This window comes from Dryobates pubescens, chromosome Z, assembly GCF_014839835.1.
Source record: "Dryobates pubescens isolate bDryPub1 chromosome Z, bDryPub1.pri, whole genome shotgun sequence".
Taxonomy (NCBI): Eukaryota; Metazoa; Chordata; class Aves; order Piciformes; family Picidae; genus Dryobates; species Dryobates pubescens.
Window position 1 is genome coordinate 69,287,111 of NC_071657.1, and position 72,089 is coordinate 69,359,199.

Genomic DNA, 72,089 nt, shown 5'->3' on the forward strand with positions numbered 1-72,089 from the left:
AAGATGGAATACAATTTAAAAGGAATAATCTGCATTTTTACATGTAATTGTGTATCTGCGGCAGTGACAAAGGGGTGTACATTCCTTTAATCTTCCACAAGCCTTCATTTTTATTGCACATTATTACAATAAGAATATTTATAAGCTTTAAAATATGATCAACTTGCTAGTCCTAAACAGTGACTGCTGTCCTATGGAGACTGTAAGCAAATGCTTCTAGCTGCTTCAGGAGCCATTGCAGATATGGGGGAACCACTCTAGAGTCATTTAGGCTTCTCAGCTTGTTAGTGGAATCAGAGGTGGAACCAACTCCAGAATGTTGTCCAAAATCTTAATAATAATAATAATAATGATAATAATAATGATAATAATAATGATAATAATGATAATAATAATAATAATAATAATAATAATAATAATAATAATAATAATAATAAACAAAACAAAAAAAACCACCTGAGGAATAATTTCTATCAGCAGGCTTTATCTTTTCTGTTAGGTTGAAAAGGTCCTTGCTCTGTTCTAGTACTGATTTAATGCCAACAGAGGCAGAAGAGTCAATAGCTGCATGCCTGAATCCTGTCTGACAATATAATTGTATGAACCTAGTCAGCAAACAGGTTTCTGATGCCAGAAAAACAATGGGTTTTCTATATTTCCATAAAAAACAAAGACGCTGCTTCTGATGCAAAGTGGACATGGTTGCACAGGAATGGTTCTTTCCCTGACATTCTTGCCTGGTGCCTTCTCTGGAGCCATGGCTAATTGTGGAAGTAGGCCAAAACAAACATTAAACATGCTCTTCTGTAAACTGGGAGAGTTCTTTCTATTACTTGACTGTGATGATTGCTATTTACTGTAGTTAAGGACAACCAAGACTATGTTCACACACGAATCACTGTAGCTGGACAAGACCTTGTCTTGGTCCAGAGAGGGAAAGAGACTCAGTTCTCAGTGTCATGAAATTAGAGGCACAAACGAGGCCAAATTATCAACAGAGAGGCTATTTATTACACAAATAAAGTGGATGGATCAGAAGGGGATAGAGAGAAAATAGAGACAGAGAGAGAAGTGGGAGAGAGAAGAGGAGAGGAATTATATTACCACACTCCTCACTCCCCAAGAGAGTTTGGGTCTGTGGAGGAAGGCTGATGCAGCTTTGGCATGGAGATGTTGTCCTTGTTGGCTGTGCTGTCCTCTGAGCAGCCTCTTCAGCTCCATGAGTTGTAGCAGGCAGAACTTAGGATACGGAGAGAGGGTTCCTCTTGGTCTGCTTCTTCCAGGCTACATGATGATGTCTGTGTCCTTTTGTCTCCTGGCATTCTCTTAGTTTTTAATTTAGAGCAGTATTGCCCCAGTCGTTTCCTTCTCTCATGTTTTCCTTCTCCTGAGCCTGCAGTTGCTCAGATCTTTTATACAGTTTTTCAGGTATGTATATTCCAGCGAGTATTGACAGCAGTGGCCTCTGCCTATTATTTCCAGGGCAGCTGCAGTCTGGTGAGCAATCCTTATCTGCGCACCTTCCAGAGAGTCATTATCCAGTGGCATCTGCCCGATACACATCAGCTATTGTCTGGGCAAGTAGCAAAGGTGATTTTATCTTTGTTGAGTCACATCAAGAGAGACAAGATTTAGTCTCTCACTGACCTTCAAGATCATCAAGTCCAACTGTTATCTAACTCCACTAGGGCCACTTCTATGCCTTATCCCAGAGCATCATATATCAACAGCTTTTAAATACATTGAGGGATGATAATTCAACTGCTTCCATGAGCAGCCTGTTCAAGTCTTTGATAACCCTTTTGGTATAGGAGTTTTTCCTAATGTCTAACCTAAACCACCCCTGGCATAACTTGATGCCATTTCCCATTGTCTTATCAGTTGTGACTTGTGAGAAGAGACCAACAGCCACCTCTCCACAATCTCCTTACAGGCAGTTGTAGAGAGCGATAAGGTCTCCCCTCAGCCTCCTTTGCCTCAGACTAAACAACCCCGGCTCAGCTACTCCTCATAAGGCTTACTCTCTGTGCTAGTTTAACAGCCTTTTCCCTACAACACAGAAGTGAGGGAAAGTAACACACACACAAACCTCTGGGCTGAGATAAAGAGTTGAGGTAAGATAAAAAGAGTTGAATAAGATAAGATAATGCATAATCACCTTAGCTTATTTGCAGAAAAAGCACAGCAGACAGAAGCAGCAATCAGAAGCCAGTGAGGTAAGCCCCAAGTCAGGGAGCTTGGGGTTTAGCTTCCTGTCCCTTCATGTCTGACTTCCACCACAACAGAAGAGAGCCAACACGCAAAACATGGAACCCAAAAGCAGCAAATGGAACAGGAAGCCTCCAGCCCTGACAATTCTATGGTTCTAATTTTTTTCCTGAGTTTATTAGCACTCCAGTTTGGGAAGGATGTTGACTTGCTGGAACAAGTCCAGAGAAGGGCAACGAAGTTGGTGAGGGGTTTGGAACACAAGCCCTATGAGGAGAGGCTGAGGGAGCTGGGGTTGCTTTGCCTGGTGAGGAGGAGACTCAGGGGGGACCTTATTGCTCTCTACAACTACCTGAAGGTAGGAGAGAGTGATTGCCATTGGAATGGGCTGCCCAGGGAGGTGGTGGAGTCATCATCATTGGAGGTGTTCAGGAGGAGACTTGATGGGGTGCTTGGTGCCATGGTTTAGTTGTTTAGGTGGTGTTGGATTGGTTGAGGAGTTGGACGCGATGATCTTGAAGGTCTCTTCCAACCTGGTTTTTTATTATTATTATTATTTATTATTACTATTATTATTATTATAACAGGGTGAGGGGGAAAGGGGTTTCTTTTCTGCATGGACTTAGAAGAAATTCTTTGGTGGGATTCACCGTCTCTAATTGAAACATCTCATGATGAAACAAATTAATACTCTTCCAAGGTAACTGCCTATTACAAGAGAGATTCTGTTCAGAAAAATTGGCTAAAGTTAGGCATCCTGTCTGATCCTCAAGAGATCATAGAAGATGACTTCCTTTCTCAGACAATTACAGTACACAGGCATTGACTTGTGGATTATGTGAATCCCACCCTAGGTGTCCTAAAGTTATCTAAAGTCTTACTGCAGAAATATGTAGAGGTGCCTCCAGGTACCGATGTTTCTCTTTTGCTTCTTATGCCAGTCTGGTTTGAAAAGATGCTGCTCAGTCTGACACCACCATATACCATTTCCTTGGAAGGATGTTATTCTTTTTGTTTTCTTCTGGATGGAGTGCTTTCATTGAACATTAATTAGAGGAAAAATAGAAACTAGAGCATATTTTTCAAGTGTGTCCTGTTCTGGGCAACTGAGTTCAAGAAGAACATGTCCAGAGAAGGGCAACAAAGCTGGGGAGGGGTTTGGAGCACAAGCCCTGTAAGGAGAGGCTGAGGGAGTTGGGGTTGCTTAGCCTGGAGAAGAGAAGGCTCAGGGGAGACCTTCTTGCTGTCTACAACTACCTGAAGGGAGGTTGTAGCCAGGTGAGGGCTGGTTTCTTCTCCCAAGCAACCAGCACCAGAACAAGAGGACATAGTCTCAAGATGTGCCAGGGGAGGTTTTGGCTGGATGTTAGGAAGAAGTTCTTCACAGAAAGAGTGATTGCCCATTGGAATGTGCTGCCCAGGGAGGTGGTGGAGTCACCATCACTGGAGGTGTTTAAGAAGACACTTGATAGGACACTTGGTGCCATGGTTTAGTTGCTTAGATAGTGCTGGATGATAGGTTGGACTCAATGATCTCTGAGGTCTTTTCCAACCTGGTTAATACTATTCTATTCCATTCCATTCCATTCCATTCCATTCCATTCCATTCCATTCCATTCCATTCCATTCCATTCTATTCTATTCTATTCTATTCTATTCTATTCTATTCTATTCTATTCTATTCTATTCTATTCTATTCTATTCTTTCTATTCTATTTGCTACGAAGATGATTAAGGGAAAATCTCCTTTATGAGGAATGGCTGAGGGAGCTGGGTCTCTTTAGCTTGAAGAAAAGGAGACTGAGGGATAACCTCATTAATGTTTATAAATATGTGAAGAGCAGTGTCAGGAGGATGGAGCCAGGCTGTGCTCAGTGTTGTCCAATGATAGGACAAGAGGCAACAGGTACAAGCTGAAGCGTAGGAGGTTTCATGTGAATATATGGAAAAACCTTTTCACTGTGAGGGTGACAAAACACCTGAACAGGCTGCCCAGAGATGTTGTGGACTCCTTTGGAGACATTCAAAATCCACCTGCATAAGTTCCTGTGTGACCTACTCTAGGTCATCCTACTCTGGTAGTAGGTGGACTAGATGGAATTTTGAGGTCTCTTCCAACACTTAATGTTCTGTGATTCTGTGAAGTGAAAGCACAGATTTGTGTTAATTGGAAGATTTGATGAAAATTTAATTCAACCACTTTTCTGGGGCAGGATGAAAATAGGAAGGAGAAATGAGCCAGTTGTGATGCCTCTCATGAAAATAATAATTCACCAAAATGCTAGATGAGTGTCATAAGCCAAGCTTTTTAGCTTTCAGAAGAGGTTCTTGCTGCAGGCTTTTATATCTAAAAGACCTTGGCATATGAAGACATGTACTCTCTCAGAATTCAGGTTATCAGTTAACCTTCACCATGGGTCTTGCCTTTCCCACATTTCAGTTTCAGTAGCATTAACTCAGAAAAGTAGAGGAGTTCTGAGTGACATAATAAAAACAGTTCTTATAAATTTTCCAACACTCATGAAAGAAAGTTCATGCTTTCAGAGCCTGCATTTGGGTATATTCCATGGACTGTCTCCTTGAAGGATATTGGGTACAAAGTGACCCAGCCTTTGAGTGTGCATATAAATGTCTTGGAAAATCAGTCCCTTTGTTAGAAGAGATTAGAGAAAGAGTTGCGCTCTATTCCAAAGATATTATGGTCAGCTCTGGGAAAGAGCTTTATGTACAATATGAATGGCAAGGAAAGTGTTTATGAGAGATACTGAGCTGCTTCATGCCTTCCTGAGTCATCAGTCGGAACAGCTGGTATTTCTTGAGTGATGAGATTTTTGTTGAATGGACTGGCAGAGTTTCTCTGCAGGATAAAAAAGGCTTCTTTTACTTTTTTTTTTTTTTCATTATCTGTTCTGAAAGCCAGGCAAACCTACTGGTGTGTTTTCTTTTAGATATTATCACCCTTATTTAACCCACTGAAGTCTGTGTAAAATTTTATTGATGGTGAAGCAGGAAGGTGTAAAGTTCAGACTGAGTAGCAGTGAATAGCCTTGATAAATAGTCCTGTCTGTAATAAAACAAGGGTGATTCAAGTGATAGTTTCTCATTCTCCTTCCTCAGAATAAATGTAAACACAGTCCATGGATATGCAGAGGCCAAAATTTAATGGACAATAAATTTTGTGCTTTGCATGATTGCACCAGACAATACATTTTAGGCTCTGTAACTTACACAAGCTTTTAACATATTTTAAAATATTTTATGTACCATAAAAGAACAAGGAAACAGATGGATGTGAGGAAGTTCTTCACTGTCAGAGTGGTGAAGCCCTGGAATGGGTTGTCCAGGGAGGTGGTTGAGGCCACATCCCTGGAGGTGTTTAAGAGCAGGCTGGATGAGGCTCTGGCCAGCCTGATCTAGTGTGAGGTGTCCCTGCCCATGGCAGGGGGGTTGGAACGAGATGATCCTTGTGGTCCCTTCCAGCTCTGACTGATTCTGTGATTCTATGATTCTATGTTATTATTTTCTGCTACAAAACTACAACCTGGTTTATTCTATGTATTCTATGTATACTTTAGTACTTGGACTGGTCAGGCATGAGCAATAGTTTAAGTGAAAGAGAGGTCTAATCTTGGCTGCTAACTCTTACAAATTTTAAATTCTTTCTTGTGTATTTATTTCCTTCATTTGTAAGGATAATGATGGAGGTGTCATGCCCATTTAGTCCTCCTCAAGAGGGATACTGTTAAACATTCTGGTAGAATCTCTTCTTAAGAAATTTTGAGCACAAGCCCTATGAGGAGATGCTGAGGGATCTGGGATTGTTTAGCCTGGAGAAGAGGAGGCTCAGGGGAGACCTCATTGCCCTCTACAACTACCTGAAGGGTGGTTGTAGCCAGGAAGGGGTTGGTCTCTTCTCCCAGGCAACCAGCACCAAAACAAGGGGACACAGTCTCAAGCTGCACCAGGGGAGGTTTAGACTCTAGGTGAGGAGAAAGTTCTTCACCGAGCGAGTCATTCATCATGGAATGTGCTGCCCAGGGAGGTGGTGGAGTCACCGTCCCTGGAGGTGTTCAAGAGGAGATTGGACATGGCACTTGGTGCCATGGTCTAGTCGTGAGGTCTGCAGTGATAGGTTGGACTCGATGATCCTCGAGGTCTCTTCCAACCTTAGTTATACTGTGATACTGTGATATTCTTTCCACATGGACTTGTGCTTCTTACTCAGCTTCCAGGAGGCTCTCCAAGGAGTGCAATGGGAACCAGCCAAGCAGAACTGATTAACAAAACTTACCTTTTTAGACCTCTCATGAAACTAGGTATCCCAAAGCTGACAGCTATACAGGCTGAAACAGAGCTCTTATTGATGCTGTGAAAAAGTAGCGTGATCCATATTGGAGATATGTTGTTCTTTGGAGAACACTTATGAATAAAATAGAATATTTTTTTCTCTTATCTGTGAAACCACTGTGTTATAGAAAAAGCAGCATTCATCCTCCTTAGAGAGAGGGATTGGAAGTGTGCATAAAATGTGAGACCATGTTAGAGAGCATCAGGAAGCAAAGATGGGGAGAAGTTAAGTATTGTCAGGCTTCTAAGAGTCTAATGACTGCTGTTTTGTTTTGTATTAAGTCAATACATAATTTCTGTATCAAAGATGAGAATTCCAGACAATATACAGTTGTCTGCAAGGAACTCAAATTATTAGTTTGCAAGATTACTGAAGATACTCGGGGCAGAAGGGCAAGCCCTCTCCTTTTCATTGCCAGGAAGCACATGCTCTTGTCATATGATGAACAATACCTTCTTGCAGGCAATCAGTCATGAGATGCATCACAAAATAAGCTGCTCAGAAGGACAGATTGCCAGTCTATTTACAGTTACTGAGGCTGCACACTGTTATTATCTGGAGAAGCAGCTTAGGGTTCTCCCGAAGAAGTAGACATTCGAGTCTTCGCACAGCTTGCCCATCAGATATAAGGTGTTTCCAGCTCCTGTGAAGAAAGGTACATTTTGTATGGATTTAACAGGCTAAAAATGAAGGCAAGGAGGTTTCTTGCATCCTTTCTCTGTGTATCTGAATTTGATTTTAACCTAGTCTTCCAATTTGGCAAACCAAAAGGAAACAACAGCAACCCACAACAGAAGAACCTAGTGTACTAAGCATTAACACTTCCTCCCCACCCACATCGTACGAATTCCTTTATCTTACACTCATAGCTAAAGTTTCCAAGCAATATAATCCTCTGCTTTTAACCCTTTGCTCATGTAGTACATGGAAAATCTGTTATTATGGAGTGCATTCTTGAATTATCATCAGTGCTGGAGCTCTTTGGAAATGGTCATCTCAACTTTATTTGAAAATTCAGCTGATGTGTACATGTTCTGCAGAAAGCCTGTTTCAGAGCTTCCCTACACTTGGAGCTGGGAAGTGGAACTTAATGTTGAAACAAAATCTTTCCTATTGCAAAACATTCTAATGGCATCTTGCTGTACCACTAGTGTCTTTATAGGCAGTCTGTTACATACTGACACACTGTTCTTTCTTCCTAAGTCTTCCCTTCCCTATATTATATAAATGCAGTCTATCTGAGGTTTCCTTAAGTCTGTAATTTCCAAAGGAAGTGGTAAGATCCTAGAATTATGTACCAAAATACCACTTCAAGGTAAATTAGCTTTGATGAATACTTACTGCCTCTGTTGCTTTTATTTTTGACCCCAAACTCTGAAACAACCCTAATAATCACAGTTTTTCTGCAGTAGAACTGAAAGTATAGATTAAAATTCACATTGCTGAAAATAAACCATGGACTCACTATCACAGCACTTAGTGTGGGACACTGAATAGGACAGTGTGGTGCCCATAAACACTTGAATCACCATCATGGATGCCTGATGTGCTGGCTGTTTTTTTCACTTCTCAGATGTTGATTTTCTAAACATTTCCCAAAAATATTGTTTACCACACTAGTTTAAAAGTCAGAGAAATGACTGGATATGCATTTGTCCACCTTTAGGTTTCCTAGCATTATTTGGGACAGAAAGCTGCTGATTAAATGCATCATTCATTTTTTACTCTGTTTTGCATTCTCAGTTCTGTTCTGGAAAAGGGAATTTTAATTTGTCCATTAAATTTCTTTGCATTAGATTCAAAGTGGGATAGATGTAGAAAACTGTATCACTATAATAAGCAAATAAGTTGAGTAGTTACTGTCATTCACCATTCTATGGTATGTAGTGTTCTTAGCTCAGAGATTTTAAGCCTCATAATCATGATGTGATAGAGAGCAACTCAGGGGATTTGCAGGTGCTGGCAGATGAGAAGCTGGACATGATCCAACAATGTGCATTTGCAGCCCAGAAGGCCAATCACATCCTGAGCTGTATCAAAAGAAGCATGGCCTGCAAATTGAGAGAGGTGATTCTGCCACTCTGCTCTGGTGAGACCTCACCTGGAGTACTGTATTCAGTTCTTGGGCCCTCAGCACAAGAAGGACATGTACCTGATGGAGACAGTCCAGAGTAGGGCCACAAAACTGATCAGAGGGCTGAAGCACCTCTCCCATGAAGATAGGCTGGGAGAGTTGGAATTGTTAGCCTGGGGAAGAGAACACTCTGAGGAGACCTTGTAGCAGCTTTCCAGTACCTAAGGAGGATATATAAGAAATCCAGGGAGGGACTATTTACAAGGACACATAGCACTAAGGCAAGGGACAATTGCTTCAGAATAGGGTAGATTTAAACTGGACATTGGAAAGAAGTACTTTACTGTGAGTGGAGTGGAATGCTCTGACAGGTTGCTGAGGACTGGTGGAGGCACCATCTTTGCAGACATTTAAGATCAGACTTGAGGCTCTGAATAACCTGATCTAGTTGGGGATGTCCCTGCTTACTGCAGGGGAGTTGCACTAGATGACCTTTAAAGGTCCCTTCCAAACCAGTGCCTTCTGTTTCTACGATTCTATCATTTTACCTTATGCGACTCTGATGTCATAAATCTTTGTACTCTGTTACTTAAAACAAGACCTGAGACATTAGGTATGGAATTTGTTTTTTCATTACCTCTTCAACTGCAGTCTTAGGATTTCTTTTTGCTAAACATGTTTGCCTATCTGTGATGAGGCTTTCTCATAACCATAGATAATTTCATTTATATAGGGTGTTCTTTATTTTTCAGGGCTCTTTCTCAGGATGATCAAGATGATACCCATTTAAAAATAGAAGATATAATTCAGATGGTAAGTTCATCTTGAAACTTAAACATAAATACTCCTATAGAAATGTTATGGTTTTAAGTCAGATTAGCACAGCTGCAACTTTACGACTCTGGACAGAAATACTGTTCTCTCATATCAGGAATGTATATTTCAGTGTAGGGAAAGTAAGAGTTTGGAGCCCACATCAAAAATGAACAGGTCAAAACTTTAGATTTAGATTTAAATCACATGATGAGAAAAAATAGAAATAATCTATATGAAGTAATAAGTATCTGCCATCTCAGCTGCTATCAGATCCATTTCTAGCCTTGATTGACAGTGCTCATCCTCTAAACTGTAGTCACCACCATCTCTTCAGTACATTGCATTAATCAGAGAAGAGTGTGAGCAATGAACTAGGTGCAGATTGATTATGTGGAAAGAACACAGAATGCATAGATTTTAATTAAACTACATACATACTCATGACCTGGTGTGTGCCTGTTTTCCTACAAGTTTCCAGCATGTTTACCCTCATGTTGTTAGCCATTTTTCTTAATTCCAATTTCTTTGTAGCAAAGAAGTTAATTTTAAATTGACTCTGTGTTGAAAGTTCACACAAAGCTCTTAATACCCTGTGCTTTGAAATGTCCTTTGGTGCAAAAAAAGATCATTAAGTGTTCTCCTTATTTTTGCAGTCAGATTGTCCAAAACCAGAATGCTTTGAGACTTTGTCAGCCATGGAGCTTGCAGAGCAAATAACTCTTTTAGATCATGTAGTTTTCCGAAGCATACCCTATGAGTAAGTGTTCTCCTGTGAGTGACTGAAGTGAGTACGGTGGATGCGTTTCTGACTGGCAGTGGTATGCACTACACTAAGTCATGCTACAGACAAAAAGGTTTGCATATGTAACAAGGATAATATCCTTCAAATATATCATTGCTTCTGACTCACCTATAGTTTGATTATGTTTTGAAAGGTTGAGTTCTTTACTAAGAATTCAAGTCTAAGGCTCTGGGGTACTGAAGGGTGAATAAAGAACGGAAGTGCTGAGTCTGTAGAGAGGGAGTGTTAAATCATTTCCATTCATACATCAGTTCAATGCGGGTATAACCACATGAGCTGACAAAACCAACTTCAGATAGGGTCATAATGCTGAAAACTGGGAGGGGGACTTGGGGGAGGGGATGAAAAAAAACTCTGCTTTATAATATTTACAGATTCAGACAGCATTAAAAATGGTAGATAGAAATTCCTGAATTAGTGTAAAGCTGTGTTATTAGTTTCTAGCAAAGCAAGGACTACCTGAAATCCACTTGGGCTGTGGTTTCAGACAGGGTCTCCGTACCGGGTTATCAAGGGTATTTCTATTTTATTTTCTATTTTTTTTCTCTTCCTTCAATGTCTAGAGAGTTTCTTGGGCAGGGCTGGATGAAAGTGGATAAAAATGAGAGAACACCATATATTATGAAAACTAGCCAACATTTTAATGATGTAAGTACTCTTAATTATAGATTGATTTCCAGGGACTCTATTAATACTGTCTGTGAACTCTGGAACAAAAATATGTTGTTGTTTTTTTTTACAGTGTGGTGTAGCTTCCTATCTAGTAGTGATTGAATGTTTGTCTTCTTGTGATTAACCCTGTAAATCAAAACATATGAAGATTCATGTTTTCAGGAACCAGCCCTCAGCATTTCAATGGCAATTTAATAGAATAGAATATTTTAAACTGTACTACAATGCCTTGTTGCTTACAGAAGAAGCTAAATTTTCCCCAGAAAGTGAAAACACACCACCAGCTCTATTTAATGAATGCTCTGTGCATCCCCAACCATATCTTTGCTCTTTACCCTTTCCCTTGAATTTTACTGAGAGTCTTCTTAATCAGTTTCTTACTGCTGCCTTGGGGATACTGCCCTTTGCATCTCTTAACCCTCCTTTGTATGACTATTCCCCATAACACTCTTCTCAATATACTTTCTCTGGTTCTATTAAGAGCCTTAAGTTCTGTTGTGCAGTAGTCTTTTCCACCTTGCACTTTAAATAATTGCATGATGTTAGGGATGATATTTAAATATCCTAAATGTCCTCTTTGTTTGCCTAGATGAGTAACCTCGTTGCCTCCCAAATCATGAACTACGCTGATGTCAGCTCCCGGGCTAACTCCATTGAAAAGTGGGTAGCAGTAGCTGATATTTGTCGATGCATGCACAATTATAATGGTGTGTTAGAAATCACCTCAGCCTTGAACAGAAGTGCAATCTACAGGCTTAAGAAAACTTGGGGTAAAGTATCCAAACAGGTAAGAAAGGTGTGGTCACAAGTAGGGTTTCTAGATGTCGTTGCTTAGTGTGTTGTTTAGATTACGTTGTGCTAATACAGGATTCCTCCAATAAATATTTCGTATTTTACAACACTCTGACTATTTGCTGGAAGCACCAGCTGGTACTGGGGTACTGGTAATTCCATGTCAAGGCCTTTTATATTTCATTTGTCTTGAAAGCAAAGCAATTTCAGTGGAATTAGTAGGCACCTATGACTCCAACTTGAGCCTAAAGTACTGAAATTTTTGAGACAATTAAATTCAGGTATTTTTAGATATACACTTCTAGGTAGTTACTATCTATAAGTCAAGTCAGCTCAGGTGTGTAAAATAGTAGTCCTGCTTCCCTGCCTGCAGAAAGTCAGTAGAAAGGTCAGCAGTTTTCAAGGTGCAATGGATACAGACTTGAACAGAGGTTTCACCTCAATATGAGAAACTTCTTTATAGTGAAGGTGATGGAGCACTGGAACAGGCTGCTGTAGAGTCTCCTTCTCTGCAGAATTTCAAAACCCACCAGGATGTGTTCCTGTGCAGACTACCCTAAGTGATGCTCCTTTGGCAGTGGGGGTGGACTCAAAGATCTATGGAGGTCCCTTCCAATCAACATTCTGTGGTTCTTTAGTGAGATTTTTGCAACCCAGATCAGTTTTCTTTCTCATCCAGAGAACCAATTTTTAAATGCAGTGGATACTTGCCTTTAATCCTTTCCTTGCTGCTGAGGCTGTAAGCAGCATGGCCAAGGCTGTGAGAGTGAATGCTAGTAAGAAAAACAAGTCACACCAAAAGAGAAGTCTAGTCAAAGAGTGTCCAGTATTTTAGGTTGTCTGTTTTAAATGGTTTAGAGAAATTGGTTAAATGATTTAAATCACAAATTTCTGCTATTAAAAAGAAAAACAGAGTGAGTATTTTAGTATGGTGGAAGAACAGAGCAAGGAGGTCAATAAGACAGTGACAATCCCATATTAACTGGGCAGTATATGGATAAAGAAATTTGCAGCTATTGCAGCTAAGTGGAAGATTTCAGGGTACCCATTTTAGATCTGGCTAATTGACATGCAAAAGGTGGGCTTTTAGCATTGCATTTCCTCCTTTGTATGTTGCTAGAGCTTTTGAATAGCACAATCCACTTTAGGTATATTCTGTCTGTATTGTCTTCTCCATTCAGCTTTTTCTCAGCCTCTTTATAGCTGGTGCTATGTTCTGTCATTTTAAAATATGTTTAAAATCCTTTCAATACAAACTGTTATATAAGACTTTACATTAAAAAAAAAAAAAAAGGAAAAATTCTTTGATTTTTAAAATTCTCCTTTAAAAAATCCCCTAAGAGATTAATGTTGCACAGTTATCCAGTGTAATCTGTGTGTTTCATCAGCCTGCTATTTAGAAGCAAAAAAAAGTGTCTAATTCTGCCTACAGCTCTCTCTTAATTGGAAATTCGGTTTCAAAAATTACTAGTTCCTCACAATTCTCTATACTGTCCCAAGTCTAAAGCATAAATAGACTGAAGAGCAAATTTATTTCACTTGTGAAGTAATCAGGCTCTGATGATGCTCACTGAAAGTAATTTGTGTAAGACAGTGATACATTTTGAAATATATACTCAGCTTTTATTAGAAACTTGGAGTGAAAACCAGCTTCGTGCAAGCTGCAAGACAGTAAGCATCCTTTACTGTCACTGATTTCATCACACACAGCTGAGGATCCTCAGCAGCATGTAACATCAGGTCCCTAGTATTCCTGTGTACACAGTAAACTGAATTGCTGGACGTTAGTTTAATGAATTTGTGTTGTTTCTTGACTTAGCAGGCTAATAATATTAGCATAGTACAGGTTCTGTGCATCACTCAAAGGAAAATCTTTAATGCTGCTAAATCTCCCTTGTCAGAAATATGCTAGGAACTGCAACAAAGTAAATTCCTTAATGCCTGTGCTATTACTTTTCAAAATGGGAAATGAATTACACCTTTTCTAAAAGCTTATCCCAGTCATTTACGTGCAACACCAGTGACAGTTGTAATGCATTTCTTTCCAGACAAAAGCTCTCATGGACAAGCTTCAGAAGACTATATCATCCGAAGGAAGATTTAAGAACCTCAGAGAAACACTCAAGAAGTATGTTTCCCCACAATATACATCTGTGTTTTGTTACAGGCAGAGGATAGTGCATGTTAATGGTTAATCACCTTTCATTAAGCTTTGATAGTTAATATAAAATTGGAAATTATCTTAACAAAGAACTTTTTTTTTTTAATTCTAGTTTTGTTCTGTTTGGCATCATTGTCTTGCTGAATGTACCGTGGTTTGGTACCCCTGATAAATATATCTTCAGAGAATTGCTGAAACAAATTAAACAATTATTCAGTGTGAGTGTTCCCTGTCAGGGTTTTACTTACTCTGATGAACTTTTCCAGTAAGTGTAAAACCATATTTATAAATAAAAACTCCTAGTTAGAAGTAGGATTCCAAAGAGTCCTTGTTCCAGAAAAGAAGTTTAGGATTCAGAACTAAGCCTGAGTCAGATTAAAGATTCATACATGCCTTTATTTCCATTCTGACAGTGGTCAGTAGCTGATGAGAGGAAGGTAGAAACAGAACAAATTTGCTCTCCTATAGCCTCCCAGCTGTCTGTAGTCCGGCATCCTGGAAAACAGCCTGGGTTTTTTGTGCAGTGGTCCTTGAATAGTTTTTTTCTTTAACTGATTTGCCAGATTGTGTTTGGCCTCACGCAATTTTTGGTATTCAAAATATCCTGTGGCAAGAGTTCTACAATTCATTTATCAGCTCCAGTTGCATGCATATAAACTCTGGATTTTAAAAAATTCTGTAAATAGCAGTGAGCTTTCCAGGACTGAGTGGTACAACTACTTTACCTTACCTTGAAAGAAGCAAAGACTTGAACTACTAGTACTACTTGAACTACTGGTTCTCTCTACAACTACCTTAAGGGAGGTTGTAGACAGGCAGAGTTTGGTCTCTTCTCCCAGGCAACCAGCACCAGAACAAGAGGACACAGTCTCAGGCTGCACCAGGGGAGGTTTAGGCTGGAGGTTAGGAGAAAGTTTTTCACAGAGAGAGTGATTGCCCATTGGAATGGGCTGCCCAAGTAGGTGGTGGAGTCACCATCACTGTAGGTGTTCAGGAGGAGACTTGATAAGGTGCTTGGTTGCATGGTTTAGTTGATTAGGTGGTGTTGGATGATGGGTTGGACATGGTGATCTTGAAGGTCTCTTCCAACCTGGTCTATTCTATTCTATTCTATTCTATTCTATTCTATTCTATTCTATTCTATTCTATTCTATTCTATTCTATTCTATTCTAAACATTACAGTTGAAATAATTGCTGGAATGTTTCAAAATAGATATAGTTCAAGGCAGTAAATTTTTACCTTAAAGATACTATTGTGGAGCTAATAACTTTCTTTAAGTGTTTTTACTCACAATATATGAGCAGGTGCTGCCATACACCTTTCAGATAATACATTGCTTGTCTTTGTACAGCATTCATCCTCATCATATAAAAAAATACCCATAATGAAGTGCACTGCTAAGCATTGTCAGTAGTCTACCTAATTTAACTTTACAGCCATGACTTTGCATTCTCCTTACCCTAGATCTTCAGGGGGAAAAAAACCACCAAGTTTGGTGCTATTTATGCTGAGGCAATGTTCAGTGAGGAAGAGTGATGATTGCATTAAGGAAGCAATCATTATCCCATTCTTCCTGTCCCTCATTATCCCATTCTTCCTGCCTCTCCAGTATAAGCAAGTCCCTATTTTCTAGGCTCTCCATTCCCAGCTTTCCAGATCATCTTTGCTACCTTTCCATCTTTCTCTTCCTTCTTTGTGTTCAGTGTTGAAGAGCCCTGAATAGACTTTTGACAGTGGTATATGTATGCATATACTCATGCATATGTGCATGCCTGTATGTATATGTATGTACATTTATACATCTGTATATGTGTATCATCACATGTGTCACACACACACACATGCACCCTTGCTGTACTGGAATGCTTACATGCCTGCAGAACACCAACCACTCCGAAGCGTGTACAAGTGCATTTTTAGCTTGTGTGTAGGATCTATTTCTGGAATGGTTTGGCAGCCAGGATTGAAATGTGCTTGAAGGTGCTCTCTGATTCCAGAATTTATCTGTCTTTCCTCTCACTCCATCATATTACCATTCTACCTTTTGCTAAAGGTCATCTGTTGTTAGATATTAGATATTACCTGTTGGATGGAATATATTCAGTGTGCCATGGGTAGTGCAAATACAACTCAGCTGAAGTCAGAGAAGTTGTTTGCTTCAGTTGATATAACCTGTTGATTAGAAGCATGTTAAGTCGTGAAGAGTTTGTATGAGTTATGTAAAAATCAACTAAAAATATTAGCTACAGGTGAATATGCTGATCTATTTTTTTCACAGTTGTAACCCACCAGCTGTTCCCTACCTTGGAATGTACCTGACAGACCTGGCATTTATTGAAGAAGGAACACCAAACTTCACTGAGGAAGGCCTTGTTAATTTTTCCAAAATGAGAATGGTAATTTTCAGTTCCTTATATATACTTTCCCAACAGGTGTTTAATTATGTGAGTTAATTCCTGATTTAATTATAACTCCTTGGAATTTAACTTCTAAAATGTACAAATATCTTGGCATCATGCAAGACAGACATCAAGCAACTGAAGGCAATTACTTGACCCAGTCTTCTATCACCATCTTCTGGTAAACTGAGTATTTTTACAGGGTGAATTTGTCTCAGATTTGTTCTCTGAGAAAAAGCAGCTGTCCAGAGCTCATGAAGGAAAAACAAAAGCCTTTTTGAAATAATCAAAATTGAAAGAATTTAGTGATTCACCAGAAAGCAGTAATCACAATCTTCTTTTCAAGCGTGATAGAGTCTCAGAAAACATTTTAAAGTTGGTTTCTCTCTAGCTACCATGTAATGTTCTGTAATAACTCCTCGGAGGAAAGCATGGAAATTTCTAATCTCAGCTTGATGCCCCTCTTACTGCTGTACCTTGCAGCAGTCACTTGAGACAGAAAGAGGTTTTCACTGTGGGAGGAGAAGGGAAAATGTGGTTCACTTCAGGCTGTCTGAACAATAAATGGTTAATTTATGAATGTTTAAATCCTTGGGAGCCATTAGGAAATTACCTCTGTCCTTCCATCCTCCCAGGATAAATTACATAACTCAGTGCAAAATTCATGCTGAAATAAAAATGCAGTGGTACTTATTCATATTTATGCATTCTTTTGGAAGATCTCACATATCATCAGGGAAATACGCCAGTTCCAGCAGACCTCCTACCGCATAGAGCATCAGCAGAAGGTAAGGCTCTTCTTAGGCATTGTCACCTACTAATGAAATCAAAGCTTTGGTAGCAATTCATTCTAAGATACAGCTGTTGTTGAAAGTTAAAAACAATTCTGTTCACACACACACACAGAGGAGAGGACAGACAGAAATATGGACAGTTAATCTGCAGCTGTAATACCCTCACCCTGCCAGAAACTCTTGACACTGTATATAGAAGCAAGTTTTTTCCTCCTTCTCTGGAATCTCTCTCAAGATTACAAGCTTCATGGGCCCAGGATATGAGCAAACAGATTCAAAGGGAAATGTGTTCACTCTTTCCAGTTGGAAGTGTAATTCCCCAGGGAATCACAGAATCAAGGGATTAGGGGACAGGAGGTGGGCCAAGTGTCTACTGATGCTATGTGCATTCTGCAATTCTTTGCCCCTTGTCCTTCATGGAAGCAGTGAGGCCATGGAGGCCATTTGGTGCCTCTAGAGAAGACTTAATTTCAGACTTCAGATGAACAACATGACCTTAGGTAACATGGGCAAGGATCTGACTATTTCTAAGAAGACATACTTAATTCTTGCAGTGCTGCTGGTGCAGCTTTACATCATTTGAATGAATTGTTTTTCTCAAGAAGACAATGTGAGAGTGTCTCAAGACATGAAATGAGCTGAAGGGGAAAAGGAAAGCAAATAAGTATTTGTAGAAGTAACATACAGTCTGTTCACCTTTGTTTTCTCCATTCCAGGTCACTCACTATTTACTTGACAAGACACTCATCATAGATGAAGATACCTTGTATGAACTTTCCCTAAAGATTGAGCCCAGACTCCCTGCCTGAAAAGCCAGCTTTGCCTCAGAGTCTACAGAAAGCTTTAGTACAATGAACAGAATCATGCATGCCAAGTCCTAAAGACAGCAAGGGAAACTGAGAAGAATGCAAGATCTCTTTTCTAGTAAGAGATACAGAGCCTCACAGCATTTCCCTTTCAGGCAATGAAAACAAGCATTGGAGGTGGAAGACGAAGATTATTCCTACCTGGATTATGTGATTGCTGCTTTGCAAAGACAATATTTTGCAGTAGGGACTATGCATTTCATGGACAATAGGAGACCTTCCTGTGAATGGATACTCATTGTAGCCACTTCATGTGACAGCTAAAGGGGACAGATTTAACTGATGGTAATATACTCAGGTATATTAAGATAAATAAGCAAAATGAGATGACTGTCGTGTGGTCTGGGTTGATGGCTAACTTAGGTGTTCAGTGAGGCAGTAATGGTAGTGTTGTCCTCATAATGGTGTTAATTTCATTGGAAAAAACCCCCAGGATCTTAACAGTCATTCTACTATCTTGGAGTGATATTAAGGTAGCATCCAGTACCTTCAACTCTGCATTTTTTTCCAAAACACTGCTATATATTTAATGCTATTCTTTATAAAAGTGTTACCTTCTTTAAATGTCTGTCAGCCTTTTCTAAGGTGACTGATTTCACCTATAAATGAATTGTAAATATTTTTTTTTCATTTACACACAGTAAGAGTATGGCAAGCAAATGAACTAGTTGAACAGCTGTAAATAGTCACCAGCCTTGCAAATTTCAGCTGGGAAATACAAGATTAGGGGCTACACCTGAGGCTTCAGAGAGCCAGGCATACAGCGAATGGGATGGTTAATCATGCTGCACACAGCCCTGAAAAAGGCACTTTAATGCACCTCCTGCAGCTTCTCTGACAAGTCAGGCTACAGAGCACTTTCTGGACATACTGTGGGGAGAAATATCTGTCTGGTCAGGCAACGGGTGTGATCAGCAATGGGCAGTAGCAGTTGGAAAGACAGTTCTGTTTTGTGTGGAATCAATGCTTTGAAAAATACAGTTTTGGTTGGTTGGTTGGTTGTTTTTTGTTCAGCTCTAATACTGTTCATATCAGTGGCAATCTCTGAATGCCAGCAAACACAAACTGTATCTTTTTATCTGAGCTAGTAACTATCATTTACCTATGGGCATATGTTTAAGAAGATGTCCTGTTTGTAAACGCTTTCAAAGCCTATGCTTTATTGACATACCAGGTAGAGCGATTTCATTTCTACAGCTGAATTTTCCTGATCAACAGTGGCCTGTTGTAGCTGCATGGGAAGTGAGCTCTAATGCATGCTGTAAAGTGCATCATAGTATAAAATGCAGGTGTTAGCACTGTTGGAAAAAAAATTGGCTGGAAAAGTGTCCTTACTTTTCCAATCATACTCAGCCAATTGAAGAAATAGGGCTATATCACTGTATACCTCCCTTAAATCCTCTCAGGGAGATAGAGTTTCAGACAGATTGTGACCTAGGCCTATTTGATTTGATATTTCTTATGACAGTCATGATGTTTCTTTAGCACTGGCAATGAAAAACGGATCTGCCTGGCTTGTGTGTTTTGTCTTTATTTGCACTTTAATTATATTGCTGGCCTGGCACAGAGCTGCACAATAAATTCCATTCGTTCTGTCTGAGTGCAACTGCTAGCATTTATAAAAGTACCTTAGCAACTGTAAATTTCATTAAGGTCCTTCACCACAAGGACCATCTCTGTAAATAACTGCATGAGGAAACATCAAAAATACTGGGAAAGTTCCTCCATTAGAAAAGCAGACAGCAACAGGAAAGGAAATGTTTTAAATAGTTCTAGCTAATGATTGCTGAAGAAATGAACATGGACAATGTTACTTACAGAAGCTTTTTATTGTCAAAAGAGTGTTTGTTGCTTTCACTAATGACTGACAAGAAGCTGATTGCATCACAATGCATGGGGTAAAAGAGAAAGCATGGTTTACTTGGACCACAAAACCAACTTACTGTGTATTTTCTGTACATAAGCAGTAGTTTGACAAAACACTTCAAAGTAATGAAGAAACTGGGGGGAAATGGTCCAAAAAAATTACTTCTTCATTTGATTTTATTGTTTTTTCTGTTAGCAAGGAAAATGTGTAACTACTGTCAATGTCAATGGGCATCTCTGTTGTATGCTATTAAATGCTGCTTTATCAGCCTATATCCCATGTTACCAAACTCCTTTGGTGTTCCTAGCATTACAGGGTACAATTAGTCGTCATGCTCTTCTCACAGTTCCTTGTTTTGTACTTTTTGTGTATATATCAGTTCTTCAGGCTTTTCAAAACATTCAATGCATTTTAACACTTGCAGGAGGTAGGGGTGGTGCTGTGATTGTGCTACACAGCATTACAAATGGACAGAGAGGAAGGCAAAGGATTAGAAAAAGGATTCTTTCAAAGGTGCTGAGCATCTGTATCTTAAAATCAGTAGACAATGTGCATATACTGTTTATATGCCAAAAGTCACTCCTTGGGTCAGGGGCACAATTTAGGTTAGAATCAATAGAGTAACTACATTTGTATCCAGAGGAACAACAACAACAAAAAAATGGTCACAGAAATGTTTTATTTGCTGATGAATAGTATTAATCTTTTTGGTTGGGGTTACCACATATTCATTAAAATACAGGAGGTGACTACTCAAAGAAGTGAGTGTGCATCTTGATATCCACTGCTCTAGGCAGTGTTGCAAACCTAACCAAAGCTGGAAACAGCTGTTTTGTGGAAATCCTACACAGCAAGTGTAAAGTGGTGTGTCTACCCAGCAGCTGGGCTGTGTACTTCACATGTAAGTGGCCTGAGTGCCTCTGCTACAGTACTGCTATGGTGCTTCAGCTTTGGCAGTAGTTAGTAGGCAGCAGCAACCTGCTTTAAGTAAGGCTTTGCCTCGTACTCCTCTTTAACCAGCTATTGCAGTGATCTCCCTGTACAGAGCACAGGGATTGTGAAGCTCCTTGCTACCAGCTTCTCTGTGCCACTCCACCACAGCTGTATAAAATAGAGATAAAAATCCCCATCACAAAGCAGCCACTGTTTGCCTCTGGTGTTTTAGGGAGGATGTATCCAAGTGAGGACTTCACCATTTGGATCTTGCCGTCTTTTAGGATCTTGTCCATTAGAGCTTTTATGCTGTGGAAGCAGAGCAGACTTGCTTTTCTGCAATTGGAGCTGAAAAAGTCCAGGTGATTCAGGATTCATAAGAAAGAGAAGGGCAGAAGCACCTCTCTACTTGCCTTTCTTAGCTTCAGCCCTGCTGCTACAACATTGGAGGGGCTGCTCTCTGTCGCTCTCCGGACAAAAACACCTCAGGGTGTGCAGGCTGGCTAGGTGCAATGGGGATAGCATATTTCATCCACTGGTTCAGCAGTGGGCACATCTGCCAGCAAAGTTCAAGGAGAGATTTGCAGTATTTTTTTGTACTGTTTAAGTAGCAGCCTGGATTCAGCCTGTCATTATCTGGGAACCTGGGCAGCAGCACCGATACATCCCCTTCCACTTGACAGCACTCGTCACACGCTGGTATGGGGTTAGATTTGCCTTCACCCCAGCTTTCTATTCCCCCCACTAAATTCACTGGTATTGTTAGTGGTTGGAGCCCATGATTAGCCATTATGTAGAAGAAACCATAGGTCCCTTGAGTGTACAGTGGCAGTAAGTGTATATTCTGTCCTTTCGGTTCAGCTAGTGCTGTAACACACAAGCGTGTAGCTTAATAGTGAGAGATGATACTGGGGCTGATCACCCTTAAGGGTGACCCTTTAAAAGTAAGGAAGAGGTCTCCATTCTCTTTCTGCTTTCCTAGTTATTAATACTGTTACTATTTTTCTGTAGGATAAAAACGAACTGAACTATTTAAAGTATTTATTAACTTTAACCATATTGACTTTGATTTCAGGACATGTTCATTATCCCAAGTTTTCTTTCATAATCGCTATTTATTTTAAGGGTTTTACAAAAACATTGTTGTATTTGTATTGATATTCAGTCTTTCCTCCTCTCACTCTTAACATCACCATTAAACTTAGATATATTGTTTAAAATGCTCACCAATGGAGACATTTCTACCCATGCATAATTGTTATTCATTAAGGGCAAAATCCTTCAGACCTCATTCTGATAATACCTTAGGCTTCACTGAGAGCTTTTCATAGTATGTATGTGGGGATCTGGCTCTCAGCTATTTGCCTGTTACAGTTTTTTGCCTCTAAAGGTCAAATGTCTCTGTGTAGGATGCTTTGTGTCCAATAGGCTGCTGAACTATGGTTGTTTTGTTGTATCTTTACTTTTGATATGGTCTCTGAGGTTTTGTTCTTTAGGAGAATAGATGTATGTTTATTTGACAGATGTACCTATATCTAACATGTTACTTAGTGCACAATCCAGATGTTTTTGCATGTATCTTTTGACCTGAGGTTATTGCTTTGTATTGTTAGTAAGGCATATCAGGCAGGTTGGTTTGCCTATATGCCAATTAAACATTCTTTTCTTTCCCTGAGTTTCAAGAGTTATTACTGGTATCTGTTTGGGGTTTTTTTAACCCCTTAATGGTGAATAATGAAATCCACTCCTTCTGCATACTGTATGTTTTATAGAAATGTGGGAGAAGGGAAGGGACAAGCTGTTAATAATAAGGACAAAAAACAGAGAAAACTCTGGGTCTCTAATAGGAAAAATGGTTTCAATTACTGCATTTTGTTCTGTTTTCTGGGGGTGTGGTGGGTTGGAAATTCCCCCCCAATATTAAATTGCCAGACCAGCTCAGTGGGAGCAAATGAAGCTGTATTTACAAACAAAACTACAATCTAACATATGGAATGAGATTAATATGTACAAAATATACAATATTTACATATTCAATCTATAGACAACACAAGAACCCGCCTGGACAACCCAGGGGGCTACTAATAGCTTCCCCACTTCGTGCTCCCTTCCCTGCCACCTATACATGCAAGACAAGAGATAGAACAGAGAGTTTGTTAATACTCAGCCACAACAAATCAATGCAACCAAGGTCAGCAAGACCAGCAGAAACCAGAGCTAGTGTCTGCTGGAGTGAAGGAAGTGAAAAGTGAGAAAGTATACAAGTAAGCTGATGTTGGCAATCTGTCCAATGGGACTATTTAGATCTTACCATTATTGTCCTTTTCACATCTAATGGGGATTTATTTACATTCTACCACTTTCTATTCAAGATCTGTGGAAAATTTTCAAGGTACAGGCTAAAACTACTGGGGGGGGTGGGGTAGGGGGGGGTGTTTTTTATTTAGCTCATGCTGCATTGCAGCTGCTCTGAGCATCAAGAATAATGCTTATTTTAACTTGGACGGAGAATGAAGGCTACCTCATGCACAAGCAGAAATGCTGATCTACTGTGAAATGTACAGCACCAATAACTGAATAACATGTGTAACAGATTAAACTAAAACAGCTGCACCTCACGTTCTTCTTCAGCAAAGAAAAGCCTCTTCCCTTCCATGGCTCTATTCCCTTTCTAGTAAAACACAAGTAGGTGGATATCATTTCAGCAGATTATTGAGGACGTCATTCTTGGCCACCTAGGCACATTGCTGACATATTCAGATGATTATTAACCAACATACATAGGTCCCTCTCCCAGTTGCAGCTTTCCAACCATACATCCCCAAGTCTGTAACTTACTGTGAGGTTGTAGACCAGGTGCAGGACCTGGCACTGTTAAAGGATATAGTATTTTCTTTATTTATAAAAGAGATGGCAATATTAAAGATATTAATAACCTGTATTAATATGAAAGTTGCCAAATGTATCAAAAGGTTCTATGTACAGTTGGAATGTATTTGCCATGGAAATGTACAGGATTTGGGCAACTATAACAATTTAACTATTTTATGCAAACCAGGAGGAATATAACAGAAAGAGAATAACTCAGGAGCAAAATGGCATTGACCACATGGTGGGGGAGACTCAACAAGAGCAGTTAAACCAAAGAGACAAAGAATTAATTACTCACAGCTGGTGGTACCCAAAGTGGGGTGTGCTGCTGCTGTGTATTAGAGGCTTTGGGGCACTCTCACATGCCAGGCACAGCAGATTGCCATCAGGAATGGCTATGCAGTCTCGATGGCTGGTCTGGCTTCAGCAGACGGCGAGCTGTTAACGATGCTATCGCAACAGGCTCTTGCTTTTTCCTGGGGAAACTGAGGCACAGAAAAATCCTGGTTTCAAAAGGATGTAGTCTTGGTACTGACTCCTAAGCTTGTGGCTTCTCTCATAGCTTGCAGTGTGTAGGCTCGTGGCTTTATCCCAGGTTCTGGGCTGGGCAACTCAAGGTGATGCAACTTGAGGCAACCTCACACCAGACAAGGTCCAAGCAGGTTCAAGAATGCAAGGCTTGAGCAAGGCTTAAGCAAGGCACAGGCAACTAGAAATCAGCCTGTATATAAATCTTGCCCGAGATTTGCTTGGCCCAATAGGGCATGAAACCAGCACATAGTTACCCAACAGGAAGGGGTTCTGACAGGGTGTGGCCAGCACACATGCCCTTACCATAGATACAGGGTTGTTTCCCAGACATGTATGGTCCTGTCCCCTTTGTTCCTTTTCCTGCATTACCCTGGCTTTTTGCAGGAAGGAGGGGGACAGGGGGACCATGTTCAGGCACCTTAGGGTCTGTCTGGTTTTGTGCCAGGGCCATTTGGCCCTACCATGACAGGCACTTCACCTTGTTGAACCTCATACAACTAACCTTGGCCCATCAGTCTAACCTGTCTACATCCTGCTGTAACACATTGCTACCCCCCAGCTGCTCAACACAGCCACCCAGCTTGGTGTCATCTACAAATTTGCTGAGGGTGCACTCAACCCCTTCATTAAGATCATTAGTAAAGATATTAAAGAGAATGGAACCTAGATAACACCACTTGTGACCAGATGCCAGCTAGATTTGACTCTATTCACCACTGCTCTTTGGGCCAGGCCAGCCAGCCAGTTTCTTAGCCAATGCAGAGTGCACTTATCCAAGCCTTGTGTCATGAGTTTCTGAAGGACAGCACTATAGGAGACAGTGTCAAAGTCTTTGCTAAAGTCCAGGTAGACAACGTCCACAGTCCTTCCCCTGCCCTTCCCTTATCCACTACATCACCTCTCTGTAGAAGATCAGGTTACTCATGCAGGACTTGCCTTTCACAAAGCCATGCTGCCTGGGACTGGTTTTCTTGTGTATGGCCTTAAGGTGACACTCAAGATGACTTGCTCCATGACATTCCATGGCACTTGAGGTCAGCCTGACAGGTCTGTAGTTTCCAGTATCATCTTTCTGCCCCATCTTCTAGACAGACATCACATTTGCTGACCTCCAATCAGCTGGGACCTCCCCAGTTAGCCAGGACCAGAGTGACAAAAATAAGGCTAAGGAGGATATGGGTCCTCTCCAAAAGAGAAATGGAGACCTGGTCATGATTGATGTGGAGAACGCTGAGGTGCACAATGACTGCTTTGCCGCAGTGTTCGCTGGCAAGGGCTCTAGCTGTACTGTCCAGCTCCAGAAAACAAAGGTGGAGAGTGGGAAAAACCCACATTAAGCAAAGACCAGGTTTGAGACCATTTAAAGAATCACAAGGTGCAAGAATAGAATAGAATAGAATAGAATAGACCAGGTTGGAAGAGACCTTCAAGATCATCACATCCAACCCATTATCCAACACCATCTAATCAACTAAACCATGCAACCAAGCACCCTATCAAGTCTCATCCTGAACACCTCCAATGAAGGTGACTCCACCACCTCCTCAGGCAGCCCATTCCAATGGGCAATCACTCTGTGAAGAACTTCTTCCTAACATCCAGCCTAAACCTCCCCTGGCACAGCCTGAGACTGTGTCCTCTTGTTCTGGTACTGGCTGCCTGGTAGAAGAGACCAACCTCTGCGTGTCTACAACCTCCCTTCAGGTTGTTGTAGAGAGCAATAAGGTCACCCCTGAGTCTCCTCTTCTCCAGGCTAAGCAACCCCAACTCCTTCAGCCTCTCCTCATAGGGCTTGTGTTCCAAACCCCTCACCAAGAAGAGGAAGAAGACAGTGATAAAGTAGAAAAAAAATAAATCTTTTTTTTTCATTTTTGGTGTTTTACATAAAATCCAAAATTAACTGTGAGAGTAACTTACAGTTGAAGTTGCCAGCTATCTTCAGTGCAAGAAAAGAAATCAAACTGCTTACCAAGCATCTCTGTTTAAAATCACTGCAGATTAATTTTAATTTAGTTTCTGCCATAATTTCAACCATTTTCTTAACCTTATGTCAAACACTTGGCTGGTTCTGCTTCTTTCACCAGGCTGTTCAAAATCCTCGCCTCTCTGAGGAAAAATTTGAAACTGTTCTCGAATAAGTGTGTGCAGGTAATGAATGAGCATTGTGAATGATATCTTATATAGCCTTATAGTCTATATATTATATTCTAATGTTCTACCTGCACATAGGCTAGAAGAAGTAAAATCTGAGAAAAGCAGACTTCTGCTTGAAATATCCAGGTTCAAAGATGACCAAGATAGTCACTGGTGTACAGTCTGATTCCCTGACTGCTGAAGCAAATTCTGTGCAGTGAGGTTGGTAAGTGTTGTAGCAGAAGCCACTTAAAATTTATTTTCCTGGAGGCAGCAGCTGCCCTGTGTAAGCCTCATTGAATCAGATAGCACCCTACCATACTAATGCCCGTGGTGTCTGCACATGCCCAGACAGATGGGTCAGAAATAGAGCAATAATTGTTACTGAAGGCTTGTCTTCTCTTCTGTTACTATTTCTGAAAGCTCTTCATTTATACAGACTGGGGATAATGTGTATAAATCATGTCTAGGCCCTAGGTATGCATCACATAAATCAAAAGTAGTATGTTTTCCAGACAGAGAAGACACAAAGTCCTATCATTGCTTTCTATTCTGGTCTAAATCTAAATATTTAATTTATTCCATTTTGTTTACTGTTAAAAGTTAACCTCCAATGGAAGAGCCATCTGAAAAAGAGTATCTTATGTATTCTCTAACTATGCCCTGCAGGAGTTTCCACAACAAAAAATGCTGGACCATCATGGTGAAAAGAGGGAATGTGTCCAGAGTTCAACATACCTGAGTAATTTTTTTGGCTGTCGTTCTGTAGCCATTACTCATCTGAATTCCCTGACAATTGCAATCTCAAAACTTGTTGTTTTAGTAGTGTCCTTAATACATATCTTTGAGAGAAAATAACATTTTCATGAGAAACAAATATACTTTTTTGCATTTTTAATGAGACAAGCTTTGCCAAAATATCACGCACAAGCAACTTTTCCAAGGGCTGAAACTGTCTGAGACAGAATTGTTGCCCTTTTTTCATGCATGAGCTAGACTAGACAATTCCTTCTTCCAGTCTTGCTGCTCAAATTAAAACCATTGCTTTGTGATATTGTTCAATGCAGTCTGCAACACAGCTGACAAAAATCATGTGATGACATTTTAGGCAATTGTGCTGAAGGCCACACGGTTTTGTTGCAAGGATTTGGGATATTCCTGCTTTTCCAAAGGGTCTTCTCCCATTTTAGGATAAACATTTCTCCTCCCTTTGGCCAGAGTGCACACTGCTAATTATACAGAACCTTTCCTATAATGCGTAGTGGATGTTCTGTGAAAAGCAGCTTCAATTACTTAAAATAGATGGAGTTATTTTTAGAAGGTTAGTTGGATCTGGTTGAGCTCTTTATTTAGTAGACATGCACTACCACCTTGAAGTACCTTTCTTTGGAGTTATCATAACTGTGGAAGGACTATTGTGGGCTTACTTCTGTACTTGCTTAGTACCAAGCCCTTTCTTAAATTTCATCGACTTCACTGGGATGTAAGTGGCTGAATGTCACCTCAAAATGGAATGTTTTTCATATTTGAGATCTCAGTAGCTGCACATACTCTGTGTAATAGGATATTGAACATCCACAGTCACAGGGAGATCTCAGTAAGAGGGCTGGTAACCATTTGGCAAACAATGGTATTTATTCCCAGGGTGGTATGCTTCATCACATTATTCTGTCTTCAGGAATCTTGAGAATTAAAGATCCACTGAAGCTGAAAACCAAAAATTGCCATTGTGTCAGGAGAAAGCTGACTGCTAGCTGATAAGGATATTGTGTAGAGTGGCTCTTTGCAACTGTACAGTTGCTGAGCTCTGACTCCAGCAGCAGGGCAACTAGTGATTAGTGCCCTCACAAACACACCACCTTCCAACTCTTAATTTGATACATATACAAAGTAAGACTATCTAGGCTTATAAGTTCTGTCCTGATTCCTTTGGTTACTAAGAAATTATTTCCTACATGTGGAAATTTGACTTTTTAGACATGTCCTTTGAAAGAAGTGTGCTAATTAGAAAGGCCTTCTCATAAAGCAAAATTACCTTTAGCTGGTCCATGTAGGTAACTTCTTTGTTCAGCAGCTTCCACAACAAACTCCAATGGGGCACAAATTACTGCTGAATTTCATCTAAACTCCCTGTGCAGAGACAGATGGCATTAATATGAATAGAAGCTGAATTAACAGTCAGCTACTGCTACCTCTTCAGCCCAAGAAATGAAACCAAGATAGCATTTTAATTGGGAGGTTTCATATAAATATTTAGGCTAGATGGAGATGAAAATACAGCATTATTTATGGAGGATTCTTAGCATCCCAACTGTTTCTGCAACTGAATTGCTCACAAAATACAGTAAAGAACAGAGGTAAAACCAACCTTATTTTTGAAGCATTTAATGATACAGTCTTCAGAAATCATCAAAGAACCTACTAACACTGTGTTTGTGATATAACCAGGTGTTTGTGATGTTAGTAGACTGAGTCTTGTTTGCATCTTCTATTCTTCTAGGCTCTGGGCTGCCAAATATCTTAAACATCTGCACAAACCAGGAAGGCAGAGTTCAGTTCATGGTGTCACCCACTTTGAGGGGAAGGTTTTAATCTAAGGGCTTTATGGAAAAAAGGTGCCATTAATCACAAATTTAAAATAAGGTACACACCTCAGTCGTGAACTGCTAAACTGGAGTGGTGGGGCTGTGTTGCTAGCAAAGAGGTGACAGCAGCCACTGCAGGAGGGTCAGTACACAGAATTCTGTATTTAATGAAGGCTGAGGTACTTACAGTGACACTCCCTCAAAGAAGCTCTCAATGAGTAGGAGAGGAAAAGCTGATTTCTGTTTTCTTTGCCAGTTCCTGCACAGAGCCAGATTTCTTGTGCTTTTATTTCTGTACTCATATTACCTCAAGAGATTCTCAGCTGTGATTTGTTTCTTTTTTCTATCAATACCAGAAACATAGCGTTGTGTTGATAAAAAGCAGGTGTGGTAAAGAGGGAGCGTTTCAAATACTTGATAGGGCAGAGGTATTCATCTGGAGTGGCTGTTTTACTTTTCATTACGGTGGGCACGCATGGCTCTCATTAGTCCAGGCAAGCCATGGCATTATGGGGGAGAGATGTCTCTGTTTGTCTATGTATGTCTGAAATTTGGGGTTAGGAAACTGCTATGGACATCTCAAGGAATGCTAAATGTACAAAGGAAAAAGCATTTTAAAGTCTTAGATTTTTAAACAGCTGCTTGGTACTGGCATCTGTGTCCCTCTGTCAGGCTCAATTACTGTTCAGCTTTGGTGGGAGCAGATCTAGGTGAATGAAATTAAGGATTATTTCTTGTTTTCTGAACCATCATGTGTCATTTCTTCTAGTACTTCACCACTAGGCAGCTACAGTAATTATGAATAGAAGGCTACAGACACCCTTCTTTTTCATTTTACATTTCTGGACCACTCTGCCTTACAAAGAACCAAGAAGTAGTCTCCTTCTGACTCCCTTTCCCTCTCTGACCTGTCTCCAGTCTGTGCAGGTGGATATATCCTGCTGTCTGTGTCCCTCAGGAGTTGTTCAGTCAGACAAGGCAATCCAGACCAGAAGCTGCTCTTGACCTTTGTCTTTTGGCTGTTACTAAACGGGCTCTTGGGGGTGAATCCGTGTAGGTGCATCTTGTTGCAGTTAGGCATCTGGCCAGACATTTGCTGACGTGAACTCTTTCCCCTTGAGAAGTGTTTGAAACATGATGTTGCTATCAGCCAAGTGCTACGTGCACCCCTACTGCCACATCCTGCTTACATCCTCAAGGGCACCCTTGATGTAAGCAAATGTCATTCATGCAACCCAGTGAAACAGGATTGGACACAGCAGCAATTATTTTTGTTTCACTCACCTCCTTTCCGCCCCTCTCATATTACCTAGGTTTTTATTTGTGCACCAACTTGTTATTCCCTTTACACTTGGGGAACGCTGCAGGCAGCAGGAGGTCTCTACCTTCATCTTCAAGGTCAGTTTAACTACCTATATTGTGTTTTTCTAGCCTCAAATGGTAGCATTCCAAATATGAGGGTTATTAAAAGTTAATTCAAAGCACCACAGTATGTGGTGTAATTTGGTTATAATTTATTGATTCACCTAACTACCTGGCTCAGGAAGAAATGTGAGAGCCTATGGTGCAGCTGCTTCAAATGCTGACCCTTAAGTAACAGTTTAAGGGGAAAATGAATCACTGTAGATGTGTAGCAAGTTCAGAGAAAACATCTCCAATTCTCAATATGTGTTTTTTTAGATTTCAATTGTAGCCCTATGCACTGTGGAGATGAGGGGGTTATACTGTAAAGTAGTATTGGGTTGATTCAGAAGGGCAAGCACTCCCTGAACCTTGGTTGGACTTTGGTGGAGGAATTTGGGCTTCTGAATCTCACCAGGTCAGATCTGACCTGACAGACCTTCAGCTGATAGTAATCAAAAATTGTCTTGTTATTAAGGGGTAGTTGTCTGATCCATGACAATTTGCAGTCTTCTTTACATTATCTTTAATCATAAGAATCTATTCATTATTTATATTTCGTATTCATATGAATCTATTCATAGCTTCATTGTTTGTATTTAAAAAAAAAAAAGTTATTAGTTTTCAATAATCATTCACTGACCTCTGGCATTACAAGGGGAAATAAATTGAAATTTAGTTGATTATTTTTGGTAAAGATATTCCGTGCTGTGATTAAGGCAGACTTAGAGTGTTGTCTGAACTAGCATTGTTTCTGCTCTCTGGAGCCTTTATCTTAACCACGGGCTAGTCAAAAAGGTTCATATCTTGCTAAGGGCGAGTTATAACAAACTTAAAAGAACAACCAATATTTCTTTATGATATTTAATGTTTTAACATCTACCTCATCCTCTGTAACTGTCTACAGTGGCGTAGCAAACCAAGGGCAGCCTAAACTGTTCTCTGAATATCTAAAAATGGTCTCTTATGCATGTAGTCACTTGTGACATTGTGCAGATGTTTCTAAGGTGCCAGAAATTTCCATAGATGGGCAGAGAAAACTTTCCACTGGCACCTGTAGCTAGCTCAAGCTAAGGATGACTCAAATGAATTACTTCTCAAATATAAAAGACCAGCGTCCTTCTCTCTTCACCAGGTGAAAGTTCAGCTCCCATCAGTGATTCCGTTAGCTAAACGACTTAGCAGTCTAAGATGTGTGTATACGTGATCTGTGATTATGAGCCTGTGTGAACTTTAGCTATGACTCTGCCATTCCTCTAAAATGTCACTCAGAATCACATGGTGTGTCAATTAATACCACCCATGACAAGGCTCAAATATTTAATCTACTTCTATTTCTAGAAATGTCACTGTAACCCTTGTACCTTCTTTCCCCCTTGGCTAAAGCCCACATGTCCTGCCTCGTGTGAAATACAGGATAACCAATACTTGTGTCCAAACACAGTAAGAGAAACGCAGGGATGGCAACTTCCTCTTTAAAAGAAGTTCAAGAAAGAAAAGAATTAATAGCAAAAGCATTAATTTTAAAATATTAAGAATAGCAGCAAGATTTGCAAGTTCCTTAAAGGGTAAGGAGGTGTTTTGTGCATTTCTGATGATTCCCTCTCCTCTGAAGTTTCAGAGCTTCACCTGTTCACAGATCATGGGATCACCATGTGATGGGACTCGGCTGGAGCATTCTGAACATGGTGGCAGATGTGAAACAAATGTCCTGGAGATCCTATACAGCCTCTAGGCAGAGAGAACTTCTGCTTTGTCTGAGTTTTTCTAAGTTGTCAATTTAAAAGAGGATCTTTTAGTGTTGGTGAGGAAGATGCTGTACAAAATTAGTATTTCCTATGCAGAATACTTTTGCCTTTAACAGAGGCTTTAATCTAGATGTGTTGTAAACAAGAGGTAAAACTGGTTAAAGGTCCTGAAACAGACATTCCTCCACATTTTTTCATCCTGGGGTTCAAAAGATTCTCCATCTGGAATGACACTTGCAGTCCTTTGGGCTGTTTCTCAACCAGCACCAGGTTTGCACTAGTGACTTCTGCTAGATCTTGCTGTTGGCTTTTGTCTCCATCTTCTGTGCATAACAGGTGATACATACACTAAAATAGAATTTTAAATCCAAAATACACTCTTAAGCCAGGATATTAATGTCTTGAAGGCTGGTTACATGTACCTGAGTGTGTCTTGAGGGAAAGCAGAGATAAAAGCTCTGACCTCTAAGATCATGACCTTTCAAACACGTTTTGCTGATTCACTGGCCTCATGGTATATGGGAATACTGCTTTGAAAGAGGCAATGCTGATTTGACTCAATACCCTTTATGGTACCAGTGTGGTGAGAGAATAGGAATGATTTCACTCTGATAAGAAGAAATCTTGTATTTGCAGACTCAGCACTAAAACAGACCTTTGAGCAACCTGATCTAGTTAAAAATGTTCCTGCTTACTGCAGGGGGGTGCAATAGGTGACCTTTAAAGGTCCTTTCCAACTTAAACCATTCTATGATTTGAAGTTGAGTGATGCCACTCCCTGAGCCAGTGAGCTGTTATCCATGCCCTGCCCTTGGGACAAAGGCATGTGTATTCCTGAAGGCATAAAAAAGACATCTCAACCAGTTATCATGAGGCAAAGCCAGTATCCAAACTATTAGAAGAATGACATAATAAGTGGAAAATGTGCAAGGCAAGATGTCCAAGCACTTTGTAAAGCTGTCAGATTCAAATACCAGGAGCCATCAAAGTGTTGATGGCTTGACTAATATAAAAAACAAATCTCCCCTGCCACATTACCCATAGAAAATCCACCTGATGCTGAATACCAGCTGAGGAGTATATGTTACCCTTCACCTTCAACAGTTACAGGATGCCCAGCTGTGGGTGCTGGTGAAGACCATGCTACCTGCAAAGGAAAGGAAGATAGATATGTTGTAAGTCATGAGTGACAAGACGACAGGTCAGCCCTGACCATGCTAAAGCAAAGCAGGAGATAAATTACTTCAACAGAATCATTGCATAAGAGCCAGAAACTTTGGCACTCACATTAGAGAGCTGGTGAGCCAAACCCCAGAGATGCCATGTGCAGCAGAAGTAGGTACACCCTCCCAGTTACAGCATTGGCAGGCACCACAGTGCTCATCTCATGAGCCACATTTACTGTATTTCTGCCATATTCTAAAGGATTTAGAATCATAGAATCATTGTGGTTGGAAAAGACCCCTAAGATCATCAAGTCCAGCCATCAACCCAGCACTATCATGGCCATTAAACCACATTCCCAAGTGCCATGTCTACATGTTTGTGAACAACTCCAGGGATGCTGACTCCACCACCCTCCTTGGCAGCCTGTTCCAATGCTTGACCTCTCTTTCAGTAAAGAATTTTTTCCTGGTGTCTAACCTAAACCCCACCTGGTGCAACCTGAGGCCATCCTATCACTTGGTACTTGGGAGAAGAGACCAACCCCAACCTCACTACAACCTCCTTTCAAGGTTTCCTCTCAGATTCCTCTTCTCCAGAACACACTCATTTCCCTCAGCCACTTCTCGTAAGACTTGTTCTTCAGACCCTCCACCAGCTTCAAAACCAGCCTTCTTACAATCAGGAGTGACATGTTTGAAGCCTCATACCATGAATTCTAAGCATCTATAAAATAAATTTATTAAGCTTTAGACCTCAAGAAAAATTGTTGTGCCCCATGGAAACTAGAACTCATTTGGACATGTGTAGAGCAGAAGTTCACAGAGCTGAAAATCAGTGCAGGCTTAGATGCTGCTAATTCTGTCATATGTGTTACCAAAATAAAGTCCAAATTCAGCTTGTGGTGTACTGAAAGAACTTGAAACTTTCACAAAGTTGGTGCTGTTAAGAAGTCACTTATCAGAGAGGGGGGAAAAAACCAAAAAGTAGAAAACCATAAATGGTAATTGGGAACCATTCAAGAATATTTTATCACTGCATTCAGAATCCCACAATACAGGAGAAAACTTCTCTGCTTATTAGGAAGCATTTTGTTTTATAGGGAAAGTGAAAATAATAGTCAAAAAAAATGGTGATGGGACTTAAGTAAACCAGGTTTGTGCTATTGCAGAAAACTTGATCTGTTAGAGGGTAGGAGAGCTCTGCAGAGGGACCTTGACAGGCTGGACAGATGGGCAGAGTCCAAGGGAAGGATATTTAACACAGCTAAGTGCCAGGTTCTACACATTGGCCACAACAACCCCATGCAGTGCTACAGGCTGGGGTCAGGGTGGCTGGAAAGCAGCCAGGCAGAGAGGGACCTAGGGCTACTGGTTGACAGCCAGCTGAACATGAGCCAGCAGTGTGCCCAGGTGGCCAAGAAGGCCAATGGCATCCTGGCCTGCATCAGAAATAGTGTGGCCAGCAAGAGCAGGGAGGTCATTCTGCCCTTGTACTCAGCACTGGTTAGGCCACATCTTGAGTCCTGTGTCCAGTTCTGGGCCTCACAGTTTAGGAAAGATGTTGAGTTGCTGGAACATGTCCAGAGAAGGGCAACAAAGCTGGGGAGGGGTTTGGAGCACCAGCCCTACAAGGAGATGCTGAGGGAGCTGGGGTTGCTTATCCTGGAGAAGAGGAGGCTCAGGGCAGACTTTATTGCTGTCTACAATTTCCTGAAGGGAGGTTGTAGCCAGGTGGGGGTTGGTCTCTTCTCCCAGGCAACCAGCACCAGAGCAAGAGGACACCAGGGGAGGTTTAGGCTGGATGTTAGGAAGAAGCTTTTCACAGAGTGATTGGGCATTGGAATGTGCTGCCCAGGGAGATGGTGGGGTGTTCAGGAAGAGACTGGATGGGGCAGTTGGTGCCATGCTTTAGTTGATTAGATGGTGTTGGGTGATAGGTTGATCTTTATGATCTTGAAGGTCTCTTCCAACCTTGTTAATTCTATTCTATTCTATTCAGAAGCGTACCTGTGTTTGTATCAGATACAGTTCCCTGGCTGCTCTGCTCAAGAAGCTCCCCAGGCCATGCTGAGGACTGCAGCCATCACTCCCTACTCACAGTTCAGAGAACTGTGTGACTCCCAACAGGGGCCAGCACTTGGCAGGCAATGACCACAGTGAGCACTTTCTAGTGACCTGCTGTGGTCCCAGGAGGCTGATACCATTTCCAAATGCAAAAGCTAATTAGTAGATGCAGAAATGTTCTGCTGCTGCATTTTAGAGGCATGGTACAACAATTACTGGACTGACAGGGGCTTTCCAGGAGGAATCTAAGAATGAACCAAAATGGAGAGAGTTCAGGGGAGAGATAAAGAGTGATTAATAAATTTCAAAATATGATTTAAAAAAAAAATGATGGAGAGACATTAAAAGTTAATAAGTAGCTATATGTGGAACAAATCATGAGAGGAATTTTTGACAGCATGATAAAAGTAATAACTAAGGCCAGTGATTCAAACTGGAGACCACCAAACAAAAGTCTGAAATATGATAAGTTTGTTGTGGTTTGTTTCTTTTTGAACTGACATTGATTAACTCTTGGAGCTCCTTTATCCTCTGCAGACCACAGCCTTTCTCAGTAGTTTTGAATGCAAGACAGGCTCTCTTTACATAGGTGCTTTTCTTCAAACATCCCTGAACAGGGCCTTTTCCAGGATCAAAATCACAAAAGCTCCTTTGATCTTGAAAAATTATCCTTTCCCTTTCTCAGCTGCACTATGTTAACACTATAAGTATCCAAAAGAAAACGGGTTTTCTATCACGATGAGCACAAAGGAAGACTCTTAGGAGTCTCCTGTGAAAGAAATGCATGCACCTTCAATTTTTTAGGCTGTGCAGTGCTTAAATTTTCCTTATAAAAGTGAAATCCTTGCAGTGGAGGCCTAATGATAGACTGCAGTGAAACCTGAATCACAGCATGGTATTTCTGGTAGTGTTCTTAGAAAAACCTTAAGCTTTTAACAACACCTTTGGCTGGGATAATTACTTTTCTCTGAATCCACTGGGGTGGTGATGGTGCAAACTTGCTGCTAGGGTAGGTTGACATTTTCTGCTGGAAAACATACAGCTGAATCTGTTACTCATTTGAGGTCAGATCTGACAAAGAGCTTTGATGAGATCTATCTATTTATCTATTTATACTTTGAGACCATTATATTCAGACTCTTCCAAAACTCATCTTTTTGAATGTTTGGAAGTAATGCATTGCTTGGAAATCAGCTAATATTAGGGGTGGGGAAGAAAAAAAAAACCAACCCAAACATTCTTGTTTCTTGTCAAATAAAATGTCTTGGTCATTATACACTCTCATTATGGAAAAGCTTTGTTGAATTTGTACACCAGGTTTCGGTGGAAGTGTCTTCCTGCTATTTTGATTAGATTATATGCTGTATACTTTTGACTGGACTACCTATGCAGGCATGACATGGGCTCAGTTTGTGCCACATTATTATATGCTTTTATATTCAGAGCTATAGCCCACCCTTGTGGCAAGAGATGTTTACTGAACTAGGATTTACACCATGTTGATTAAAAAAAAAAAAAAAGATTACACTCCCCTTTCCACAGCACTCCACATGATGTTTTTCTTCTCACAAGAAATTCTAACTTTCGTGTTCCTCTAGACACTTTGCATTTGACAGTCACAAATGATGGTGCCTGCGATGGCAATGCCACGCTGCAGTCAGAAGGTCCTACCTAAGGAGCAGAAGATCATGCCCGCTGTCGTCTCCCAGTTCCTGCAGGCAGCAGCTGCGTGATGCTATGATTGATGCTTGTCAGGTCACCTTCTCAGCAGAGTCACCTTTTCTGCAGGAATGACTGGGTTTAAAAAGCTGAGGCACTTACCGGTAAAGACAGAAACTGAACTTCTGCTTACAGAACTGCAAAGTTTGGGGAAGAAAATGTTAGAATGAGGAGTGCTGGGCTTCAGTTGTAAGAAGAGATGTGTAGTTAGACATTGTTTTATTATTTTTTCTATGGAAAAAGAGCTTGTCTTACTCTGATTAATTTTTTTCTTAGGTAGACAACCTGTGCAGGCTGTGGCATCTCCAGTGTTGGAGCTCTTAAGAGCTGTTAAAGAAGCATCTGTCAGGTAAAGTAGAAGCTGCCTCAGGCCAAGGGAAACTTTTCTGGTCTGTGATCAGAACAGTCCTGCAGCCACAATGGAAGATAATGTCACCCACAAGAAAAATGTTGGCATTACAGGGCTCCAGTAAAACTTGAAAAGGAAAGCAGCTTTATGAGCATAAAATCTGCCTTTGATCAGGTGCCTAAAAACCAGTCATTCTTTCCCAAATGCAGAGACCCATTTATTGTCTCAGACCCTGAAAGAGATGCTGCCTCAACAAGGGAGGAGAAGACACATCCATTCAAAGATAGGCATAAATGAGAGTAAGAAGGGGGTACTCATTCATCAGAAGTAGTAAGGTATAACATCCCTGCATTCAACAGATCAGCTATGGCACAATGCCCTCACTGTTTGAGTTGCCAAGGTAGTTACCAAGGTAGTCTTGTCATCTTTTCAAAATGTTTCCCTTCTCTTCAGGTTCATCATGTTTTTCTTTCTTTTTTTTTTTTTTTTCCCCCTCATGTGGTTTATTTCTCTTTAACCAGCTTTTATTTTTGTTACAACCCTATACTTCAGACACACAAATGCAGTTCACCCTGAAAGTCAAGGTTGTCAAGCCACCTGTAGTCACCCAGGGTGCTGTCTGCAGGCTACGCTGAGCAGAAGGTTTGCTCTGCTTGGGTGTTCTCAGGATCAGGTGCTCTCTTATCCAAAAGCTATTGCATCCAAAGAGAAGAACAAGAAGCACTGAATCAGCAGCACCTTTAGCTTTTAACAGCTTCAGCAAGCACAGTTTGTCCCCCAAAGAAATCAGCAGCTTCTTGAATCCTTCAGCCTCACAGAGGCCCCATGTACTTCCTAGCTTCTCCAGAAGAAACGTATACAAAGTTACTAGTGAAGGGCACACTGTGCTTAGCTTCCAGTCCTAGATCACAATATTGTGCTGGTGTGGAGAGGAATTTTCTGGCTGGGATTTTGCTTCTATCCATTGTGCATCATTTATCACTGCAAAAGTCTTGAAAGTAGAAAAACATGCACACAGTCAATAGCTGCTGCTGCATAGGATGGGACTTTCCCATCACACTGCATTAGTGCAAGGAATAGAGTTCATGTGAAAACAGCACAGTGCAGCCATGCCAGCAGATATGTGACTTGGCTAAATGTAATGACCTGTCTAAGGCTGTTAGCTTTACCTGTTAGGCCATTATACACACTGTAGTCAATATATGCACAGCTCTAGTTATTTCTAAAGCACTATAATTATGCTGTTGTGCTTCACACTTCTTTCTGAACTCATATTGCACATGAATCCACTAATTTAATCTGATGCATGGACCAGATTGGCCCCTTGAAGTGCCACAGGATTAAAAAGTCCCAAATAATCCAGGCTAGTGGAGATGCTGATGAGTGCCTGGGGCTACTGAAGTCATAATGTCATGATCTACAACAGGATTTTTGATACAGCTTCTAGTTTTCAGGACAGGATTTTGACTGCCAGCCACTTCCTTGCAGTAAAGATGACATCTGTGAAACAGAACTATAAATATAGAGAGCTGCTGTGAAAATACACGTGTTATTTCTCAGACACTCAGTTACAACAATACAGTTCTGTACAGATTAGTCATAAGCAAATATTTCCAGAGTGTAGGGTGGGGATGCTGTGCTGTGAAAAGGCACAAAAACCATCTGCTAAACACACAGACAAGAAAGTAGAATAAAAACTTGCGTCACAAACCTCATAGTTGATTTTGATTTACAGTCAAACATTCTGCTACTGAGTTTTGAGAGGGAGAAATCCTGTAGTAGTCATGAGAGCCCGTCCTGCAACTTTCACCTACACAAACTCATAGATGGAGTGGGGCTGCTGCCAGAGATAAGATAAAGCTATAGTCAGCAGTCTGCCTCCTGTCCCCAGCCCGGTGTTAGCACATGTTTCATTATGCTCCTGTATTGTGCAACTAATTATTTAGAATTCAGATTAGCTAAGGAAGTCACAGTGTATTCCTAAAGTAGAGAGGGGGAAATTGCCCTCTCTGTGTGGCTCCCTCCCCATTTCTGTTCTAGGACAATTCCTTCAGTGAAAAAAAATAGTGACATTTTTGTCAATCAGTAAGCACCCTTCTCTGAAAGGAAGGTTAGACGAGTGTATATTGCATTTCAAAAGCATGGGGAAGACAGAATAACAAAGTTTGGGTACAAAATGGATTAAACAAGACACAGGACGTGAAACAAACGTCTCTCAAACTTGTAACACATCTCTGTTTCTCATCCCACACATGTGACTAAACTACAAAGCCACTAGTTTAGAACAGAAAGCCATACAAGCAGATGAGATCTTCCTTACCAAGTGAGAAGGAATAGAACAACATATTTGTCTTTAGAGAGCAGTGGAAAAGGAGAAAGAGTACAGAATTTGGGGCTAGCTAACCCATGAAAAATGTTGGGAATTAGACCACTTTGTTCACTGAAAATAAAATCAAATACTTTGAGGTGTTTTGTTTAACCTCTGAAAGAATGGTGAGGAGACTGCATAAATAATCACATCTTCTAAAACTCTAAAAAAAACCAGAACTGATGAAGCATATCCCTGAGAAAAGATCACATTTTCTTATATATTTTCCATACTTGTTTCCCAAAGGTGATTTCACGGAGTTCAGCGTTAAGAATAAGCTTCTGTCAGTGACACAAATTGGAAATCGTGTCCTTTATTGAAATAGGAGTTACATCTCCCTGAGGAACTCACAGTCACCAGCAGAATCAGACAGATTCTGATTCTTGAAAGAAAAAATGTGCCTTGTCCTCTTCAGAATTTCACAGAACATGCCATTTTCTCTGCTAGACTTAAAGATCTCCTGTATTCCAGACAAGATCATAATAGAATTAAATAGGGGAGGGGGAATTAAAAGAGTATAGAAATAATATACATAAATACTAACCATTTTTCTGAACATGATATATAAGTGTAAATCAATAATAAAAAATCATTTATTCTCTTCCAGGGCTACCATTTAAAGTGAGGTTTTACTTGCCTGAGGGCTTCTGGGTTGACACTGGGTTGTCTTCTCTTCCAGGCATTGCATACTCTGAGAGGAATGGCTAGCACCTTCTCTCGTCTCCTGACTGGCCGTGCAACCACTGCACTCTTTGCAGCTGCAGGCACAGGGGTGCTAACCACTGGGTACCTCCTCAACCAGCAAAATGTAAAGGCTGCTGTTCATGAGAAAAGGAAACTCTTCCCTCCAAGGTAAGGACTTGGGGTTAGGTAGTAAGCCCTAAGCAATGTTTAACTCTTAGGAGGAAGAAGAGCCCTACCAAAGGTGCAGAGTCCTTATGTAGCCATGTTGTCTGTGTCTGCCCATGCACTGTGTGAGCCGAGAACCAGCACCCTTTACTAATAACCCCAAGTTCTGGTAGCACAAACAATGGCCTTCAAGACCAGAATGCAGAATGCAGGGATGTGAGATAGTATCAACACTCAAAAAAACCCCTTTGCTGAAGAATGACAAGCCTAGACATGTTCAACATTTTAGGCAGAGCACCATATTAGTCCTTACCTAGCTCATCACCTATCAAATGCTTTCCACCTCACTGTATTGGGCGGGCTGATTGTACAGACTCCACCATGAGGAAATGTGAAAACACATTCATTATGCAAGTAGTAAAGAAATCTCCCATACAACTCCTGCACTTGAAATATTCCTAATTCTGTTACAAACTGGCTAGCTGATGATTAGAAACTCATTCTAGACCTTCTCTGTAGGTTGGCTTTGCTAGCCATACTTGTGAAAAACAATTCACATCAGGCTCTGACAGAACCTTTGGGTTTTTAAAGTAAGGAATACTACCCTAGCTCAAATACATTCTTACAGAAATAACAGAGCTCTTCTCTAGAAAATCAGTTACCAGTTTCAAGGTTAGATGTGGTCTGACTCAGCTGCAAAAATGCATTGCTAAAACAGATCATCTTTTCTTTCCCTGGCTTAGTACACCACACAGCTTTCTGTAAATAACAGTGCCATTAAAACAAACCCAGATATTGTAGAAAAATGAGCTTCCCAGCTGACATAGACCAGACAGTCCCACTGGTGTTCATAAAGCTGTGAGAGCACCTAGGCTTCAAATTACAGAAAACTTCTTTGGCTAAACTTAATCCTCTTCCTCCTTAAACAAAACAATGTCAGAGTGATTTTTATTTCTGAATAAGAATGTCTCAGCAGAGATCTAATCAGGCTTAGTACACTTTCAGAGCTGATCTGGGTTCATTTTCTGATGGCCCCAAGTAGCAGAAAACTGCAACTGTCTGTTGGTGTGGTGGCCCACATCAATACCCCTGCAATGAGGGGTACCTTCAGTGCTCTGAATCTTCCTTCCTTTCTGAAATGCAATGCAATATATAAAACAAGAAGTAAGTACACTTTTGACCATGCTCTGTGTCTCATGACCTCTTTAACAGCTTCATAAACTAGCAAGGATTACTCTTCAAAGGTGACATATTAATTGCTTGATGTTGTTCTTCTCCTCAGTGCGGACTACCCTGATCTCCGCAAGCACAACAACTGCATGGCTGAGTGCCTCACACCAGCCATTTACTCCCGGCTGAGGGACAAGATGACTCCCAATGGCTACACCCTGGATCAGTGCATCCAAACTGGGGTTGACAATCCTGGCCACCCTTTCATTAAAACTGTAGGCATGGTGGCAGGCGACGAAGAATCCTATGAGGTAGGACATTTCCACAATACAGTTGTATTTGGTTTAGTTTTCATGGTATCATTCATGACAGTACATTAGATGAAGACAGGTTTCCAGGAAGGTGTGTCCTCCTAGGATAAATTGCATCCCAGACAGTACATATGGGGCAGGACATGTGAATAAAGATGGTATTTCTTCCTACTCTTCTATGTTAGGAAATCCATGAACATGAGGCGTTACCACAGGAGCCCTCTCTCTGCTGCCATTCAAGTTAATAAAATGTACCTGCTTGGGAATAGCTGCTACCTGCCTCCAGCAGCTGCCCTCCTTCCTAGAACTAATCTTAGTTTATGGCAAAACTATGTAACCCTGAGAGACACAAAATAAAGGTAATGTGGAAATTACATTATGGAACAGCAGAGACAGATGTGAAACAAAAATGCCTTGTGGGAAGTGCCAGAAATCATTAAAGCACAGCTTTTGGATTTTGATGAAAACTGGACAGACAGCATTAGGGGGACAGGTTGATTTAATCATGGAAAAAGGAGAAGAGAAAAAAAGAGAAGAAAATAATTATTTTTATTGACCTCTGTGTTCTGCTTCCTTCAGTCTCCCTACAATGGTACCTATTATTACACAGTCTCCTAACAGTATCCCAAACACTGGGCTGCTGAGGATGGACTGGGACATCTGGCATTCTGGACTATCAACTCCTGTGGTTCAGTTTACTCATTTAGGTGTACCACTGCCACTGCTCCTCATCTGCATGAAGGTGCGGTTGTGATTGGTGTTGACACACCTGAGCCAAGTGGCTCTAACAAGGACTAGTATCCCATGACAGTGAAGACACAGGGATACCTTAAAACCAAGAAGCAAGCTGCCAGGGGACTCTGTGTGTTCTGGTTGGTAATACATCCTGAAACTCAGTCTGGCTGCCACCATATCAAGTACTATGTCTGTGTTAACTAGAGTAAGCTTATAACTTGAGTAAAATGCAATTACAGCTTCTTTCTGTTGTGACAACAAGCAACTGCTACAGAGCACTGTCTAGGTCAGCAGCATCCCCTCCTTTCATATTTAACCCTGTGTGCATTTGCAAAAGCCCCCCTTATATCTGTCACCCAGGAGCCTGTGCCATGGGATCTCCCCTGTGGCTGAAGCTGGTGCGCTGAAGTGTTCCTATGATGCTGCAGACTCTTTCTAGATTCTCTTGACTCCGTAGGTCTTTGCTGAAATTTTTGACCCTGTCATTAAAGCAAGACATAATGGCTATGACCCACGGACAATGAAGCATCACACGGACCTGGATGCATCCAAGGTAGGACTGAAATAAACTAGTGAGACAATAAAGGCTCAGGGATCCTTCTTACAGTGATGATATTGTATGCAATAGTACTTTTCTTTTTCCTGATCCAACTCCAGGAACATTAATTTTAGAGTTAAGGAAACTGGGATGCCTATCAGCAAGACAGCTGCATCTTTGCCTTGCTCCTAGCAGGAGCATCTGTCCCAGCTGTGGTAAGCTTCTGGAACACAGTCCCACATGGTGCTGTGGGTCTTTTATGAGCATACAGAAAATCATCTAAGTGTTTGAATAAAAGAAGGGGTTGACTTCAATATGCCCACATACATGTGATCAAACCTTATCTACTGCTTATCACAGTTCAAATACACGGTATAGTTTCTTTTTAGTCTTCCCTCTTCCAAAGGATCTTCCTTAACCTGTCCCCTTGACCCTGCCCATATCCAGTTTCTGAAAGCCATACAAATTCCTTCATATTTTGGGACCCCAAAGGACTAGCTGGTTAGTCTGCCACATTAATTCTATCATAGAACCATAGAAATATTAAGATTGATCTCTAAGATCATTAAGTCCAACCATCTATCCAGCATTACCATGCCCACTAAACGATGTCCTGAAGTCCCATGACTACATGTTTCTGAACATCTCCAGGGATGACTCCATCACCTTCCTGAACAGCCTGTTCCAATGCCTCACCTCTCTTTCAGTAAAGAATTTTTTCCTATTATCTAATCTAAACTTTCCCTGGCACGACTTGAGACCACTTCTTCTCATCCTATTGCTTGTTACTTGGGAGAAGAGACAAACACTGGCCTCACTGCAACCTCCTTTGAGGCGATTGTAGAGAGCAATGATGGCTTCCCTCAGCCTTCTCTACACTAAACATAATCCCAGCTCCCTCAGCCACTTCTCACAAGTCTTGTTCTCCAGACTCTTCATCAGCTTCACTGATTGTCTCTCTAGACACTTTCCAAAACCTCAATGTCCTTCTTGTAGTGAGGACCCCAAAACTGAACACACTATTCAAGGTGTGGCCTCACCAGTGCTGAGTGCAGGATTACTTCCCTTCTCCTGCTGGCTGCACTGTTCCTGATACTGCCCTGTATTGTTGGCCTTTTTGGCTTCATGGGCACACTGCTGGCTCTTTTTTAGAGAGCTGTCAACCAGCACCCCCAGGGCCTTCTCTGCTGGGCAGCTTTTCAACCACTCTGCCCCAGGCCTGTATCATTGCCTGAGTTTGTTGTGACTTGAGTGCAGGAACCTGCACTTGGCATTGTCAGACCTCATACAACTGACCTCAGCCCATCAATCCAGCCTGTCCAGATCTCTCTGCAGAGCCTTTCTACCTTTGTGCACATCAACATTTCCACTCATTTTGGTGTCATATGCAAGCTTACTGAAGGAGCACTCAATCCCCTCATCCAGATCATTGATAAAGATATTAAACAAAACTGGCCCCAGCACCGACCTCTGGGGAACACTGCTTTGTGACCAGACACAAACCAAATTTAACTCTGTTCACCACCACTCCCATCAAGCCAGTTCTTGACCCAGCAAAGATTACAGCTAAGTCATGAGGCATCAGCTTCTTCTGGAGGATACTGTTGGAGACAGTGTCAAAAGATATATGGAAGTCCAGGTAGATAACTCACAGATAACACATCCACTCACAGAAGGACTAGGTTCACCCAGTCACAGAAGGAGAACAGATTGGTCAAGGGGCCAGCCACGCTGTCTGAGCCTGATTCTCTGGCTTGCCCTGCAAAGACAGACATCCTGCAAAGAAACACATTCATAAAATATTCCTTCTGATGCCTGAAACCCTGAGGGACTCCTGGTATCCTGGGTGTTTGTCATCTCATCGTGCCTGGGCAGAGAGATGCCCCTCTTTTTGGACAATGGGATTTGGGCTTTTTAATGGTGGGCTACAAGATGGGGGGATGTGTGTGAACTGATAAATCATTCTTCCCTCAGATCACCCATGGTCAGTTTGATGAGCGCTATGTCCTCTCATCCCGGGTGCGGACTGGCCGCAGTATCCGGGGCCTCAGCCTTCCTCCTGCCTGCACCAGAGCAGAGAGGAGAGAGGTGGAGAACGTTGTGGTCAATGCACTTTCTGGGCTTAAAGGAGAACTCTCTGGAAAGTACTACAGCTTAACCACTATGACTGAGAGGGAGCAGCAGCAGCTTATTGATGTAAGTATAGCTCCAGTGCTGACATGATCTTCATTTATTCTCATTTATCTTAGTCCTCGTCTTTATTCAGGGTACCTGCTCTCCTGTGTAGCTAAGGAGGATAATCACAGTGCTAACCCAGTAGGTAATGGCTTGCAAATATAGTTTATGGAAGGGCTAATCATCCAGTACCTGTATTTGACTACATACACAACTGTGCAGGTCCAAAATGTGGAGTTACATGCCAGACAGCAAGTTCTGTGTCAAACCAAATATACACAGCTGCTGGCATCTCTCTGGGCAAATACTAAAGCAAATTCAACACTTTTCCTTAAGAAAAGGTTGGTATTATCTATATTAATGAGCATTCTAACTAGAAATATTGCATTGAGATTAGCATTATGCATTATCTTTATAGACTGTTGGGGTGAAGGGGTTTGGCTGTAATCTCTTTATGTCAAATCTACACTAATTCTAATTTCCCCAAAATGGATGTAGCCAACTGCAAGGATCAGGCCCATAAGAAGGGTTTTCATTGTCACACAGATAGAAGTGCAAGGATTTTCACCGTGGATTTTATCACAGCATATGACATGTCAAACAAACCCTAAATGTGCATTTTAAATATATAAAGGAATGGCTGTACTCTGTTAGCTATGTTCATGGCACATTAATCCCTAACATTAACCACAAGGGCGGAGATGAAGTAACATAATTATTTATAACCCTGGAACCAGGTGTCACAATCTGGATTAACCACAAGTTAAGAATTTATGTAAGGTCAGTAACTTTTTTTAATTGAATATCCTTGGTAATACATTTATTGACAAGATGTTGATGAACTATTGTCATCAGCTTTTGTTTAGTTGCCTTTTTTCCAGCAGGAGAAAGTTCCTCAGAAAGCAAAGATTGAAATAGGAGTGTGATAAATACAATTCCTTCATGGTTTAATGCTAAGTCTTTTGGAAGTGGAATAGGCTTCACTGATTCAGCATTTTGCCTGAGGGTCTTGAGGTGGTGGTGGGGGTTGCCTTTTTTTATTTCTTTTTTTTTTTTTAAGTAGTAATGCATATTTATAGAAAGCAGGGTACTGAATGTTGTAACTTCAGATTCCATCTTTATTTCAAACCATTGCTTATCTCCTCCTTTAGGACCTTGAATCTCTATGGTGTCAGGCTTTCCACCAGCCTTTAATAAGCACCATTTGATCTCAGTAAGATCAAATCAGTGCTAGTTAAATGGCATTCAGCACAGAAGGCATTTGGTACTTTGCGGATTTGGGCCATATGCACATAAGGGATGCTAATAGTGCTCAGCTGTTTTCTTGCAAAAAGAGGCATTTTTCTTTCAAGCAAAAGTGTTGAGAGGAGCAAGCTGAGGAAGGAAATGTGTCTCTGTGATGAGCATAGTTAGGGCTCTGGCTTCACTATGCCCATCACAGGCTATTCAAAGACAAAACCCCAAAATTCTCCACCAAGGCCACCACGAAGTAAAGCATATCAACTTGTCTACCATGTCATATTTATTCTGAATATCTTGCCTCAATATTCTTAATTAAGCCCCAGATATAAAAAAAAGAACCCCAATACCCCACCCCAGATCCCATATAACAGTTGATAGGTTAAGAGTTAAGAACTAGTATTTTTTTCAGCACACACATGAAAATAAAATTAGTTGCTTTGGGGAAGAAAAAATAGCTCCATTAGATGAAAAAAAGTCTAAATTATCTGGAATGTGGCACGTTGGTCACAAAACAAGTGCTACACTTACTCATTTATTAGATCAGAAATAGCATCTCTGTTAAGGAACAGAACAAGTCTGTGTTTCCAAAAGGTCAGGCTTAGTGGTGATTTAATTCCTACCTTGACTTCATGCTCAGAATAATTTGCTAAATCTCTGTACTGGAGAAATACCTTCCCAGAACTAGCAATTTATTTATTTTTTTCCCCTCTCTTTTTTCCCCCCAATCTTTAAGAATCTGTTGCCTTCTCCTACCTTGAAATATGTCTGTATGCAGGAAACATTTCTGGTGCTAACGCTCCAAAATACCTTTTGGGGCATGTGTGTAATATTAGGCCCCCACTTCCTACATTTGAAAAAATGGCAAAATATGGTCATATTGCCAATGCCTGTGAGAATATGCAAGAGTTAAGAAAATCACCTGACTAATATGCTTTTTAGAATAGGAACTAGGTTCACAAGCTGTACTACATTATTTACTTGTACATTGATTGCCTCCACACAAAATGTACTGAAGTGCGTGATATTGCTTCCCTGAATAAACTTGAATTTTGCTTTGTTTTCTCCCTCTTTCTCTCTTCCTTTGGCCCCATTTTGCTGTCCAGGATCATTTTCTCTTTGATAAGCCAGTATCCCCTTTGCTAACGTGTGCGGGGATGGCACGTGACTGGCCAGATGCCAGAGGAATTTGGTATGTTATGTGACATGCAGAAGCTTGAGTTGTGTTTTAAAGATTATGTTACCAATCTCCTTGCCTGACCTAACCCTGCAGCCACTCTGTCTGTACTCACAGCATGTTCACTTTGCTTTTTATAAACAGACTTGCTTAATTTAATAAAACAAACGATTTCCAGTAATGAACAACAGAATGCATAAGATCTTTATATTCAAGAAGCTATGATAGATTGGACGTGATGATCTCGAAGGTCTCTTCCAGCCTGGTCTGGTCTGGTCTATTCTAGTCTATTCTATTCTATTCCATTCTATTCTATTCTATTTTATTCTAATCACTAGTACCATCCACACAATCCACACAGCATCACAGATATGGCTCTTTGGGGTTTTTTTCTCCATTTTTTCTATTTCTAGATAAAAAATTTATTTGGGAAAGAGCCCATGAGTCACCATGTAGTTGGCAGAGCTGAGGTTACAAAAGCATCTCTAATCCCAGATTGCAGCCATGCTGATAGCTAGGAAACACCAACCATATAACTGCAGGACACCACATTGCAAATCCCTGTGCCCCTCCTCACTGTCACAAGACAGAATGTCTCTTGAGCTGAAAGTGACTCTTTCTAAATGAGCTGGACAAAAATGAGGTACAAAAGTTGAATACTCTGTTTTGCTCTACGCCTGATTCTACTTTCACAACACATTTGACTTATTTTGTGCCCAAATGTCCTATTTTCTGTGCAGAGAAAGAGATAATAGTTCTGTGATCAGTGCGCACACCCACTAGCATAGGGTGGAGGCATCTACGCAGTGCATAGCATCTGCATCCATTCTGCTACACTTCTAGGCATTACCATATTCTTTAATTCTGAAAATTTAGGCTAAAAAGAATTCTGAGGAATCAGCCAACCTGTGTCTTTGTCCTAGGCAGGTTAAGGACTTCCAAAGAGGAGGAGACTAAAAACCACCAACCGCTCCCCACACAGTGCCTGACAGTACAAGCTCGTGTTCAGAAGCACAGCCAGTATTTCTGTGATGAGCTAAACCTGATATCTGTCAGGGAGTGAGTGCTGTAAAAGCTGATCACCCGTGAAACCTGATGACCTGCTGGAAATCCGAGGATTCTTTTATTTCAGCAAGCTTCAGTTTAGATGCCCCCATCTAAACCCCCATCTAAATCTGAGAAAGAGAAAACGGATGATTCTGAGGCTTCCATTGTCTCTAAAAAACAAACAAGTACCAACAGTAAAATTACTAGCCAGGGACTTCCTAAATAAACCAGAGCTGTTCTTTGGCTTGTTTTCCATATGAAATGTCAGGCAGACTGGGAAAAGTCAGTGTGATTTCAGTAAGCTGTGTGTGGAAAGCCTGCTCTTTCTCTTGCAAGAAACAAAAATAAAGTACAAATTCTAGACGTTATGTTGCTATAATGACTGCTATCTTGTCCTTGTTATGGGCTGCAGGGCTATTCCCACAGAAATTACTGGCAGCAATGGCACAATTTAAATGCACTCAGCATGGCCTTCCTCTATGTTCCTTAAAGTAATGAGGACACAGTTACTTAAAGGTGGAGCTCAGTCCAGCTAAAGTCAAACTATGTGGAAAAGCCTCCCCTGAACATTTGTCTGTGACTGAAGAGGTAACCAAACCTCAGCTGACCGTAACGTCAGGGCACAGGATGTTTATGGCTACTCAGTATCACATTGGCAAATTCCAAGTGAAAAAAAAAAAAAACAAGAAAACAAAAAAGAGGAGACACAGTAAGAGACTAGGTGAAAGTCAGACTTATCAGTGAACTTGAACATTCAGATTCCACATGTTTCAAACCTGGTAATATTGCACTATTTGCATGAATCAGTCTGATCCCATCAATCCCCTTTTACATGGTGTAGAAAGACTGTAGCAGAATACAGAGGAAGCAGAGAAAAAGGCCAGGAAAAGTGACCTCAGATTTGACCCAGCACTTAATAAACCTAGCCATAACTGATCTGTGGGTATCTCCAAGCATTTTTATCTTGACTGACAGGGCAGCATTGCTAATGTACTGTCCGGAAGCAACGTGCAGCTGCTGTCCTCGGACATGTAACTTGACTGACTTGACTGATGTGGCAATTCAGTGCTACCGAGCAATACAGAGGACACTGGGATTTGATTTGGGGGAGACATAATGCTTGCCCCCCAGCAGCATGTAAATGTTAGAGCTTTTTCCCTAGCTGCACGGTTTTGTTGGAACAATAAAATCTGTTCCCAGTGACAGGGGATGCAGAGCTTGGCTTCTCCCTTTGTTGTACCTTCCAGCTGTGCTCATTTTAGAGGACAATACCTTTTTCCTTGCTCTACATCACAGCAGCATGATGTGATCATAAAAATGCCCTTCTTACTCTACCTGTTTACCCAATGTGATGCTGTTGGCATGGGGGACTCAAATGTGGAAGCATCTCAGATCTTTGACTCTGCAGAGCAATATTATTGTGCCACACTTAACCTCCCACGGCCCTGAATGACTGTGATGAAACTAAGGATACTGTGAATTATTTTTCAGGACCTGTTTTGTAAAAGCTGTTCTTTTCTTACTCTCAACTAGGCATAACCATGACAAGACATTTCTCATTTGGATTAATGAAGAGGACCACACCAGGGTCATCTCCATGGAGAAGGGTGGCAACATGAAACGGGTGTTTGAAAGATTTTGCCGTGGTTTGAAAGAGGTAGTGTCTCAATGAGTTTATCATTCCTGTTTGTTTATTGCTGGGCTGTTGTCAGCACTGCTTACTGCGGTTCATACTGAACTGACATCTCCGGGAGCAACAAAATGAAGTAACACCAGTACTCATAGCAACCCACACTAATGCAGTTAAAGAAGGAAACATGGGCAAGCTGCTAGCTGAGTTGTAGAGGAAAATAAATAAAATGTCCTTGTAGCTTTTCCATTAAAGTCTTAAGCACAAGCTGGCTAAAGAAACATCTTTTTTTTATTATTATTCCCCATTTTGTGCCTGTGGGAATTCATCAATTAAGCATTTCATTTGGATTGCTGGATTTGCATAAATGAAGAATTTATCTGGCCAAGTTTCCTGGTTCTCATCCCTGATGCTGGGATGGGAGCTTAGGACCCCTAAGCTCACTGCCATTTCTAGAGAGACAAGGAGTTTTGTGATAAAAATGCCAAGAACTGACATACAAACCCTGGGATTTTATTTTATTCAGCTCTGGCTGTTCACAAAGAACATAAAAAAATCTTCATGCAGTGGCATGTTGGTTAAAAGAGTTTTGTCTGGGGAATCCAGGTGTGGCTGCAAGTTGATTCCAGACCAATGCAGCCCTCTGCACTGCTCTGGCACAGAAGAAGTTACTTTAAAAGAGGGAGAGGACTTTACTGTGTCCCACAGGCAATATAGCAAGGTGCAGTGGGTCAGATGAGGTAACCTAACATTATTTTCCATTACTCTTGTGCACATTATTCCTGGTTGAATTACCATAATAAGTGAAATCCTTGAGTTTAAACTATGTAAAACAGAAACTGGCTTGAAATTCCTTCCCAGACCGTAAGAATATTCTTGTGGCATAAAATAATTATTTCTCCCCATCCAGAACTTTGGCACAGTCACTTCATCCAAACAGCATTTTGGATGAAGGAACAGCATTTGCCTCCATCATGCTGCTTTTCTTACTTGCTATGTAAAGGCAAACATAGCACTAAATCCAGCCTTGAATAATTTGTTTCATTTCTCTCACCTTGGCAAAACAGCTTCTCTGGCTTTCTGAAGAGAGTCCTGTCTCAAAAAGTCCCAAGCAGCTGTAAAGCTGATACAGCTCTGCACCACTTCCATATCTCTTCACAATCCTCAGCCAAAGAAAGCAAGGCCAATTATGGACAGCGTCTTGATTGTGGAAGCAAAGGAAGTTCAGAGCATCTGCAGGGAAGCTGTAGTTTGAGAACACAGGAAAAGTGCGTGGTGGATGCTTCTTTGGCACTGAGGTGGTTAACTGCAATTCATGAGACTGAGCAGTGTGCAGAGTGGTGATCTTGGTGACATGTCTTACATTGCTGTTCCCAGCTTTGTATCTGCTACTGTGCTCAGCTCACATTGAACAGAAGTGCACAGAGGCAGCTGGGAAGTGGTCAAACAGCAAGCAGAAGTGTTTGAGGCAGGAAATCAGGCTAGTATTCCACTACCAATTCTCGTATCCCTACACAATATAGAAATTATATTGGGTGAGTCCTTCATTCTTTATCCCTCTGCAGAAGTACTCATCTATGTGTTTGCAGAGGTCTTGTGAGTGTGAGCTGGTTTATGTATCTGATTCTCCTCTGGAGGAGAAGAGAATTCAGCTGAAATTGTATTTAGATTGCAGAAGTCCAGGATGTCTAAATGAATGAACACAGTAGCAGCCTATTTAAAGGTCAACAGACCATTGTGATTTTTCTGGGGATAATTATTTCAGTCACTTTTCAAATTCAGTCAGAGATCTATTAATGAAAAGCATTATATACAAGCTATGTTGTCACCTTATAATGGAAGTGTGGCTGTTAATACTAGTCATTTTTAGAATTCAGATGTCTTCTTCCCCCAACAGCCACAGTATCACCTTGAAAATTACACAAAACTCAGCTTCAGGTCATTTTGTTGGTTTCACAGCATTTGAATCTTTTGAGGTTTTATGTTGCTAAAAAAAATACCAAGGTTAGAAATGCATGGCAAAAGCCATGATGCTTACATGAAGATATGGGTCCATGGGCTTAGGCTATGCCAAACCATGGTGACAGGAAGCTTTGAGATAAAGTGAAGAAAAGTCTGCAAGCTAGTGGTTGTGAGAAAATGATTAAGAAGCCCTAGTAATATGCATTTGGGATATTGAAACCTGATGATGGCTGTAAATTTATGCAGTTCCACTGGTGTTAGTGAATCACAGAATCACAGAATGTTAGGGAATGGAAAGGACCTCCATAGACCATTGAGTCCAATCCCTCTGCCAAAGCAAGACAATCTAGGGAAGGCTGCACAGGAATGCATCCAGGAGGGTTTCCAGAGAAGGAGACTCCACAACCTCTCTGGGCAGCCTGTTCCAGTGCTCTGTCATCCTCACCTTAAAAAAGTGTCTCCTCATATTGAGGTGGAACGTCCTGTGTTCTAGCTTGTACCTGTTGTGCCCTGTCCTATCACTGGGCACTACCAAAAAGGGAGTGGCACCTTTTTCTTGACACCCACCTCTCAGATATTTATAGAGGTTGATAAGATCCACTCTCAGCCTTGTCTTCCCAGTCTTTCTTCGCAGGAGAGATGTTCAAGTCCGGCAATCATCCTCATAGCTCTCTGTTGGGCTGTCTCTTAATATAAGACATTTGAACACTGCCCTTTTCTTTTTGCTGACTTGGGGGTTTTGGGGTTTTTTGTTATCATAGGTGGAAAGATTAATTAAGGAACGGGGCTGGGAGTTCATGTGGAACGAGCGTCTTGGGTATGTTCTGACCTGTCCTTCCAACCTGGGAACTGGCTTACGCGCTGGAGTCCATGTGAAGCTGCCCAAGCTTAGCAAGGTACACACCTCGTTTAAAAGGCCAGTGGCATAAGTCACCTCTTCTGCTTGACAAAGGAACAAATGAAAAACGACATCTCACAACAACTGCACATTAGCATGATGTTGAACAAGATCCCAGGGATAATGCCTGACTAATTGAGCACACTTTCATTCCATAAATTATTGTGTTTGTTATGGAAATTAATCTGCTTAGCAGACAGCCACCAGGACAGGCTGTAATCCAAGGACGGGGGAAACTATCCATCTCTGCCTGTCTTTTGAGAGATGCTATTAAGCCATATGTAACGGCACAATATGCAGGGTAAAAGGTAATAAGCTCAAAGCTGTTTCTTCTGATAGGATCCCAGGTTTCCAAAGATCCTGGAGAACCTGCGCCTGCAAAAGCGTGGCACCGGTGGCGTGGACACAGCAGCTGTGGCAGATGTCTATGATATCTCCAACCTGGACCGCATGGGTCGGTCAGAGGTAACCTCTTTTTATTTTTTTCCCCTTTGCTTTTAAGCTCAGATCTGGGTTGATACAAATTGGACATGTTTGCACTATGTGCTGAAAAATCTCTGTTGATAGCATGCTGGTGCTGGAAAAGTTTGCCTTTTCTAACAGGCATCCCTCAGGAAAATGCTTTTCAGCATCACAGAGCAAACTTAGACCTGCCTGCCTGCTGTACTGCCTGCCTATGTGACTGGTGTCCAGTGGTCTCTGCAGTGCTGCAACATGAGACAAGACATATTTATATGTCATGTGGTGTGCACTGAGCTAGCTACTACAATATTGAGTGGTACCTTCTGTACCTGCTGCAAAATGTTGGGGAAAGAAGCAGGAATTGAGTCCTAATCCACACAGGGAATCAGGCTGTGAGAGCAAGACTGGTTTAAGGTATTGTGTTCCTTTAGTATTCAGACTCATGCACTTCCTCCACAGCTAAACAGCAGGATAAGGCTAGTCCTTTCAGTTCAAAATAGTGGAGGAGGAGGACCTGGAAACATCTTCACATATTCTGTGTAGCACTGTGCAGAGGATGCCAGAGAGCTAGGTTCAAATCAGGGCAAAGATTTAATTGCCAGGCCTGAGCCCTCCCAGTAGGGCTGTAGGCTATGATGAGATGGGTTCATCTCACACATTTGTTCAGAAACTCTTTCAGTTTCAAAGAGTATTTCTTGGGCCAGAGTGGAAATGACCCTACAGCCTAGTGGTGCTGCTGCTCTCCTGGGACTCAAGAGTCCTCATTCCAGTTTAAGTATCTTATAAGACAGAATATCTCATAAGAGCAAATCTGCTGGAGGATGGGGAAGAAACTGCCATGTCAAAGAGCTGCAGCTTCCTTTCACTAGCTCTGCCTGAGCCAAACCTTTATACCATGTCACAGGCTGTAAGTCCTGTGGCACAGCTACAGTTTACTTTTCCTTACTGAGACAAGGGCCATGTTCATGTTTGGACACATCAAGAACAATGGAGACAAATATTTGCCTTGCAAGACCCTGTAAAGCCAGTGATTTGCACACTTTGCAAATAGAATAGAATAGAATAGAATAGAATAGAATAGAATAGAATAGAATAGAATAGAATAGAATAGACCAGGTTGGAAGAGACCTTCAAGATCATCACGTCCAACCTATCAACCAATCCAACACACCTAATCAACTAAACCATGGCACCAAGCACCCCATCAAGTCTCCTCCTGAACACCTCCAATGATGGTGACTCCACCACCTCCCCAGGCAGCCCATTCCAATGGGCAATCACTCTCTCTGTATAGAACTTCTTCCTAACATACTAGAAAGTGTAGGCTCAAACCTTCTGTCAAAAATGTCTTTCATCCCCTAGGTGAGCACTGTAAACTCGCAGGTATGGTCAGTGGGCAGGCCCTAGTGGGACTGATGTCTCCTAAGGACTTTTTTTGTCCACTAGCAATGACACACATGATTTGGGATCAGATGCCAGCCTGCTTGTACATGCCAGGATCTGAAGGGTTGTCTACTTGCTCAGTAGCAAAGTTTTAGTTACCTTGAGGGCTTTGCTGCAAGTTGATTGCAAAGAAAACCAAGCTGTCAAGGTGTGTTTGTCCAGAAGAGTACAGCACTTAAAGGCTTAGGCAGCTTAGACATAGCTGTGGTTTGGTCACAGAATCAACCAGGTTGGAAAAAAACTCAGAGATCATCAAGTCAAACCTATTGCCTAATACCTAACACCTCTTGACAACTAAACTGTGGCTCCAAGTGCCACATCCAATCCTTTTTTGAATACCTCAAGGGATGGTGACTCCACCACCTCCCTGGGCAGCACATTCCAATGGCAAATTACTCTTTCTGTGATGAACTAAACCTCCCCTGGCACAGCTTGAGGTGTTGGAGACCAACACCTTAGTTCAGCCTGATGCTTGGGGTAAGGCAGCTGGGTTACAACTGGATTCAAACTGATCCACAGCCAGCCAGCTAACTTCCTTTTCTTGCTCACCTTGGTTGTCCCAGAAATCAGTGGGACAGAGCCAAGCCAGGTCTTCTGTGCTTCCTTACTCAGACATGCTCTTGAATGTCCTCACAGCCAAGATGTATTTGGACATACTGAAATTTAGGCAGCTCTCCTTTGGATCTAGACTGAAATAAATAATAATGAAAAACTATTAAGCTGTATTATTGCAAAAGCAGTATGTGCTAAAAACATTTATTAATACCTGAAGCATCGTCATGTGCATTTTGTACAAACACTAGCAATACAAAATACTAATAATACAAAAGGATGACACTGCATGATTAATTAATATGAGTTCTAATGACAGATAGCCTAAGCCTCCAAATTTCTGTTTAAAAGAAGTTTTCCACTGAAGTCAGTAATGCCTGGTACAGCTAGGATTCAAAGGATGAACCCAATAGATAAAATCCAACCCATACCTTGAAGATTTTTAAATCTAAATAAGACAAGACAAACTCCAGGGGATGGAAATGTTTTATTTTAAGACAGACTTTTTTTTCAGTACATGGCAAAATAAATTCCATTTTGTGGTAAATGTGTTTGCAGAACTGAATTATGTTCCCAAAGGTGCAAGATAAAACTGTCTGTATTTTTGCTTTGTTTCAGTTACTGGTCAATGCAAACTTAATATGAAATACCTTTCCTCCTTGAGGCTGCAAATTTAGACCTCTGATTTCCCAGCACAGCTGGTCTGTCAAAGACAGTAAAATAAACTGCTAAGCCACTGAAATGCTTCCCTTGAAAATCCGCACTGTCACAATAAAGAGACAATGGGAGTTAGTGTTTGCAGTAGGCTTGAACCAGCCAATCATTAATGGTTGTTAATGGATCATTTCATGGAGATTAAGAAAAATAAGTGTTGTGGCTTGCTAGCTAACAACAGCTCAGGGCGTGGTCCTCACATGTCACCACCTATGAAAACCAGTGCTGGAGATAAAGCACCTCATACTTCTCACCTGTCCCACTATACCTTGCCATATAGAATTTATAATTTTAGCTCTGCTTTGGACCTGGAGTTAATCCCACCTCTACCAGTGTAAATCAAGAGCTGAAAACAAAGGAGTGATGGATGATATAAAGCCAGCGTGTCAGTTTAGAGTGCCTTTGCTTTGGAGATGTGGGTCCTAGACTTGGCAAAACTACCTCAGCAGAGCCAGCACACTTGGAAGAGTGAGTCAGACATCCTTCCCCACAGCAGGGTTCATGGTCAGCTGTAGGGGAACACATGGTCCTGAGCTATGCCTGTAAAGAAGTACAAGTCTGGTTTGACAAGCTTTCTCAGGCAATCTACATGGCCTTGACTAAACTGGTAACTCCTGCCATCCTCCCAGTCTTAGCCATGTGAAGGCCTCTTATCCTATGGTCCTAGAAGCATTCAGGGCCAGTGTGAGCCAAGGCAAACAGTCTCTGTCCTCTCCTTTCACCACTGTCACAGTTAGTTCCCATCTGACCTTGTGCTCCTGGAAGCACAGAGGTGGTTGAGGCTCAGAAACTGGGAAGACACAGCAATGGCTGCTTCAGCAGGAATTGTCTGCTGTTGCTGAGCACTCAGAGCACTGCTATTTTGGTTTCCTCATTCTCACTGAATGTGGGGAACACAATGGACAGGCACTCTTGGCTGTGCCAGGCATTACTTCTCAGCAAACATCTAGGGAGGATCACGGCAGACACATTTGAAACAGATAACTCATGCCTAAAAAATTTATACAAGAACTTCTGCTTGTTTGCTTTCTTCCTGTAGGAATACAAACAGGAGTAGAATTTAGTGGTAATAACTTTAGGGGCCTATTTGAAAATCACTGTTGCTGGTGGTCCAAATTCAGGGTAAAAAGGGGAACAGAACTCCTATGGCTTTCCACTGGTGCAGCATGACCTGCACTCCCCATGCCACAGGCTGTGCAGTCCCTGTGCCATGGTCCTCCTCAATTATAGCTTTGTCTGCTGTCACTGCAGCACAAGCCAGTTTTCCCTTCCTCTATTAAAGCTTCTATTACTAATATGTCTTCTCCTTGCTGTAGGTGGAACTAGTCCAGATTGTCATTGATGGGGTCAATTACCTAGTTGACTGTGAGAAGAAACTAGAAAGAGGTCAAGACATCAAAGTGCCACCACCATTGCCCCAGTTTGGCAGGAAGTGATCTTGCAACTGATAGTAAATGTGGCTGCCATTCTGACAGGATGGCACTTCTGTATATCTCTGTATAGATAGATTGTGTAATAAAACACTACCTGATACCTGGTGTCTTTGTGCAGCTTTACTAGGGTGCACCCCACACAACCACTCCTCAGTGGGTACTGCTTCCCTTTCTCTCATGGCGGGTGATAAGAAAAGTACTACCTCAGTGATGCAAAAAGCACAGCTCTCTAATTCTATCCTGTGTTTGCACAGCTACACTTACAAAATCTTCTGCAAGCACTCTGTTCTCACTGATAGACACACTTCTTTCCAGTGACTGTCCATACAGTCAAAATCTGCCAGCCTGAGGAGCAGGCGCTCTGAAGTCCTCGTTGCTTTTTTTACCAACTATTGGATATCATGGTGAGTTCTGCACTTAACTGGAGTAGGCAGCTGCACATGCCTTTAGTCTCTGAAGTCCACCATTTGACCAGCCATCAGAAACCCACTGGTGTCTCTTGGCTGTCCAGGACTGGTCTGCACACAAACTTCCTTAGCATATCGTCCCAAACCCTCACACTGTGTGACTTTTGAAGAACTGACCAAATCACTTCTCAGCTGTTTCTCTCAGGCACCATTTCTGGCCTGTGGTCTTTTGCTGCAGCAAACTGGCCCAAGATTCAGCAGGCAAATCAGTTTTCTGATATTCCTCACCTAACACAAACCTGTGGAGTATGGCCAGTTGTAGCCTTCCACAGCTTTCAAGTTCCAAGTAATGGATACCAGGCTCCAGCTAAACACCAGTCAAAGTGCCTTAAGATATACTGCCACCCTGAGTAAGATCTTCTCTGTGTTCCCCACTATTCCATCTGGTGAGCAGCTTGGTTGGGAAGAAATAGTAGATGCTAACAGTCCCACTGCTTCTTTTCAGCCTTTTAAAACATATTCAGTGGTTCACAGTAACCACAATCAAAACACCAGTTCTCAGGGAAAAACAAGACAAAACATGTTCTGGTGAATGTCCTGTGTTGCTGCAGAGCTGGGAGTAGTATCAGCAGAAAATGTTTCAGGTGTATGTGGCCAGGAAAAAGACACTGCCAAAGTGCCCATTGCTACTGTAGGTATGGGTAAATCTTGGATGTGCAGCCCTATAGTATCCAAACTGGTGCTTTGGGGACCACTGCAGCATCTTGATCAATGCTAGCCTAGTTTATAAAACCCATGCTCTGTAAGCTCTCAGAAAACATTAAGAAAACACAGATTAAGTCTTACTCTAATTCTCAGAGGGTAGGAACTCCCCTAAAAAAGCATCTTTCATCAGAAAACCTTCATCTGACCCTTTAGAACATTTTACAGTGATTCATATCCTGATCGATAGGTCATAAGCAGTCATAGGCTTTAAAAAGTGCAGCTGGAAGCTAATTGACAGCTAGCTGGTGAATTAGCAGCTCTTGGAAATCAGCAGCACTGTGCACTTTTGGTTCTTGCTCAGAAGGAGAGCTGCTGTGTATGAAGTAGGTTGGAGCTTCCTTATGATTGCTGTTTCTCCCTCATCTATGCTGGGTACTTGCTTCTACTTCCTAAATGGTGGTTAATAATAGTAATTCTGGGGAGGGAAAGAGCTTTCTGCTGATTTCACACAGAAAGCAAACAAGTAAAACTGGAAAAACTTTATTATTAGCATTCCAACATACACAGAACACAAAACTGGGCCAAATATGCTCAGATTATAGCCTCTGCTTCCTTTTCTTCCCAAGAACATTCCTGAGGGGTTATACTGGAGCTGATGATCCTTTTTAAATACCTTTAATAAGGGCCTGGGTGATGAGGTGCACTACACTGCTGGTGATGAATAAAAGGGAGCAGTTGGTACACTGTAGCACAGGGCTACTCTTCAGAGAGTATCTGATTATACAATCATAGAAACATAGAATCAACAAGGTTGGAAAAGACCTCAGAGATCATCAAGTCCAACCTATTTACCTAATACCTAACACCTCCTGACAACTAAACCATGGCACCCAGTGCCTCTTCCAGTCACTTCTTAAACATCTCCAGTGATATTGATCCACCACCTCCCTGGGCAGCACATTCCAATAGCAAATAACTCTTTCTGTGAAGAACTTCTTCCTAACATCCAGCCTAAACCTCCCCTGGTGCAGCTTTAGACTGTGTCCTCTTGTTCTGGTCCTGGTTGCCTGGGAGAAGAGACCAACACCCACCTGGCTACAACCTTCCTACAGGTAGTTGTAGACAGCAAGAAGGTGTCCCCCGAGCCTCCTCTTCTCCAGGCTAAACAACCCCAGCTCCCTCAGCCTCTCCTCACAGGGCTTGTTCTTGAGACCTCTCCCCAGCCTCGTTGCCCTTCTCTGGACACAATCAAGTATCTCAATGTCCTTCTTAAATTGAGAGGCCCAGAACTGGACACAGAACTCAAAGTGTGGCCTAACCAGTGCTGAGTACAGGGGCAGAATGACCTCCCTGCTCCTGCTGGCCACACTGTTCCTGATACAGGCCAGGATGCCATTGGCCTTCTTGGCCACCTGGGCACACTGCTGGCTCATGTTCAGTCTACTATCAACCAGTACCTCCAGGTCCCTCTCCGCCTGGCCGCTCTCCAGCCACTCTGACCCCAGCCTGTAGCACTGCATGGGGTTGCTGTGGCCAAAGTGCAGAACCTGGCATTTGGACTTGTTAAATGACATCATGTTGAATACTGTCCATCTGTCCAGCCAGTCAAGGTCTCTCTGCAGATCTCTCCTACCCTCTAACAGATCAACTCCTGCCCCCAGCTTGGTGTCATCTGCAAACTTACTGATGATGGACTCAGTCCCCTCATCCAGATCATCAGTGAAGATATTAAAGAGCATGGGGCCCAGCAATGATCCTTGGGGGACACCACTAGTGCCTGGCTGCCAGCTGGATGTGGCACCATTCACCACCACTCTCTGGGCTCAGCCCTCCAGCCAGTTCCTAACGCAGCACAGAGTGTTGCTGTCCAAGCCAGGGGCTGACAGCTTGGCCAGGAGTTTGTTATGGAGGACAGTGTTGAAGGCCTGCCCCACATCCACCAGGTGGTCACCTGATCATAGAAGGAGATCAGGTTGGTCAGGCAGGACCTGCCCTTCCTGAATCCATGCTGGCTGGGCTTAATCCCTTGGCCATCCTGTAAGTGCTGTGTGATTGCACTCAAGATGACCTGTTCCATAATCTCTCACTGAGGTCAGGCTGACAGGTCTGGAATTTCCTGGCTCCTTCTTCTGACCCTTCTTGTGGATGGGCATCATGTTGGCAGCTTCCAGTCATCTGGGACTTCTCTGGTGAGCCAGGACTGTTGAAAAATGATGGAGAGCGGCTTGGCCAGCTCATCTGCCAGCTCTCTCATCACCCTAGGATGGATCTCATCTGGTCCCATGGATTTGGGGGGATCCAAGTGGCTCAGCAAGTCCCTAACCACTTCCTCCATATACCAGTTCAGGAGGCCAGTTATCCTGCAGTCCTCCTGCCTTACTGTTGAAAATGGAGGCAAAGAAGGTATTTAGAATCTCAGCCTTTTCCTCATCTTTAGTTACAATGTTCCCCACCAGATCCAGTAAAGAGAGGAGTTTCTTCTTGCCCTCTTTTTAGCATTAATACATTTATAAAAATGCTTTTTATTGTCTTTCACAGCAGTGGCCAGTTTAAGTTCTAACTGGGTTTTTGCCTCTCTACTTTTTCTCCTACATGATTTAACAACATCCTTAAACATATCATGAGTTGCCTCCCCCTCTTTCCAAAGGCAATACAGCCTCTTTTTTTCCCTTAATTCCTTCAAGAGCTGATTGCTCATCCAGGCCCAGAGCCTCCCCCACCAGCTCTTCTTTTGGCATGTGGAAACTGCCAGTTCCTGTGCCTTCAAGAGTGTCTGTTTGAAGTAGGTCCAACCATCCTGGACCCCTTTGTTCTTTGTGCTACCCAGGGTACTCTCCCAATCAGTTGCTTAAATAAGCTGAAGTCTGCCCTCTGGTAGTCCCAGGTTGTTGCTCCTCCCTATTTCCCTGCATATTGAAAACTCCACTATCTCATGATTGCTGCACCCTAGACAGCCTCCTACCATCACATCTCCCACCAGCCCTTCTCTATTTGAGAACAGCAGGTCAAACAGGGCCTGACCCCTGGTAGGCTCACTTAACAGCTGTATCAAGAAGCTGTCCTCTGTACACTCTAAGAACCTTCTGGACTGCCTCCTCTCTGCTGTGCTAAGTTCCCAGCAGATGTATGGCAGGTTAAAGTCACCCACAAGGACAAGGTCTGGCGATATTGAGACAGCCTCCAGCTGCTTATAGAATAGATCATCAGTCTCTTCATCCTGGTTGGGTGCTCTATAACTGTGCTGGGTTGAGGCAGCCCCTCTCCCCACCACGGGCAGAAATAAACTTTCAAACAAACGGACTGCAAAAGTGATGAAAGTTTAAATAGGAAGCAGTGAATGTTTACAGAAAATCAAAAGCCCAGTGACAAAGAAAAATCCCAAAGCAAACCCAGAGGCATCCCATTCCCACCTGAGGGTACACCCAAGACCCCCCAGGGCTCCTTCTTCCCCCCACTACTGCTAGGCTAGTCTCAGCTGGCCAGGTCTGAGACTGCCCATCCCCCCGTGGCCTTGGGCCTAGCCAGGCCCAAAGCCAGGAGACATCTCCCCCAGTTACCAGCTGGTGGAGGAGGAAGAAAGAGAAGGTGCTAGACCCCACACTGGATCTTATAGTGGTGCAAAGAATTGTGGTAAGAAATACAATTTCCTGTGTCCACCCCTCTGGGCTGGACTTCTGGACACAGGAAGTAGACACAGCAAGGGGCACCCAGCTTAAACTACAACAATAACAGACTCCAACCAGGATGTCAGTTTTGCTAGACCTCCCTCTGATTTTAACCCACAGGCACTCAATCCTTTCATCCTCTACCTCAACTTCTGTGGCATCAAGAGATTCCCTAGTATACAGGGCTACCCCTCCTCCTCTTCTCCCTTACCTGTCCCACCTAAAGAGCCTGTAACCCCCCAGTGCAGTACTCCAATTGTGTGAATCGTCCCACCATGTTACTGTAATGGCAACTACATCATAGTTTTCCTGGTGGACCAAGACTTCCAGTTCCTCTTGTTTGTTCCCCATACTGCATGCATTGGTGTACATGCACCTCAGCTGGGCTTCTGATTCCTCATCTAACACTAGTTTATGTCCCTCTGTCTCTGCTCCAGAGAGACTGGTTTCCTCACCCACTCCCTTCAAACCTAGTTTAAAGCCCTCCCAATGAGCCCCGCCAACTCTTGTGCTAGAGTCCTCTTGCCCTTTCTAGAGCAGCTTTCTTGCCAAATGGCATTGCCAGAAATCTCATGAACTTCAACAGAGGCAGAGACAAATTCTTGCATCCGGGGTGGACCAGTTCCATGTAACAGCACAAGCTGGTGGACAACTGGGAGAAAAGTGGCTTCACAAGGATTTAAATTCCTAGAGGACAGCAAGCTGAACAGGAGTCAGCAGTATGACCAAACTGTGCTGTTTTACATGGGTGTAGTCAACAGCTTGAGGGCCATGAGTATTTCCCCTCCATCTGGTACTTAGGTGACTTCCTCTAGAGTACGATGGCCAATCTGGGGCTTCCACAGTACAGGAAACACAGTGACAAACTGCAGCAAGTCCTGGACAGGGCCAAAAGAGGGTCAGGGTACTGGAACATGATGGATGCTGTGAAGCTGAGGGAGCTGGCTTTGTTCAGTTTGGAGAAGAAAAACCTAGGAGGAGATCTTAATGATGTTCACAACTACTGCTGTCTGCATCAGAGGATGTAGAGAAGACAAGCTCAAGACTCTTCTTGGAAGTACACAGTGATAGGACAATAGGCAACAGACACAAGCTGAAAATTCCATTTAGATATTAGGAAACCTTTTGCTCTGTGACAGGGGTAGTCAAACAATGAAAGAAACCTGGAGATACTCAACAAGCTGAAAACTTAAGGAACAAGGTTATGACCAACCTCCTCTAAATTGGCCCTGCTCTGGGGTTGGGATGGGATTGGATGGGTTGTGTTTGATCAGATCACCATCAGACCTGCAGCACATGTAATTCTGTGATCCTAACATTTAATTAATTACTGCAAAATGCCTGCAGATGAGTAAATAAGCCAGAGAAATGCACTGGCCCTCCACTGCTCTTACAGACATGGAATTGTAAGTCAGCACAAGATAAGGATACCTTGATGTGATTTGCCCTCTGGATTATTTTGTAAAGGCTTGTTATTTGCCATCTACATTTTTAACTTCTCTCATCTTTCCCACTCTCCATGACCTTTATACTGTCATTGAGAGTAATGATATATTTGCATTCTTCATTACTTCATCACTACTTAATATTTTAAATGAAACTTACAGTATCACAGTATCACCAAGGTTGGAAGAGACCTCAAAGATCATCAAGTCCAACCTGTCACCACAGACCTCATGACTAGACCATGGCACCAACTGCCACATCCAATCCCCTCTTGAACCCCTCCAGGGACGGTGACTCCACCACCTCCCTGGGCAGCCCATTCCAATGATGAATGACTCGCTCGGTGAAGAACTTTCTCCTCACCTCCAGCCTAAATTTCCCCTGGTGCAGCGTGAGACTGTGTCCCCCTGTTCTGGTGCTGGTTGCCTGAGGGAAGAGACCAACTCTCTCCTGGCTGCAGTTCAGGCAGTTATAGACAGCAATGAGGTCTCAACTTGGACAATCACATATCTATTAACTGGACATCTCTGCTCAGTCCTACTCCATCATTGTGGTCCTCAAAGAAGCTTGCTGTTTGGACAATGTTTACCTTTAAGTCAAGTACATCCTGGAGCTAGGGGGTGTGGGACAATGGGGCATCTGTTTCTGTAAGCTGTCAATGATAATTTAAAGGCAGCACACTGCAGCTGCATGTGTTCCAGAGGATATGCTCTGGTGAAATCAACAACCTGAAAGGTTATCAATAAAGAAAATTAATCATACAGAATATAATTCAATAAACAGATATTAGAGGTTAAAAAGCTGGTTTGCTGCACTAGCCCAAGACATATGAAGTTACTTCTCACTTTCTCATATTTAATTTCCCCATGCCACCAATTTTGCATTGCTGAGATCCTTTTCTGTCAATAAAATTCTTTCCTGACAGATTCCAGACTCTGATTCTCTATAAATCTTTGAAATTTATTTGATTAAATACTCCAAGAAGAGCTATATGCTATGGCTCAAATATTTTTATAATCTTCTGGATGAACACATCAGTGACTGGGGATAAGCAGAAGCAAAATGTCAGGTTATGCTACATCAAAGCCTACCTGTGGTCCTTCAGGAAGTTCATGCAAGGGGAGAAGGGGAGAGGAATTTGCCATTACAGGGAAGAGGGCAAAAGTGGTCACTGTACTCTCAGGTCTACCAGGAAAAGGACAATGACTTTACAAGAAGTGCCTCTGTTCAACAATAAACACATTCTTCTGTGTTGGAACTGCCACACAAATATTACCTCACCAATAAATACCCTATCTAAATGTCTGGGGTGACAAGCATAAACTGTGTTGATGTGCATTCGCACCACAGGGGCACCAAAGGCTCCCAGAAAGCTGCACATCTTTTGACCCATACACTACCAAAATCTTAGCGTTAGAATAGACTAAGGGCAGATAGACCTTTTCATGCAGGTACAGGTTAAAAGAAGAGACCAGACAATGGATGAGAGAAGCAGAGACTGAAAGCACAGAAGGTAAGAGCCAAGGCAAGCAGAAGTTAGGTCATTCTCAGCCAGTGAAGAGCATAAGTACATATATTGGGAGATTCAAGCATGGACATGTAAGGCACATCAGTTGTGCCAAAACTGAACTGGATTTGGAGCTCTGTGGAAGTTAACACACGCAGCAAGGGACCCTGAGGAAAGCCACCTCCTGTAACAAGCCCATGACCTCACTATGAAGCTTTGTCAGCAAACCTGGAAGGTCCCAATGTGGCTCAAACATAAATGTCAGGCTAGGAGCTGGGTGGTAGGTGAGGGAGGCCCCAGCACAGGGCACAAAGTAACATGTGTAGGGCTGCCTTGGGAGAGGTGAAGGGATACTTCAGGAGAGCAGATTCAAAGAGAAACACACCTTCATAATGAGGACTAAAATGTTCCTGCACTTGATAAATGCCTTCCACAACATATGCAAAAAGACAAATTATATTAACACCTAGGTCTCATGTAACTGAGGAGGTTATTGAACAGAAATGTACTGTCTGGAGCTCTGGTAAGTTGGAAGGTCTATACATCACTAGAAGGCTGAATATGAGATTGCTGAAAACCTGCAAAACAGTAGAGGATTTACTTTAACACTGTTTTCTTCCCTGAGGAATGTAACACAGTGTGTGCTATAGCAGTATCAGAGTGGCTGAAGACTGACCTACTGTGCTACCTTTTAATTTTGGCTTTATTTCACACCGTGGTGTTCACGCAGCCCATGGAAAGAGCAACCAAAATTCATGCCTTGGTAGAAGGATTCTCTGTAATGAAGACTTATGTTGGTGGGACTACATGCACAGAACTCTTTTCTTTTCTGAAGCCTGATTTAAAAGTTTAAGACCCAAGCTTGTAGCTATGACAGTTGTAATGGATTTCAGTGGTGACACTTTACACACAAAATCACTCACTGTCCGAAGGAAAACTGAGTGACAGACTTCAAAAGTTCATGAAACTGTCATTCTTACAAGATTAATGCATACCTGAAGAGACCTGAAGTAATTTTCCACCATAAATACCAAAAAAAGGGAGCAGATAACATAGGCAATGATTTACAGCTAACATTTATATGCAGAATTACTTTACTAATAAGATTTGTTGGAATGTAATTTCAGATATGCCAAAATAATTAATGTTCATCTTTCTACTGCAATGCCTTCAAAAGTTTACTTTCAGCTTAAGGTTTAATTAAAAGATTAAAGTCTTTAAACAGTCTTTTATTTTGCCTGCAAAGATGCCTGAAGACACAGCATACACCAAAGTGCACTACATATAGTATACAAGTCCTACCAAGTCAAGTCTTTCAAGAGAGCACAAAAATACAGTTCTCAATTGCACACCATGATGGTGCTGAGTGCTGTCCCATTTTTAATTCACTCAGTGAAGATTATTGTAGAAGATTGGGCTCCAAATGAGAAAATACCAGATATATTACACTACTAAATTTATCAGTAAAGAAGGGTAATGAACATTTTTTTTGCACACTCATCCACATTTCTGGGAACTCAGATCCAAGAGCTTCCTTGACAAGGAGGGGGGGAAATGTTGATTAATGATGTCTGTCAATTTTAGTTCATTTTTTGCATATGCATACCGTTGTTTGAAATGAAAATGTTGTACATAACTTTTCTGCTTATGCCTTTATCACAGTATCTGTCAGCTCTTGTGTCATTTTTGTAGCTCTGCTTTCTGAAGCAGAATTTCCTCTCAGTTGAGAGCATGAAGACAACTATCAGGAAAATGTATGCAGCTCATGGACACCAGTGATAACCACATTAAAAATAATTAGTATCTATACATTTTTTAAGTCCTAGAAGGACCATATGTTCAAAAGACTACCGAGCTAGCTAAATCTGTGTCACCAAATAGGGAGATACCTATATAAACATATTTGGAGGTGGACTTCTCCTCTCCAATCCAGAATACTTTCTCAAACCCATCAAGAAAAGAAAGATAAATTACTAACCCCAAAAGCTAGTGGAAATTTTTGAAGAGGTATCTAGGTGCCTACCTCCAGCAGAAGTTAAATAGGAGATGCCTAAACAGGAGCTGGTTACCCCTGCTTTTGGGCTTAGATGCTACTGGCTGGCCTGTACTAGGTAAATAACTGCACAGACTCAGGCACTCTGACTTCCTTCTGTAGAAATGAGGGATTTGTATTTTTCTGGACGGACAAAAATATGAGAAATGAGTAATACTGACAAGATTAGAAGCATGGAATGCTACTCCTTGCTGCTTACTGTGCCTAAGAAATCTGTACCTCTATGCTTGCTTCTGCTTGCAGTTTTACACTGTTGTTTTTCCCTTATTCTGTGAAACACAGCAGCTTTATTCACAATAGACCAAATACTGTGGAAGAAGAAGCCACTGCCTCCCAATGCAAACCAGTGAATTGCAGAGATGAATACATCCTTCATTTCTTTATTCTTTAGTATCCTCAACCCTACAGATTAAAACTTAGTCTGTGATATTGAAGGCACTAGCTAAAGTGTAGTGCTGTGCAATTTAAGTTTAAATTAACATAACTCCTCCTGTGTGCTTCTGAAAAATCAAAAATTAAGTTCCCCTATGAGAAAATGCTTCCTTAGCAGACAGCCATCGAATCTAACTGGGAAAATGCTTGTGCTGTCATGACAGTGTGTGTCTAATAATCCTTTCTCACTAAAGCCACATTTTTTGAGATTTTAATGTTGGTACATTAATAGGAGTGTTCCTTTGCAGTGTAAAGTAACTAAATAAGATAACTGACCACAGGCTAACCCTTAAAGGCTTCATTTCATCCAGACACTGAGGCACTTGCCTAAATATAAACCTCCAAATAAGCAAGTTGATCCAGCAGTATATGTGAGTTGACCCAGGCACACATTTAAGCAGTTGTTAGATACCCTGAAATAATGAAAAGCTTCAGGTAGCCCAGCCTGATGAGAATAATATGGGTGATGGTCAGATGAGCAAGCTTACTGAAGGTGATGCAGCCTTGTTTGTAGTAATTAAAATCCATAAATATTTAAAATTAAATAGAGTGTATGTAATAGACAAGAAAGCTAAGAAAAAGGATCTGTAATCTGTTCAGATTATGGTAAATAAATCAAAGTGAACAGAATACTGCAGACAGAAAAGAATTTAAGCAGAAACAGGTCTTATGTTCTCCTTTCTCTCCTCAGTCTTAAATCAAAACTCAAAGAAGAAGAAAAATGTAATCTTGACATTTTGGAAAGCAGTATCACAGTATAACCAAGGTTGGAAGAGACCTCAAAGATCATTGAGTCCAACCTGTCCCAACAGACCCCACAACTAGACCATGGCACCAAGTGCCATGTCCAATCTCCCCTTGAACACCTCCAGGGATGGCGACTCCACCATCTCCCCGGGGAGCCCATTCCAATGACAAATGACTCGCTCGGTGAAGAACTTTTTCCTCACCTCGAGTCTAAACCTCCCCTGGTGCAGCTTGAGACTGTGTCCCCTTGTTCTGGTGCTGGTTGTCTGGGAGAAGAGACCAACCCCTTCCTGTCTACAACCACCTTTCAGGTAGTTGAAGAGGGCAATGAGGTCACCTCTGATCCTTCTCTTCTCCAGGCTAAACAATCCCAGCTCCCTCAGCCTCTCCTCATAGGGCTGTGCTCAAGGCCTCTCACCAGCCTTGTTGCCCTTCTCTGGACACATTCAAGTGTCTCGATGTCCTTCTTAAACTGAGGGGCCCAGAACTGGACACAGTATGAGCTATCTGAACACCACAGGCAAAAAGGAGTAAACAAAGATACCATCAGTCATACAAATACACATCTAAGGCCTTTGGTACTTCTTAATCAGACAAAATTGCCCTTTCAGAGTTTGAGGATTACAAGCATTATCAATTGGAATAACACCAAAGTCCCTTGTCAGGCTTTGTAAAGAACTTGGTGGTGAGAAACACTCAGCTTCATGGTCATGCCTATTTCAAACACCAGTCCAGAGGGGATATCTTTATAGTCCTTCTCCAGTTTACTACAGTCATTTTGGCCCCCAAAATGCACCTCCATAATCTCCATCTTGTAAAGTTGCATCTGAGAAGGAGAAAGATTTGCACATGTTTCTCTTCCTCTGGTTACTGCCATGAAATTATTTAAATCACAATATTTCAGGAGATTTTTGTCTCAGGTTTCCAAAGATGCTGCAGAATCCACTGGTCCAGGTTTTCAATTCTATTGTCTCCAATCTCCAAATCATTTGTTTCTGATGGAACTATGAAGAAATTCTCCTAAGACAGACTGTGCTGCTACAACCACTGTGCTATGGACATGCAACTTTCTGTTTCTTAGTAAAATATGAAAGCAAAGAAAAAAAGCCAGCAAAACTTTAGAATTATTTGTATGGCTGCTGTCTGGATCATTTTTCACATGCTGCCTGGGTACTTAATCACAGCTCGCAGCTGACTGATGGCAAATTGGAACAAATCTAAACCAGTACAGGTGTGGCACAGGTGTGGACAGTGGCATTGACTGGCACCCTCAGCAAGTTTGCTGATGACACCAAGCTGTGTGGTGCAGCAGACATGCTGGAGGGAAGGGATGGCATCCAGATGGACCTTGACAGGTGAGAGAAGTGGGCACAAGCCAACCTCATGAGGTTCAACAAGACCAAGGGCAGGGGCCTGCAGCTGGGTTGAGGCAATCCCAGGCACAAATCCAGGCTGGGCAGTGACTGGCTGGAAAGCAGCCCTGAGGAGAGAGACTTGGGGGTGCTGGTGGACAAGAAGCTCAACATGAGCTCTCAGTGTGCACTTGCAGCCCAGAAGGCCAACCAGATCCTGGGCTGCATCAAGAGAAGTGTGGCCAGCAGCTCAAGGGAGGTGATTCTCCCCCTCTACTCAGCTCTGCTGAGACCCCACCTGGAGTACTGCCTCCAGTTCTGGAGCCCCTATTACAAGAGGGATCTGGAGGTGCTGGAAGGTGTCCAGAGAAGGGCCATGAGGATGATCAGAGGGCTGGAGCACCTCTCCTATGAGGACAGACTGAAAGAGTTGGGGCTGTTCAGTCTGGAGAAGAGAAGGCTCCGAGATGACCTCATTGTGGCCTTCCAGTATCTGAAGGGGGCTACAAGAAGGCTGGGGAGGGACTTCTCAGGATCTCAGGTAATGATAGGACTAGGGGGAATGGAATGAAGCTGGAGGTGGGGAGGTTCAGGCTGGAGGTGAGCAGGAAGTTCTTCCCCATGAGAGTGGTGAAGCCCTGGAATGGGTTGTCCAGGGAGGTGGTTGGGGCCCCATCCCTGGAGGTGTTTAAGAGCAGGATGGATGAGGCTCTGGCCAGCCTGATCTAGTGTGGGGTGTCCCTGCCCATGGCAGCGGGGTTTGAACTAGATGATCCTTGTGGTCCCTTCCAACCCTGATTGACACTATGATACTATGGTAACTCTCAAGGAAGTTATTTTTCTTTTGGGGACTGGGGCTGGGGGGGAACACTATCTTGCTGATTTAGTAGATAGATATTAAACGGCTATTTCCACTGTCTGCAAAACCTGGTCAGGGATCCTAAGGGCCATTAGTCCTGCCTAGACACACAGACATAAAATTTCAGACTCAAAGACAAAACATTTAATACTTGAGTAGTACACAAAGTAAAACATGTCCCTTGTCATTAGTCTTGTTTATGCTGTTCTTCAGCTTTTCTCTATATCCATTTGTGTCCTCTATGGTGACCAATAACCTGTTGTGAGCTCAGTAAGGAGCAAAGAGAAAGCTGCAGCCAAACAAAAACCTGCACTGATGTGAGACCAGTGAGGAGCCTGCACACACCAGGAGGCACACTGCTGTCTCTGCTTGGTGAAAACAAGCTGACAGACAGATGAATGTACACAGATGGCTGTAGATAAATGTATGTGTGTGTGTATTTTCTTTTAATTTGACGAGTATATCAATCCTCACCCACTGTAATAACACATCTGGCCATGTACACTACATACAGACTGGCAGACCCTTCACCCCAGTTCTTAAAAACACACAAACAAAACCAACAAAACCACCAAAAAAACCCCCACCCATACTAACCATTTAAAAACATTCAGACATATCAGCATGCAGCCTAATAAATACATAGCACATGTATGTCTGAAATGTTTGTGACGTGATGCCTGTTGGGTCTTTGATTGCCTTTATATTCCCTATCCTTGGGCTGATGTCTACTGTTTCTAGAAGCTCTTTCTTGCTGTGTGAACCATCTTCAGCCACGCAGGAATAGCTGGCAATTCGTGCTGTGGTTCACCTTTTACCACATCAGCAAATTAGTTATTTTTTATTTTAAAACGAAATCTTGATTCTTTAATTCCTAGCTTATTAGAAGTGGGGTTTAAATGGCATGAAACA

At 41.9% G+C, this 72,089-nt stretch overlaps 2 protein-coding genes across 3 annotated transcripts in view; both read left to right on the forward strand.

The window, feature by feature from the left end:
- The window catches only part of RASGRF2 (Ras protein specific guanine nucleotide releasing factor 2), a 156,465-nt gene extending 138,112 nt beyond the window's left edge, over positions 1–18,353 (forward strand). Inside the window, exons 20-27 of the mRNA XM_054178630.1 lie at positions 9,383–9,443; positions 10,100–10,203; positions 10,812–10,896; positions 11,510–11,707; positions 13,761–13,840; positions 16,154–16,271; positions 16,994–17,062; positions 17,785–18,353. Coding sequence (XP_054034605.1) covers positions 9,383–9,443; positions 10,100–10,203; positions 10,812–10,896; positions 11,510–11,707; positions 13,761–13,840; positions 16,154–16,271; positions 16,994–17,062; positions 17,785–17,877 — 808 coding nt within the window. The 3' untranslated portion in view covers positions 17,878–18,353. The remainder of the gene's footprint in view (positions 1–9,382; positions 9,444–10,099; positions 10,204–10,811; positions 10,897–11,509; positions 11,708–13,760; positions 13,841–16,153; positions 16,272–16,993; positions 17,063–17,784) is intronic.
- Positions 18,354–30,169: 11,816 nt separating this feature from the next.
- CKMT2 (creatine kinase, mitochondrial 2) lies at positions 30,170–58,109 on the forward strand. 2 transcript variants are annotated; one of them, XM_054178629.1, is made up of 12 exons: positions 30,224–30,252; positions 36,832–37,056; positions 37,229–37,301; positions 40,349–40,521; positions 41,801–41,999; positions 43,192–43,287; positions 45,247–45,468; positions 47,793–47,878; positions 50,444–50,567; positions 53,264–53,398; positions 53,740–53,865; positions 57,888–58,109. In XM_054178629.1, the coding sequence occupies exons 4-12, from the start codon at positions 40,370–40,372 to the stop codon at positions 58,005–58,007; spliced, it is 1,260 nt and encodes a 419-aa protein (XP_054034604.1). In that variant the 5' UTR covers positions 30,224–30,252; positions 36,832–37,056; positions 37,229–37,301; positions 40,349–40,369; the 3' UTR covers positions 58,008–58,109. The 2 variants fall into 2 exon arrangements, with proteins under 2 accessions (XP_009908984.1, XP_054034604.1); XM_009910682.2 differs by lacking the exon at positions 36,832–37,056 and having other exon boundaries at positions 30,170–30,252.
- The last annotated feature ends 13,980 nt before the right edge of the window (positions 58,110–72,089 follow it).

Coding starts and splice junctions, on each gene's coding strand:
- CKMT2 (XM_009910682.2), top strand. CDS start 40,370: ATGGCTAGCACCTTCTCTCGTCTCCTGACTGGCCGTGCAACCACTGCA. Junction 42,000..43,191: donor GCGACGAAGAATCCTATGAG/GTAGGACATTTC, acceptor TTGACTCCGTAG/GTCTTTGCTGAAATTTTTGA. Junction 47,879..50,443: donor CCAGATGCCAGAGGAATTTG/GTATGTTATGTG, acceptor ACTCTCAACTAG/GCATAACCATGACAAGACAT.